The 61,301-nt window shown below is 40.5% G+C and overlaps 1 protein-coding gene, 1 long non-coding RNA gene, 1 other non-coding gene and 1 pseudogene across 4 annotated transcripts; 2 read left to right on the top strand and 2 right to left on the bottom strand.

Annotated features, from left to right (window-relative positions):
- Positions 1-10,113: 10,113 nt before the first annotated feature.
- LOC129024514 (uncharacterized) lies at positions 10,114-38,542 on the bottom strand. The gene is made up of 3 exons (XR_008497096.1): positions 38,466-38,542; positions 34,621-34,812; positions 10,114-10,437 (listed from the first exon to the last, which is right to left on the bottom strand). It is a non-coding gene; the product is annotated as an uncharacterized LOC129024514 (long non-coding RNA).
- LOC129024512 (double-strand-break repair protein rad21 homolog) lies at positions 19,766-21,654 on the top strand (annotated as a pseudogene).
- Positions 38,543-38,911: 369 nt separating the features above from the next.
- On the top strand, positions 38,912-59,504 carry CSTF2 (cleavage stimulation factor subunit 2). 2 transcript variants are annotated; one of them, XM_054471619.2, is made up of 15 exons: positions 38,912-39,046; positions 40,080-40,158; positions 40,811-40,980; positions 41,852-41,988; positions 42,437-42,556; positions 42,671-42,808; positions 45,199-45,322; positions 46,605-46,667; positions 49,383-49,442; positions 50,090-50,231; positions 51,315-51,490; positions 51,761-52,053; positions 55,914-56,024; positions 56,812-56,937; positions 59,283-59,504. In XM_054471619.2, the coding sequence occupies exons 1-14, from the start codon at positions 38,989-38,991 to the stop codon at positions 56,932-56,934; spliced, it is 1,794 nt and encodes a 597-aa protein (XP_054327594.1). In that variant the 5' UTR covers positions 38,912-38,988; the 3' UTR covers positions 56,935-56,937; positions 59,283-59,504. The 2 variants fall into 2 exon arrangements, with proteins under 2 accessions (XP_054327594.1, XP_054327595.1); XM_054471620.2 differs by lacking the exon at positions 49,383-49,442.
- Positions 41,180-41,312, bottom strand: LOC129025553 (small nucleolar RNA SNORA9). Its single transcript, XR_008497301.1, has one exon. It is a non-coding gene; the product is annotated as a small nucleolar RNA SNORA9 (small nucleolar RNA).
- Positions 59,505-61,301: the final 1,797 nt, after the last annotated feature.

The raw sequence follows: 61,301 nt of genomic DNA on the forward strand, positions 1-61,301 counted from the left end.
AATTCTTGGCTGATAATTGTTTTGTTTCAGGAGGCTGAAGATAGGGCCCCAACCCCTTCTAGCTTGTAGGGTCTCTGCTGAGAAATCTGCTGTTAATCAGATAGGTTTTCCTTATAGGTTACCTGGTGCTTCTGTCTCACAGCTCTTAAGATTCTTTCCTTGGTCTTAACTTTGTATAACCTGATAACAATGTGCCTAGGCGAATATCTTTTTGTATCCATCGCCCAGGCTGGAGTGCAGTGTCTCGATCTCGGCTCACTGCAACCTCTGCCTCCCGGGTTTAAGCAATTCTCCTGCCTCAGCCTCCCAAGGAGCTGGGATTACAGGCTCCCGCCACCACACCCAGCTAATTTTTTTTTTTTTTTTTTGTATTTTTAGTAGAGACAGGGTTTTGCCATGTTGGCCAGCCTGGTCTCAAACTCCTGACCTCAGGTGATCCACCTGCCTCGGCCTCCAAAAGTGCTAGGATTACAGGCATGAGCCACCACACCCGAGCCCTGATATTAATTTTTAAATTAAAAGACTTTATTTTTAAAAGCAGTTTGAGGTTTACAGAAAAACTGAGCAGAAAGTACAGTCTCTATATATCCCCTACTCCCTGCCCCCAGTTTTCCCTGTTATTAACATTTGTGTTAATGTGGCATATTTGTTACAATCAGTGAATCAATATTGAGAAATTAAAGTCCATATGTTAGTGTTCACTCTGTGTGTTATACATTTCTATGGGTTTTGCCAAATGTATTAATATGTCATGTATCCATCATTACAGTATCATCCAGCATAATTTCACTGTCCTGAAAATGCCCTGTGCTCCACTTATTCATCTTTTCCCCACTTGCCATGACCACACCAAAGCCCTCACAACCACTTATCTTTTTAATATATCTATAGTTTTGCCTTTTGCAGAACATCATATCATTAGAATCACAATAATATGTGGCTTTTCAGACTGGTTTCTTTCACTCAGCAACATGCATTTAAGGGTCCTCCGGGTCTTTTGTGGCTTGACAGCTCATTTCTTTTTATCACTGAATAACATTGCATTGTATAGATATACCACAGTTTTTTTAAAATTTACTCATCATTAAAGGACATCTTGATTACTTCTAATTTCTGGCAATAATGAATAATGTTGATATAAAAATTTTTGTGTAGGATTTTGTGTGGACATATGTTTTCAACTCGTTGAGGTAAATGCCTAGGTATATTTAGTTTTGTAAGAAACTGCTAAACTATCTTCCAAAGTATCTGTACCATTTTGCATTCCCACCAGCTATGAAAGAGTTTCTGTTCTACATCTTCACAAACATTGGTGTTATCAGTGTTTTGGATTTTAGCCATTCTAATTGGTGTGGAGTGGTATCTCATTGTTGTTTTAATTTTGCAATTCCCTAATGACATATATGTTGAGCATCTTTTCATATACATATTTACCATCTGTATATCTTCTTTGGGCAGATGTCCATTCAGGTCTTTTGCACATCTTTTCATTGGGTTGCTCATTTTCTTATTGAGTTTTAAGAGTTCTTCATATATTTTTGATAACGTGCTTTATCAGATATGTCTTCTGCAAATATTTTCTCCCAGTCTTTGTCATGTCTTTTCATTTACTTAACAGTGTCTTTCATAAAACAGAAGGTTTTAACTTTGATGAAGTCTAACTTACCAATTTTTTCTTTTATGGATTGTGCTTTGTGTGTTGTATCTAAAAACTCATTGCCAAACACAAGGTCACCTCTATGTTCTCCTATGTTATCTTCTAGAAGCTTTGTAGTTTTCTGTTTTACATTTATAGGGGCTGTGAGAAGGTGACAGAGGTTAAATGAGGTAATAAGGATAGGGCCCTAGTTGAATAAGGCTAGTGCCCTTATAAGAGGAAGAGACGCCAGTTTTCTCTCTCTCTACCATATGAGGACACAGCAAGAAAGTGGCCATCTACAAGTCAAGAAGTGGGCCGTCACTAGAAACCAAATTACTGGCACCTTGATCTTGAACTTCCCAGCTTCCAAAACTGTGAGAAATAAATTTCTGCTGTTTAAGCCACGCAGCCTACAGTATAAGTTATAGCAGCCCAAGCAGACTAAGACAGAACCCTTAGCATATTAATCATAGTTACTTTAAATCTCTGGTCCCATAATTCCAAAATATCTGCCACATCTGAGTCTGGTTCTAGTGCTTGCTTTGTTTCTTCAAGACTGTGGTTTTTTTTTTCTTTTTAGCATATCTTATAATTTTTCTGTTCAAAGCAAGGCATGATGTACTGAGTAAAAGGAACTGAACTGAGGTAGATAGGTGTTTAGAATGAAATTTAGAGGCAACTTAAGAAAGTACACAAAAAACAAAATTATGGGAGCATGCCAAATGGACACAGGAACCAGCTTGAAAGAGCTTGCAATGGACAAAGTTGGAACAATTTGAGCAACAAAATAAGTTATTCTTCCTTATAAAGGAATTCTAAATAATTTATATAGATACTTGCCTTCCAGGAAGTGGCACTTAATCCCCCTCAAACCCTTGTAAGTGTGGGCTGGACTTGGTAACTTCCTTCCAAAAAATAGAGTATGGAAAAGGGGTGAAGTAACTTTATAGTGGAAAAACCTGGCAAACACTACCTTGGTTAGCTGAGTAAAGCCTTGATATGGTGTGATGGCAATGGAATATTACCTTTGTGATCTTTCTCTCAAACACTTATAATCCCATTCTAATCATGAGGAAAGCATAAGACAAATCCCAATTGAGGGACATTCTACAAAATACCCGAGCAGTACTCCTCAATAGGTCATCAAAACAAGTCTGAGAAACTGTCACAGTCAAGAAAAGACTAAGGAAAAATGACAACTAAATGTAATGTGGTATCATGGACTGGCTCCTAGAACAGAAAAAGTCAGTAGATAAAAACTAAGAAAATCTGAATAAAGTATGGACTTTAGTGATAATAATGTATCAATATTGGTTTATTACTTGTAGCAAATGTACCACACTAATCTAAGATGATAATAAAAACAATAACTCTGTGTAGGGCCAAAGGAAGGGAAGTGGGCTGATACGAGAACTCTCTGCACTATCTTAGCAACTTTACGGCAAATCTAAAATTATTCCAAGATACTAAGTTTCTTTTTTTTAAAAAATCACAAAACCTGAAGAATTTTAAAGAAATACAAATTTAAAAATTAAAAAAAGAGTCAAATCGCAGCTGTATTTTTATTAATTATGTAATCTTGTACAAGTCACTCTCTGAGCTTTGATGTCCCTGTTTATAAAAGTGATAGAATACATTTTTGAGTGACATCTGAAAGACAGCAGAGTAGGAAGTTCCAGGCCCTCCTTTCCCCATGTAATCTTTGAAAGGAAATTCAATTCTGGGACGCCAAACTCATTTAGCGAAAGGGAAAAGTCAAACTGGGAACTGGGTCATGCAAACCTGCCTCCCCCTTTTGGGTCCTCAATAAGATGGCTACAAGATGAAAAGCTACATGCCTCCGCCATATTTTGCCCACAAGGAAATTCCTAGTGAGTTGTTAAAATTTCACCGTGGCAATGCAAATTGATAGCTTATCTTTACAGGTGCAGTCGCCCCCGGCGCACCAGACATAAATGCACATCTGAGTGTTCCCCTGCCCCATTTTGTCTATGTTATCTTACGTAAAACGCATACTCCCCACATTTTTCCTCTGCTTCTTTTATGTCATCTTATTAATGCAGATTCCCTGAGCCAGACAAAGGCATGAATGACTATTTTTCCCTACCCTCCTCTTACATGAAAATTATGTACTTCTCAGTATCGCACCCTTTCCTCTTTAAATTTTGAGCCCTCAAAATCATCTTCGCAGACAGGCATAGGCCTGTCTCCTGAGTGCATCCTTAACTTTGGCAAATAAATCCCCTAAAATGATTGAGACTTGTCATTTTTCTCAATTGACATCTGGTAACCATGAAGGGATCCTGAGTGAAAGTGACCCAGCCTGCAGTAGCTCACCTCTCAGTGCTTGTCACCGGCTTGGTCACCTTATAGCCCAAACTGAGAGGACAATTTGCCAAAGTCCAGGAACTCTTTCCAGGGATCTCTGATCTTCCAACATTCCAGTTGGGGGTCTGAGGTTTATTTGCTGTTAAAAACAAAACAAAACAACAACAACAAAAAAAATTCCTTTTTTTGTAGGCGTTTCCACTCACTTCCATCAAGGAAGGCGAGCCTGTCTGCTTCTGCATATGCAGAGAGCAATCTTCAGCTTGTGCCCCCATCACTAGGTAAGAAACTGGTTTGGGATTCTGTCTTGCAAATTCTTTTAAATGACTAGAATTAGCACTAACAACCAGCTGGTGTTAATTTCCTGCTTACACTTAGAGCGCTCAGAAATCATATAATTTGCGTGATCATTGTTAGTTTTGTTTAATTGTTTTGTTTGTTTCTGGGTTTGTGTGTGTGTGTGTGTGTATGTGTGTGTGTGTGTGTGTGTGTGTGTTTTGGTCCTTTCCCCTATCGGATTTGACCAATTCTGAACCCTCAAGGTCATGAGTGTGAAATTTTCCACTCTGAAGAAACAGAACACATTGCTCCCCTCAGCCCTTTGGGGCATTCTCAGGCGACTGAGAATCACGTGAGGGTGTCTGGGAGAAATGCTCCCTAAGACATGCAGCAGCTCTAAATAGGTTTCCCCTCAAAAGAACATACTTAGGGTCTAATCTCAGCCAGCAGGTGCATATAAGGAACTGACCCCTCCCAAACTTTGAGCCCCTGACACATTGTGCCAGGTGGGCACAACACTGGTGGACCAAACTGGTTCAGGGTGTAATGGCCCTGTGAAAAGCTAGGTCTGCAAGCAGCACATTTTGGGTTCGACACACATCCCAACTTGGTCAAATCCAAAGGGGAACTCTAAATCATAGAGAACAAGGCCTCTAAGACCCCAGCAGCAGCAGAATATAAAGTTCCCCCTTTAGAAACTCCAGCAGGGTATATGCAAAATACTTATGGTGAATCATCATGCAAATATTTAACCAAGCGGACCACTATAACTAGAGCAGATTCTACGTTACAACGGCCTAAATGGGGATCTTTTGAAATGCCCAAATTAGTGTACCCGTGAACCAGGATGGAAAACGCAGACACAAAAACTAAACAACCAGAATGGGAGAGCTATTTTCAGTGGTAGCTGGAAACTAGCAAAAGTGGGGAAGACCACTGTCATGCGTGTCTGTGTGAAGAGACCACCAAACAGGCTTTGTGTGAGTAACAAGGCTGTTTATTTCACCTGGGTGCAGGTGGGCTGAGTCCGAAAAAGAAGTCAGCAAAGGGAGTTAGGGGTGGGGCAGTTTTACAGGATTTGAGTAGGTAGTATCAGGAGGCCTGACACTCCTGTCTTCTTATATTAATAAGAAAAACAAAACAAGATAGTGGCGAAGTGTTGGGGTGGCGAAAATTTTGGGGGGTGGTATAGAGAGATAATGGGCAATGTTTCTCAGGGCTGCTTCGAGCAGGATTAGGGGCAGCGTGGGAACCTAGAGTGGGAGAGGTTAAGCTGAAGGAAGATTTTGTGGTAAGGGGTGATATTGTGGGGCTGTTAGAAGCAACATTTGTTGTATAGAATGATTGGTGATGGTCTGGATACAGTTTTGTATGAATTGAGAAACTAAACAGAAGACACAAAGTCCGAATAAGAGAAGGAGAAAAACAGGTATTAAAGGACTAAGAATTGGGAGGACCCAGGACATCTAATTAGAGTGTCTAAGGGGGTTCAGTGTGATTATTTGCTTGGTTGGTCAGTTTTGGGGCTCTATCCTTGAGTTTTTTTTTGTTGTCACATACCAGGCCAGATTGATTTAGGTGAAAACAACACTCTTCATTTAAAAATATACAGAGTCCCCTTTTTCTAAGCAGTGAGTAAGCTGAAGTCTTGGTGATTTTGGAGGAAATAGAAATGCAAAGCCAGCAATTGTTTGTTAAAGAAGAATTAGAAATGGCTAGGAGAGAGTGAGATTGATAGTGTGGTGGAGATAGCTGGGGAGAGGTAGAGGGTGGCATAAGAATGGGAACGAGAATAAGACTGAGTATAAAAGTAAAGAATAGGACTTCATCAGGGTGAAAGTACTGGAGTGTGCCTTGCCACTGAAGATCTTTTATCCACTTCAAGAGAGACTTAAGGGTGGTGGTTTGAGGTAAAACCAGGAGATACCAGTTATGATGGTTTGGAGGAAAAGCGTAAACTGGCAGTGTAAACAAGGGCAGGGCATTTATGAGTAGTTGAGAATGGTGAATAGGAGTATGACTTGACAGAAGATAGTAGGGATGACAAGTTTTTGGGGTGCAGTCCAAGTTGGGCTGGTGTCTAATAAAAAGGAGTGTCCATACAGGAGCTCAAATGGGCTGTACCCTGTAGCATCCCGAGGACAGGCCCGAATTCTGGGAAGGGCAAGTGGTAAAAGTATTGTCCAGTCCTTTTTAAGTTGGAGGCTGAGCTTGGTGAGGTGTGTTTTTAAAAGACCATTAGTCCATTTTACCTTTCCTGAAGATTGAGGACGGTAAGGGGTATTGAAGGTTCCACTGAATACCAGGAGCCTGAGAAACTGCTTGGGTGATTTGACTAATAAAGGCTGGTCTGTTATCGGACTGTATAGAGGTGGGAAGGCCAAACCAAGGAATTATGTCTGACAGAAGGGAAGAAATGACCGCAGTGGACTTCTCAGACCCTGTGGGAAAGGTCTCTACCCATCCAGTGAAAGTGTCTACCCAGACCAACAGGTATTTTAGTTTCCTGACTCAGGGCATGTGAGTAAAGTCAATTTGCCAGTCCTGGGCAGGGACTAATCCCTAAGCTTGATGTGTAGGGAAGGCAGGGGGCCTGAACAATCCCTGAGGAGTAGTAGAATAGCAGATGGAACACTGAGAAATGATTTCCTTGAGGATAGATTTCCACGATAGAAAGGAAATGAGAGGTTCTAAGAGGCGGGCTAGCGGCTTGTAACCTACATGGAAGAGGCTATGAAATGATGACAGAATAGAATGGGCCTGTAAGGCTGGAAGGAGATATTTTCCTTGGTCCAAGAACCATTTGCCTTGTGTGGGAAGAGATTGATAGGTGGAAGTTTCAGCGGGGAAGTAGGTGGGAGTGACCGATGAAAAGGAGAAAAACTGGCAGTGAGGGACAGAAGTTGGAATGCTAGCTGCTTTTTTAGTTATCTTATTAGCGTAAGTGTTGCCTTGAGCGATGGGATCTGATGCCTTTTGATGGCCCTTGCAGTGAATGACCCTAGCTTTTTTGGAAGTAGAGCAGCTTTAAGAAGAGTTTTTATTAAGGAGGCATTAATTATGGAGGACCTTTGTGTAGTGGGGAAATTTTTTTCTGCTCATATAACAGCATGGTGATGCAGGATATGGAAGGCATATTTAAAGTCAGTATAAATATTGACACATAGTCCCTTTGCAAGATTGAGGGCCTGAGTTAAGGCAATGAGTTTGGCTTGCTGAGAGGTAGTGGAGGGGGGCAGAGCAGTAGCCTCAAGGATAGATGTGGAAGACACTATAGCTTAGCCTGCCTTTGCCAGTGATTGGCGATTAGGCCTGGTGGAACTGCCATCAAGTGTGATCAGGGTGAAGAACAGGAAAGAAGGAAATATGGGGAAATGGAGTGAATGCCAGGTGGATCAGAGAGATACAGTCATGGGGGTCAGATGTGGTATAAGGAATAATGTGGGAGGCCGGATTGAAGTCCAGGCCAGGAACAATGGTAACTGTGGGAGACTCAACAAAGAGTAAGTACAGCTGAAGGAGCCAGGGGGCAGGAAGTGTGAGGAGGAAAATAGATTTTGAAAGTTATGGGAACTGTAGAGAGTAAGTGGAGCATAGCTTGTGATTTTGAGGGCCTCTAAAAGTATTAAAGCGGCAGCAATGAGGTGTGGCTGTAGCCTAGGAATAGTCAGGGAAGTGGATAATTTAGTTAAAATGTCTCAATCTAATAAGGGAGCTGGGTAGGTGGGGATAACTGAAAAAGAGTGCATAAAAGAATGTTGTCCAAGTTGGCACCAGAGTTGGGGAGTTTTAAGGGGTTTAGAAGCCTTGCTGTCAATACCCACAACAGTTATGGAGGAAAGGGAAACAGGCCCTTAAAAAGAAGGTAATGTGGAGTGGGTAGCCTCCATACTAATTAAGAAGGGGACGGACTTATCCTCCACTGTAAGAGTTACCCAAAGTGTCTGTGATGGTCCAGGAGGTTTCCGAGGCGATTAGGCAGCATCAGTCTTCAACTGCTAAGCCGAGAAGATCTGGGAAGGAGTCAGTCAGAGAGCCTTGGGCCAGAGTTCAGGGGATCTGGGAGTGGCTGCCCGGCGAGTTGGACAGTCCAATTTCCAGTGGGGTCCCGCACAGATGGGACATGGCTTAGGAGGAATCCCAGGCTGCGGGCATTCCTTGGCCCAGTGGCCAGATTTCCGGCACTTGAAGCAAGATCCTGGGGGAGGCAGTCCTGGAGGAACACCTGGCTGCTGCAGTTCAGGTGTTTTGAAGTTCTTGTGTGCTGGAGATGTGGCTGGGGTTTCTCTCACAGTGGAGGCAAGTAATTGCAACTCAGAAATACGTTGCTACTTGGCTGCCTCCACTCCATTATTGTACACATTGAAGGAGAGGTTAATTAAGTCCTGTTGTGGGGTTTGAGGGCCAGAATCTAATTTTTGGAGCTTTTTCTAATGTCAGGAGCAGGTTGGGTAATAAAATGCATATTGAGAATAAGACGGCCTTCTGGCCCTTCTGGGTCTAGGGCGGTAAAGCGTCTAAGGGTTGTTGCCAAACGGGCCATGAACTAGGCTGGATTTTTATATTTGATGAAAAAGAGCCTAACCACTAACTGATCTGGGAGAGGTCAGATAAAGAAAAAGGAGAATTAACCTTGGCTATGCCTTCAGCTCCAGCCACCTCTTTAAGAGGAAATTGTTGGGCAGGTGGGGGAGGGCTAGTCGCAGAACAAAACTATAAGCTGGACCAGGTGTGAGGAGGGGAGGTGATAAAAGGATTATAGAGTCGGGGAGCAGAGGCTGAGGAAGAATTGGGACCTGGCTCGGTGTGCGAGGAGCAGCCTGGGGAGGAGGGGAGAGGTCAGATAGGTCCATAGAAAAGGAGGATTCAAAGGACTCAGAGCTTGGGATGGAGACTGAAGGAACCGGAGAGAAAGAAGAAAGATTTGGGACAAGTCGCACTGGGTGCAGAGACTAAGGAGGGATCAACGTGTAAAAGAATGCCTGGACGTCAGGCACCTCAGACCCATTTGCCCATTTTTTGACCAAAATCATCCAGGTCTTGTAAAATGAAGAAATCAAAAGTGCCGTTTTCTGGCTATTTAGAACCATTATAGAGTTTGTATTGGGGCCAAGCGGTGTTGCAGAAGAAAATAAGACGCTTATGTTTTAGGTCAGGCGAGAGTTGAAGAGGTTTTAAGTTTTTGAGAACACAGGCTAAGGGATAAGAAGAGGGAATGGAGGGTGGAAGGTTGCCCATAGTGAAGAAGGCAAGCCCAGAGAAAATAGAGGGTAGAGACATGGAGAAGGGGGGTGGTGAGCAGCCCCGGGCTGCAATGTGGGCGAGCAGCCACAGCCAAAGCAGGCGTCCCTGCAATTGACTTGCCACCAAGGGAATGTGGGTGAATGACCAAGGTAGGCATCCCCACGGTGATCAGACACCAATGGAGTGTGGGTGAATAATCAGGCAGGTGTCCCCGCAGTGATTAAACACCAAGGGAAGACTGTCTTCCCGAGTTCATGACTGGCGCCGGAGTTTTGGGTCCATGGATAAAATGTGTCTCCTTTGTCTCTACTAGAGAGGAAAAAGAACTGGAATTGGAAGGACAGGGAGATTGAAGGGTAGCGAGACAGGGAGACTGAAGGGTGGCAAGAGAGGCTGGAGAAGAGAGTGAAAAGGCCACTTACCCAATTTGAAATTGGTGAGATGTTCCTTGGGCTGGTTGGTCTGAGGACCCGAGGTCATAGGTGGATCTCCTCATGGAGTGAGGGTGAGGACAGGGGACTGGTCTCCCAAAGGAGTCCTCCTGTCCCGGGTCTTTGGCACCAAATGTCACGTGCGTCCGTGTGAAGAGACCACCAAACAGGCTTTGTGTGAGCAACAAGGCTGTTTATTTCACCTGGACGCAGGCGGGCTGAGTCCAAAAAAGGAGTCAGCAAAGGGAGTTAGGGGTGGGGCAGTTTTATAGGATTTGGGTAGGTAGTGGAAAATTACAGTCAAAGGGGGTTGTTCTCTTGCGGGCAGGGGCTGGGGTCACAAGGTGCTCAGTGGGGGAGCTTCTGAGCCAGGAGAAGGAATTTCACAAGGTAATGTCATCAGTTAAGGCAGGAACAGGCCATTTTCACTTCTTTTGTGATTCTTCAGTTGCTTCAGGCCATCTGGATGTATACGTGCAGGCTTGGGGTCAGAGGCCTGACAACCACCTCATCTCCCTACAGGAGGCCAACAAACAACTTAGAAATGCTAATCAAGAACTCTCTAATCTTGTATCTCTCTTAAAGAAATCCTCAGAATTCCTTACTTCCCCCTTGGCACCTCCCCCTACACCCCTACTCTACCCTGACCAATCTGAACTTCCTGGACCAGATCTGTCCCCCGCCTCTACTGCATGTCTAACACTTGCTCAACAGAAGGCAGTTCAGAGTCTGACTGCAAAGACCCCACCCCCTCATGATTCCCTGACAGCTCCAATGGCAACATCTCATCTGGAAGATGTGGAAAAGGGGGACTGTGCAGGGACATCTCTCATGATCACCCTATTTTGGGAACAATTGCTAACAGGTAGGGGACCCCTGGTAATTGTCTACCAACACCCTGGTCAAAGGCTGAATTCTGAGGCATAAAGAATTTCCTGACCCCCATAAAGATCCAGTTGGGTTTGAGTATTTGAGCTCATTGTCAGAACCTATGACCCAGGTCATTCAGACTTTTATCAGCTAGTCCACATGTTAGTCTTAGAAGCTAAAGCTAAGGAATGGCTGGAAAAAGCATAATGGTCAGACTCTATAGCAGATTTGACCCCTGAAGGCCCAATGGAGCCACAACAACCAGCCCCCACAAATCCAGAAGACAGGCACAAAGATGTGCAGGAATGAGCAACCACTCTATTAAATATCATTCCTTCAGTGTTCCAAAGGGTTATGGATTGGAATAAAATCCAACAATGTCACCAGAACCCAAATAAATTAGTTTTAGGTTATTTAACACATTTTGATAAAACTTTAAAACAACATTGTGGGATGTCAGCTGATTGCTTTGAAAACAATAAAAATGATACATTATTAAATGCAAATTTCTTAAACGGACTAGATGATGATTTAGCCACCCTTGTAAAACACAAATTGGACCACAGCTAGAACTAATGAACTAGTTAACTTAGCTGACCAATTATCCCACACTATGATAAAACAAGGAAAAACAGAAGATTGCCGAAGTTATGCATTTACAGCTAAAGCAATTAACTTCTCAAGCCTCTTAGCCCCAGAAAGATTTTAAGCTCCCTCGGTCTGAGGACTCTTCCCTCCCAGTCTGTTACAACTGTAAATGACCGAGACACCTTATGATGGATTGCCTTAGGCTGAAACAAAAGAAAAGGAAGAATGCAACTCAGGAAGACAAGGGATGCTCCAAGGAAATACAGGGGTTTCACCTCTCCAAATATTCTACCCTGACAAACCAATTGGGGGAGATTAATATAATAATAAACCATGAGTTTTCAACTGCCTTAACTGACATAGGTGTGACTATCTCTGATAAATCCCACCTTATTTAGAAACCCCATTCCTCAGAGTAATGAAAGAATTAACATGGTGGGTGTGTCTAATAAAATGATCTCATGTTTTAAGTCCAAACCTGTACCTTAGGGTTCATCAGGTTCCACTACCCTGTTGCAGGCTCTAAGTGTGACTCACTCAGTAGGTCCCATATGTTTCTAATATGCACTGGGGCCCCTGTCAATCTTTTGGGCTGTGATCTCAACATCCATAATGCCCATATCTCTTTTTCATCAAAAGGTGAAACTTTTTTAGAATTGGAACCAGGAGACCAAAAATACCATATTTAAAAATGTCCTAACAATGTACAATTTAGTATTAGTAATGTTAAAACGTCATCTTGTGACCAGGAAAATAAAATGGAGACAGAGAAGGAAATATTAGGGAAGAAGAGAGAACATTGGAATACAGAGCAGGAAACAGTAAAACTCCTTCTAGTTTCCCCAATCTTCCTGTTAACACCAGAAGCAGAGCACTTGCTTCTGGTGTTCAAGAAGCAGAAGCTTCTTGCTTCTTGTGTTCAAGGATGTGTCCTCCCACTTATAGTCTCAGTCAAATACAGATACAGAGAAAGTATTCTCAGCCATTCCAATAAAGGTAGAGATAAATCCAAAGAAACCCCTATCCAACCTTAAACACTATCCTCTGCAAAAGGAAGCCATAGATGGAATTGCTCCTATCATACAAGATTATCTGAGAAACAGGCTCATTATTCCCTGCACAATCCCCTGAAACAGCCCTATATTCCCTGTAAAGAAACTAAGCGGGAGAGGATGGAAATTTGTGCAGGAATTGAGGGCAATAAACAATATCATAATTCTCAGGCACACAGTAGCCCCCAACCCACAAACCTTTCTATCACCTATATCCACTACCAGCCAGTATTTCTCAGTTGTGGATCTCTGCAGTGCCTTCTTTAGTATTCCTGTAGAACCAGCCAGCCAGTATTTGTTTGCCTTTATTTGGAAAGAATGGCAATATACGTGGACTGTAATGCCCCAAAGGTATACAGAAAGTCCCACTTAGTGTTCCCAAATATTAGAAGCTGATTTAGAGGATTAAATATTTTCCCAGGGCTCAACATTCATCTACTCTCCTTTGTTCAGACACACTCTCTTCCTCTCAGGAAGATAGTCTATATTTACTCAAACAGCCACCAAGGGACACAAATGTCTAAAGACAAACTTCAGCTATGCTTACCTGAAGTTAAGTATTTGGGACATATTATCTCGGCCAAAGGACTGAGTATTAACCCTGATAGAGTGAGGAATTTTAGCTTTCCCAATGCCCGTCACTAAGAAACAACTTAGAGTATTTTGGGGCCTGGCAGGCTATTGTAGAAACTGGACACCAAATTTCTCCCCTATGGCTCAACTTCAGTGTCCATACCTAAAAAATGAACAACCTGATCCCATCATGTGGACTCCAGAGGGACAATCAGCTGTACAACAAATAAAGGAAATTCTGACTAATGCCCCAGCCTTAGGGCACCCAAACTACAAATTGCCTTTCTCCCTTTTCATACACGAAGTTGGAGGTACTGCATCCGGAGTACTGACCCAGAAACATGGTGATCATCAGAGACCTATAGGCTGTTATAGCCAACAGCTGGACCCTGTGGCTCGAAGGCTGCCTCCCTGTGTGAGAGCAATAGCAGCCACGGCCCTTCTGTATAAGTCTGTTGAAGAAATAATTATAGGTTCCCCCCTTATCATTTTTGTGCCACATTCTCTTGAGATCCTTCTAAACTCTCATCATACACAACATCTGTCTGTCAACCGGTTAGCCTCTTATGAAATTTTGCTTTTATCATCTCCCAGTATTACTAGTTCCTGCTGTAATAATCTTAATCTGGCCACTCTCTTGCCAGGCCCTTCTGACAAAACCCCCTCATGACTGTGTTCTGATGACTGACTGACTTCTCACCCCCAGGACAGACCTACAAGAGATGCCACTGGATAATGCTGAGATAGAATGGTATACAGATGGGTCTTATTTAAGAGGAGAGGATGCAAATTTTATAGCAGGATATGCTGTGGTTTCCTTACTAGAGGTAATTGAAGCCAATCCTCTCCCCCAAGCCAGATCAGTTCAAGTGACCAAATTGGTTGCCTGACTGAAGCTTGTCAATTGGCAAAAGACAAGGCTGCAAACATTTACACTGACAGCCACTATGCTTTTGGGGTTGCTTATGACTGGGATGTTATGGAAAGAGAGAGGATATTTAACCCCTCAGGGCAACCAATAAAAATGGACAAGTATCAGAGTTGTTAGAAGCTGTTCTAACACCAAAACGCTTGGCAATTATAAAAATCCCAGGTTGGCCGGGCGCAGTGGCTCACACCTGTAATCCCAGCACTTTAGGAGGCCGAGGCAGGAGGATCATGAGGTCCGGAGATCGAGACCATCCTGGCTAACATGGTGAAACCCCATCTCTATTAAAAATACAAAAAGTTAGCCGGGCGTGGTGGCGGGCGCCTGTAGTCCCAGCTACTCGGGGGGCTGAGGCAGGAGAATGGCATGAACCCGGGAGGCAGAGCTTGCAGTGAGCCGAGATGGCGCCACTGCACTCCAGCCTGGGTGACACAGAGAGACTCCATCTCAAAAATAAATAAATAAAATTTTAAAAAAATCCCAGGTCACTCAAAATTAGACACCACAGTCAGTCAGGGTAACCAATTTGCTGAAGCCACAGCTAAAAGAGCAGCATTCAAGCCATCAGCCCCAAGTTGGAAAATGGCCATAAAACCCAAAACACTTAAATACATGTTGAAAGAAACCCAGAGCATAGCTCCTACAAAAGAGAAATCTACTTGGAAACAGGCTGGGGGATACTTGTCTCCCAAAACTGAAATATGGTGTGGACCTAATTATTCCATTCCAAGAAACCCATTATTCCAATGGAATGTCAGGTGTCCCTTATGAAATATGTTCATAATCTAACCCATTGGAATCCAGATAAAATAATATCCTGGTGTAAACAATATTACTGGAAACCATCCTTCACAGTGGCACAAAAAGTTTACTCTCAGCTGGGCACCATGGCTCACACCTGTAATCCCAGCACTTTGGGAGGCCCAGGCAGGTGGATCCCCTGAGGTCAGGAGTTTAAGACCAGCCTGGCTAACGTGGCAAAACCCTGTATCTACTAAAAATACAAAAATTAGCCAGGTGTGGTGGCACGTGCCTGTAATCCTGCTTCTTGGGAGGCTGAGGCAGAAGAATCGCCTGAACCCAGGAGGCAGAGGTTGCAGTGAGCTGAGATCATGCCATTGCACTCTAGCCCAGGCGACAAGAGCGAAACTCCATCTCAAAAAACCAAACAAAAAAGTTTACTCTCAATGTGTTATTTGTCCCAAACATAACCCAGGAAAACCCCTCCATGGGGCCCAAGGTCATTTTCCCCTTCTGGCTGACCTTTTGAGGTATGACAGCTTGACTTTATCCAGCTGCCATCATCTCAATGTGACAAGTATGTTTTAGTAATGGTCTGCATGTTTTACCATTGGGTTGAAGCTTTTCCCTGCAGGCAAGCAACAGCCACGACAGTTGGAAAAATCCTACTAGAAAAAATTGTCCCACTGTGGGGAGTCCCCTGTGAACTTCACAGTGACAGGGGAACACACTTTACTGGCCAGGTTACTCAAAATATTTGTAAAATTTGGCCCATATTTCAACATTTCCATTGTGCCAACCATCCCCAGTCTTCAGGCCTGCTGGAGAGGACCAATGGAATAATTAAAACACAATTGGCTAAGTTCACAGAGGCATTTCACCTCCCCTGGCCCAAAGCACTACCCCTAGTGCTGCTTATACTCCGATCCACTCCTTTTGGAAAACATCAACTGTCTCCTTATGAAATTATAACAGGAAGGCCCATGTGTATGGGAACGAACATAACCAATACAACTTTTCTCAAGGGAGATATATTGCAATATTGTGAGGGACTCATTTATCATCTTAGAAAAAAACAAGATTTGTTAAAGAATTCCTTTCACAGTGCGCTCCCTGAAGATAAGGTGCCTGGTCACGATCTGCAACCTGGAGATTTCATCTATTGGAAAAGACATCCAATGAAGGATTCCCTTCAACCCTGATGGAAGGGCCCATACCAGGCACTACTGACTAATCCACGTACCGCAAAATTAAAGAGTATAGATTCATGGATTCACATCTCTCATCTTAAAAACGCATAACCTCCTGAGTGGACTGTAACTCCCACCAAAGACCTTCACCTCCGGTTCACTAAACATCAACCTGCAACCCAGGATTAGAAGCAGACAACAGCTGTTGTGGACTGCTTAAACCCAAGACACAGGACCAGGCCTGTATACAAAGGGAATGCCTCTGTTTATTGTACAGTAACCATTAAAATTATTGTCCTAGATATACTGGTAACTGCTGTCTTATAAATGACAGGGCACTTGCCTTGTCTGATTTAACAACATTTAGTAACTAAAATGAATTTCGCAACCTTGCTATTATTAATCCTATATCCCTACACCTTCTTGCCACTGCCACCCACTGATGCCCATGAAACAAACCTGTTTCTACAATGGGCTCAGCATTATGCAGACAGATTACAAAGAACACCTGCTGGATATGCAGACTCATGCCTCTTTCCAGTGGCTCCAGCCTGCCATGGTGGATATCCCCCTTCCAAGGTCAGGACTGGATAGAATACCAAAAATTTATCACATCACAGAAATGGTCTGGTATTCTTAGTGCTGGGATAACAAAAGACAATACATATAATTGGCCCATTAAAAACACTCTTAAGAACAAGGGACATGGGAAAAGATTTTGAATGGAAAGGACCAGGTCATTAGCTCTCACTTTAGCATCCCCAGCTAAAACAGAAGGTGGTAACCACACCCCAAACAACAGCCCATTTTCAAAATGGAATAATGCAAATTTGGGCTGGATTTATCTGGCTCACCCCTTTGTCTGGCCAACTCAGCCAAAATGCTGGGAGCAAAGAAACCATACCAAGGACCTACAGCCAAACAGTACGAGAGATACGGGGTGGACACCTGGAGAATGCTGTGACCACATTATCATATTACAAGACGCTGACTGTAATGCCACCGATTGGGTGCAGCAATCAGGTATTCATTGGATAGCTCCAAATGGGACATATTGGCTATGTGGCACTAACTTATGGCCGTGGTTACCTCTAGGGTAGTTAGGATGATGTTCCCTAGGTTATGCTTGGGCACAAGGACACGTAATCCAGACCCTGCCAAAACCAGCAAACCTTTTTCATTTACAATTTCATTGGACATGTTAGGTATTCCAATGGTATGATCACTTAGCTTTAATCTTTGTACCACAGACAGGTATTGAAGATGTTATATGGCATATAGAGGCCTTACCCAATTACACCCAAAAGGCCCTGAATGATAGCCGCATGAGTATTGCCTTGCTAAGCAATGAGGTCATGCTTATGAGGAAAGTTGTGCTATACAACCATATGGCTTTAGATACACTCATCGCAGCACAAGGGGGCACCTGTGCCGTCATAAAAACTGAATGTTGTGTGTATATTCCAGATGAACCAAAGAACATAACTCGATTTATGACTGATATGAAAACCCAGATAACCAACCTGTCAGATCCAAAACCCTCATTAATCAATTGGTTGAGTAGTTGGTTTGAACCCTGGGGAACTTGGTGGCAGAAGCTACTGCTTATGATAGGAATAATAATAATTTGTGTTCTGTCCTGTTTCTGCTTACAATGTTGTTACGGTATGTGCTTGCAAATAAGTTAATGCACAACTGAAAGGGCTGGGGTAATAATTGCCCAGAGAATTGCTTTAATTGAGGAAGCAGTAATATAGCCTGACCCAGCTTCCAGGTTTGCTTTCCTTTTGTTGCTATAAACCTGACCTAGGTCCCTATATATATATTTTTTTTTCTCTTTCTTTTTTCCTTTCCTTTTTCCTTTTTTCCTCTCCCTTTTTTTTTAAAAAAAATCTTCGTGGGACACAATTTCCTACGAATGAGCCTTCTTAGCGACAATGGACGTGACTTCCTAGGAATGAGCCTTCCTGGCGATGTGGGACCTAAACTTCTAGAAATAAACTATCCCAGCAACAGGAAACCAGCTCAAAAAAGGGAGGAAAAAGCAACCTGTAGCCAAGAACCCATATTCCTTTTAAAATGCTTCCTCCAAAAGATTTTAAATAAAAAAGAGGGGAAACCTGAAAGGAAATTAAATTTTGGGACCCCCCCCCAAACTCATTTAGCAAAAGGCAAGAGTCAAAATGGGAACTGGGTCATGCAAACCTGCCTCCCCCTTTTGGTTCCTCAATAAAATGGTTACAAGATGAAAAGCTACATGTCTACTCCATATTTTGCCCACAAGGAAATTCCTAGTGAGTTGTTAAAATTTCACCATGGCAATGCAAGTTGATAGCTTATCTTTACAGGTGCAGTCGCCCCCGGCCCACCAGACATAAATGCATATCTGAGTGTTCCCCTGCCTCATTTTGTCTATGTTATCTTATGTAAAATGCAGATTCCCCAGATTCTTCCTCTGCCCCTTTTGCTTATATCATCTTTTTTTATTGTTATTTATTTATTTATTTATTTATTTTTTTTATTTTGAGATGGAGTTTCGCTCTTGTTGCCCAGGCTGGAGTGCAATGGCGCGATCTCGGCTCACAGCAATCTCCGCCTCCTGGGTTCAAGCAATTCTCCTGCCTCAGCCTCCAGAGTAGCTGGGATTACAGGCATGCGCCACCACGCCCGGCTAATTTTGTATTTTTAGTAGAGATGGAGTTTCTCCATGTTGGTCAGGCTGGTCTCGAACTCCAGACCTCAGGTGATCTGCCCGCTTAGGCCTCCCAAAGTGCTGGGATTACAGGCGTGAGCCACCACGCCTGGCCTTTTTGTTGTTATTTAGTTTTATTTCATATCATAAACTTAACTCTGCAATCCAGCTAGACATGGAAAGGAACAAGGAAAACATGGAACCCAAAGGGAACTGCAATGAGAGCACAAAGATTATAGGCTATTGCCAGCAAATGGGGTGGAGGGGTGCTCTCCTGAGCTACAGAAGGAGTGGTCTGGTGGTTAAGATAAAACACAAGTCAAACTTTAATAAGTTGTCCACAATCAGCAATGGTGATCTTCTTGCTGGTCTTGCCATTCCTGGACCCAAAGCATTCCATGGCCCCCACAATACTCATGCCTTCTTTTACCTTGCCAAAGACCATATGTTTGTCATCCAACCACTCAGTCTTGGCAGTGCAGATGAAAAACTGGGAACTGTTTGTGTCCACCATTTGCATGGACAAGATGCCAGGACCTGTATGCTTTAGGATGAAGTTCTTGTCATTAAATTTCTCCCTGTAGATGGGCTTGCCACCAGTGCCATTATGGCAATGTGAAGTCACCACCCTGACACATAAACCCTGGAATAATTCTGTGAACGCAGGAACCCTTATAACCAAATCCTTTCTCTCCAGTGTGCACAGCATGAAATTTTTCTGGTGTCTTTGGAAACTTGTCTGCAAACAGCTTGAAGGAGATGTGGCCCAAGAGCTCACCATCTATGGTGATGTTGAAGAACAAGGTGGGGTTGACCATGGCTGATAGTACGGGGCTCCTGGCAGCAGCAGCATCTGCGAAGCGGCCATTCTATGTTATCTTATATTTAAAAAATGCAGATTCACTGAACCAGACAAAGGCATGAATGACTATTTTTCCCTACCCCCTCTTACATGAAAATTGTTTACTTCTCAATATCCTACCCTTTCCCCTTTAAATTTGGAGCCCTCAAAATCACCTTCGGAGAAAGGCATAGACCTGTCTCCCGGGCATGTCCTTAACTTTGGCAAATAAATCTAAAATGATTGGGACTTATTTCATCATTTTTCTCAATTGACAAAACATTTAAAAAATAATACAGACTGGACCCAGCCCACCCAACTGCCAGTGGAGAGCAAGGTTTCCTTCTATTTTCATAGCCAACCAGAACAATGTTCTATGCACATTTTGTCCTCAGTAAGAGGGCCTCGGGCCAAAATTTGGCTAGCGGCCCATTGGGATAAGAAGCTAACCAAAGCCCCTGTGTTACAGTGTAATTTAGAGAGCAGCATGGAGAGTATCATCTCACCAAAGGTGAAGATAGCATTACAGACATCAGGACATCTCTTACTGGGAGTAATTTGAATCTATCACAGGAAAGCCAAATATCTTCTTGCAGACTGTAATGAAGCATTCATTAAGATAAAGATGGCTTTTTGACCAGGTGTTGACCTGCCTGAGGAAAATCAGGAAGCAGCTTATAACACCATTACTTTACTTGAATAATTTCATGACTTTTATCAGCCACTGCCTGAGTTAGATGACATCGATGTGGCCCAGAAGTTCAGCCTGGGTCAGAGTAGAGTGGAAGAAATAACCGTGAGAGAAGAAGTTGGGAATATCAGTATTTTACAAGAAAATGGTTTTGGCGATTTTGGAATGGATGATCGTGAGATAATGAGAGAAGGCAGTGCTTTTGAGGATGATGACATGTTAGTAGGCACTACTGCTTCTAATCTCCTATTAGAGTCTGAACAGAGCACCAGCAATCTGAATGAGAAAATTAACCATTTAGAATATGAAGACCAATATAAAGATAAGAATTTTGGAGAAGGAAATGATGGTGGAATATTAGATGACAAACTTATTAGTAATAATGATGGTAGTATCTTTGATGATCCCCCTGCCCTCTCTGAGGCAGAGGTGATGTTGCCAGAGCAGCCTGCACATGATGATATATGGGTAAGGATGATAATACATCAATGGGTGGGCCTGATAGTCCTGCTTCAGTGAATCCTGTTGAACCAGCCAACTATGACTGATCAAACAACACTTGTTCCAAATGAGGAAGAAGCATTTGTATTTGGAACCTATTGATATAACTGTTAAAGAAACAAACGCCAAGAGGAAGAGGAAGCTAATTGTTGACAGTGTCAAAAACTTGGATAGCAAGACAATTAGAGCCCATCTTAATGATTATTCTGATATTGTTACTACTTTCGACCTGGCACCACCCACCAAGAAATAGGTGATGTGGAAAGAGACAGGAGGAGTAGAAAAACTGTTTTCTTTACCTGCTCAGCCTTTGTGGAATAACAGACTACTGAAGCTCTTTACATGCTGTCTTACATCACTTGTACCAGAAGACCTTAGAAAAAGGGGGAAAGGAGGGGCAGATAATTTGGATGAGTTCCTCAAAGAACTTGAAAATCCAGAGGTTCCTAGAGAGGACCAGCAACAGCTACACCAGTAGCATGATGTTATTGATAAGCCCATTTTGGAAGAGCCAAGCCATCTCCAGAAGTCAGTGATGAGGCCAGCAGAACAAACCTGGATGAGTCAGCTATGCCTCCACCACCACCTCAGGGAGTTAAGTGAAAAGCTGGACAAATTAACCCAGAGCCTGTGATGCCTCCTCAGCAGGTTGAGCAGATGGAAATACTGCCTGTAGAGCTTCCCCAAGAACCACCTCCAAATATCTGTCAGCTAATACCAGAGTTAGAACTTCTGCCAGAAAAAGAGAATGAGAAAGAAAAGGGGAAAAAAAGATGATGAAGGGGAAAAGGATGAAGATGTTTCAGGGGGTGATCAAGATCAGGAAGAAAGAAGATGGAAGAAAAGGACTCAGCAGATGCTTCATGGTCTTCAGTGAGCTCTTGCTAAAACTGGAGCTGAATCTATCAGTTTGCTTGAGTTATATCAAAACACAAACAGAAAACAAGCTGCTGCAAAGTTCTACAGCTTCTTGGTTCTTAAAAAGCAGCAAGCTATTGAGCTGACACAGGAAGAACTGTACAGTAACATCATCGCAACACCCGGGCCAAAGTTCCATATTTTATGAGGAGCTAGAAGCATTATAGCTAGTGTTCAGTTCACTAGTGCTTACAAATTGCCCCCATGTGTAGGAGACACAGAACCCTTTGAGAAAACTTAGATTTTTGTCTGTACAAAGTCTTTGCCTTTTTCTTTCTCATTTTTTCCCAGTATATTAAATTTGTCAGTTTCATCTTTGAGGGAAACTGATTAGATGGATGTGTTTGTGTTCTGATGGAGAAAACAGCACCCTAAGGACTCAGAAGATTAACAGTTCAGAACAGATGTGTGCAATATTGGTGCATGCAATGATGTTGAGTGGCAGCTGAAAGTCATGATTTTTATCTTAGTTCTTCATTACTGCATTGAAAAGGAAAACCTGTCTGGGAAAATGCCTGACAGTTTAATTTAAAACTATGGTATGAGTCTTTCACAAGAAAAAAAAAAAAGCCTTTCCATCAGTAGTAACACTGGTAATATTCTTGTTAACCACTCTCCTTAGGGATGGTACCTGAAATAACAAAGGTTACCCTTTTGAGATTCGTTTTAAGTGTAATTCCCTAATGAGCAAAGGTGTACGTGAAATTGTGTTGTGACTGATACCCTTCAGCTACAAACAGATAGGACTGACTTGGTTTAAAGTGTTCTATTTTGTAAATCATTCCATTTGAGTCTTTCTGATGAACTTGGCTATCTTGAAATCTGTCATTTTAGTGAGGCTCCAAAATGAGCAGAAATAGGCCTGATTAGAATAGAGTGACTATCAAAAAGCATAACTTTCTAGGAGCTATAAATCGAAGTTTTAAAAAGATGTTTGGATATATTTGAGTATTCAGATCATGAAAACAGAAATTGACCTGCCTACTACAAGGACAGACTGATGGGAAATTATACACCAGGTCAACTTAACCTTTAAGCAGACAATGCTGTAAAAACTAATGGCTTCTCTGATATTTATTGTAAGTTTTAGTACTGATCTCCTTTTCCAGTGCTGCACACTCCTGTGTTTGGAACTTTAATAGCTTTGCAACGAAATCCTATATCCAGTTTCCTATAATTTAACTGAAGAAAAACACATCCAAATAAAGGTCTATATTAACAGACCAGATAGCATCAGAAATCATGTGACTATTATGATTATCAGAATATGTCTTAACTTTTTAGGGCAAAATTAACACTGAAAGTTCTAGCTTAAGTGTTGACACTTTCGTGGGAAAAAAATCACTTTTGAAACTCAGACTTCAGTGTATACCCAATAATTTAAAATTACGTGAAATGTTTTAAATTTGTGAACTCATTACTGTTTTAATGATTCTGTTTCTTGAGAGTTTAACTGTAAAAAATTGCTATTGCAGATTTATTTTCAGTATGCTGTGCCTGTAAACCATGGAGTTTTCCCTGTTTGTAAAAAGACATTGTAGATAATTGAATGTTTGATTTTAGAAAGGTCATTGGTTTCTTGTTACACATTTTGTTAGTCTGTTTTTTCTGCTTATTGGGTTTAATATTGTTCTTGAAAATAGCTGATGCTATGTTATGTATAACTTTTCTAATAAAAGTTGTGTTATAAGTTGAAACAAATTACAGTATTACAGACTGGCTACAATAACTTTATAGGAAGGCTGAAAAATACTCAGAGTTCTATAGCAACCAAGCAAACACGTAGTCAAGAAAAAGATACAGTCAAAATGGTTAGAAATTTTGTGACATTTTTACTTGCCTGTACCCCATCCTTCCCTCCTGGCACACCTGGGGAAGCAGCAGCCCTGCTGCCAATTCCCTCCCTGGAACCCCAGAGAGAGGAGAGTGGACTTTATTTGCTACATTCTAACCTGTCAAGGGGCTGCCTGAGGTATTGGTCTCTGTTTCACCTAATTCGGAGGTCAGACAGGGAAAAGCAACATGGCTGGATACTTAGGCTCAGGAAAAGCCACAGGAAATGGTGGGCACTACTCATGAACACTGCAGGGGGCCTACAAACTCACAGATACCTGGAGCAAGAGATCAGAAGTAGAGGAATACAATAGAACATCTAAGCCCACCCTCCGAGAAGCAGGGGTGAGACTCTTTAGGAAATTGAGACATTTGTAAGCAGTCATGCATTCACGGGAACTGGAAAACAACAACAACAACAGATACCCAGGCCAAGGCAAAATGCATAGCCAGAAGAGGTCTAAGAAGACCTTAAGACCTCACATGGGGCTGATCCCAAAGCTGACAGCATGCCCTGCTAATTAGTGAAGGTCTTCCCTGGCACAGAACCTACTTGTAATGACTAGCAGAGGTGGCTGTTTTTTTGAATGATCAATTTTAAAAATGAACAAAAAAATAACAAACCATGCAAAGAAACAGGAAAATATGGCCCGTTCAAAGGAAGAAAATAAACTGTCAGAAACTGTCCCTGAAGAAACACAAGCATCAGAAGTACTAGACAAAGACAAAATGTCTTAAATATGCTCAAAGAGCTAAATGAAAACTCAAAGAACTAAAGGAAATCAGAAAAACAATACATAAACAAAAGAGACTATTAACAAAGAGAAACTATAAAAAGGAACCAAACAGAAATTCTGGAGCTGAAAATACAGTATCTGAATTGAAAAACGCCTAGAGAGATTCAACAGTAGATTCAAACAGGAAGAAAAAAGAATCAGTGAACTTGAAGATAAGTCCTTTGAAATTATTGAATCTGAAGACCAAATAATAGTAATAATAATTAAGAAAAGTGGACAGAGACTAAGAGACCTATGGGATACCATCAAGCTGACCAATATATGCATTACAGAAATCTCAGATGGTGAAGGGATAAAGAAAGGAGCAGAGGAACTATTTGAAAAAATAATGGCTGAAAACTTCCCAAATTTGAGGAAAGGCATTGATTCACAAATCCAAAAATCTTGATGATCTGCAGGTAGGATAAACCCAAAGCAGTACATACCAAGACACGTTATATTCTAACAAAAGCCAAAGACATGGAACACTGCAGGGTTACTACAGACTCACAGAAACCGGGGGCAAGAGATCAGAGGTAAAGGAATACAATACAAAGTCTAAGGCCCCCTCAAGAATCTTGAAGGAAGCAAGAGAAAAGTAACTCATCATGCACAATGAATCTTCAATAAGATTATCAGTGGATTTCTCAGTAAAAACCTTGAAGGCCACAAGGAATTGAATACCATATTTAAAGGAAATTTTTTAATTGTTATTTTATTTTTCCATAAGTTATTGGAGTTCAGGTGGTATTTGGTTACATCAGTAAGTTATTTAATGGTGATTTGTGAGATTTTGGTGACCTGTCACCGAAGCAGTATACACTGCACTATATTTGTAGTCTTTCATCCCTCACCCACTTCCCACTCTTCCCCTCAAGTCCCCAAAGTCCATTGTATCATTTTTATGCTTTTGTGTCCTCATAGCTTAGCTCCCGCATATCAGTGAGAACACATGATGTTTGGTTTTCCATTCCTGAGTTACTTCACTTAGAATAATAGTCTCCAATCTCATCCAGGTCACTGCAAATGCTGCTAATTCATTCCTTTTTATGGCTGCATAGTATTCCATCATATATATATATACCACAGTTTATTTATCCACTTGTTGATTGCTGGGCATTTGGGTTGGTTCCATGATTTTGCAGTTGTGAATTGTGCTGCTATAAACATACATATGCAAGTTCTCTTTTTTGAATAATGACTTCTTTTCCTCTGGGTAGGTACCCAGTAGTGGGATTGCTGGATCAAATGGTAGTTCTACTTTTAGTTCTTTAAGGAATCTCCATGCTATTTTCCATAGTTGCTGTAGCAGTTTACTTTCCACCAGCAGTGTGGAAGTGTTCCCTGTTTACCACATCCACACCAACGTCTACTGTTTTTTTTTTATTATGGCCATTCTTGCAGGAGTAAGGAGGTATTGCATTGTGGTTTTGATTTGCATTTCCCTGATCATTAGTGATGTTGAGCATTTTTTCGCCATTTGTGTACCTTTTGAGAATTGTACATTCATCTCCTTAGTCCACTTTTTGATGGGATTGTGGGTTTTTCTTTCTTATTGATTTGTTTGAGTTCGTTGTAGATTCTGGATATTAGTCCCTTGTCAGATGTATAGATTCTGAAGCTTTTCTCCCACTCTGTGGGTTGTCTGTTTACTCTGCTGATTGTTCCTTTTCTGTGCAAAAGCTCTTTAGTTTAATTAGGTCCCAGCTATTTATCTTTTTATTGCATTTGCTTTTGGGTTCTTGGTCATGAAATCCTTGCTGAAGCCAATGTCTAGAAGGGTTTTTCCAATGTTATCTTCTAGAATTTTTATAGTTTCAGGTCTTAGGTTTAAGTCCTTAATCCATCTTGAGTTGATTCTTGTATAAGGTGAGAGATGAGGATCCAGTGTCATTCTCCTACATGTGGCTAGCCAATTACCCCAGCACCATTTGTTGAAAAAAGTGTCCTTTTCCCACTTTATGTTTTTGTTTGCTTTGTTGAAGATCAGTTGGCTCTAAGTATTTGGGTTTATTTCTGGGTTCTGTATTCTGTTCCATTGGTCTACGTGCCTATTTTTATACCAGTACCATGTTGTTTTGGTGAATATGGCCTTATAGTATAGTTTGAAATCAGCTAGTGTGATGCCTCCAGATTTGTCTTTTTTGCTTAGTCTTGCTTTGGCTATGCGGGCTCTTTTTTGGTTCCATATGATTTTGGGAATTGTTTTTTCTAATTCTGTGAAGAATGATGGTGGTATTCTGATAGAGATTGCAATAAATTTGTAGATGGCTTTTGGCAGTATGGTCATTTTCACAATATTAATTCTACCCATCCATGAGCATGGGAGATGTTTCCATTTGTTTGTGTCATATATGATTTCTTACAGCAGTGTTTGTAGTTTTCCTTGTAAAGGTCTTTTAACTCATTGGTTAGGTATATTCCTAAGTGTTTTTTTTTTTTTTTTTTTGCAACTATTGCAAAAGGGTTGAGTTCTTGATTTGATTCTCTGCTTGGTCACTTTTGGTGTACAGAAGAGCTACTTATTTGTGTACATTAATCTTGTATGCAGAAATTTTGCTGAATTATTTTATCAGTTCTAGGAGCTTTCTGGAGGAGTCTTTAGGGGTTTCAAGGTAAATGACTGCTATATATAAAGTTTCAGTGGCACAAAAGAAATAGCACTCAAATATAAAATTTTCTTTTAAATTCTCAGCAAGGCTAGTTACTTCTCTATAGAAGGGTGTGCCCTTACAGATGGAACAATGGTGAGCGCACACTTGGACGAGGGGAAGGGGTTCTTATCCCTGACGCACATGGCCCCTGCTGCTGTGTTGTTCCCCTATTGGCTAGGGTTAGACCGAACAGACTAAACTAATTCCGACTGGCTAATTTAAAGAGAATGACGGGGTGAGTGCTTTGGAGGGAGTCAGGGCAGAGCACATAGCAGGTAATTGGAATGAGTTAGGGTGGAGCAGGTGATTGGAATGTAGGGTGGAGCAGGTGATCAGAATGAGTCAGGGTGGAGTAGGTAACCGAAAAAGGTTGCTTTATGAGGAAGTTAAGTTTAAAAGTAGAAGGCAAAGAATTGAACATACTGACATATTAATTCTTTGAAAAGAAATTTAGAACTCATATCTAACATGATCATATCATCAGCAAACAGTGACAGTTTGACTTCCTCTTTACCAATTGGATGACCTTTATTTCTTTCTCTTGTCTGATTGCTTTGGCTAGGACTTCCAGTACTATATTGAAGAGGAGTGGTGAGAGTGGGCATGCTTGTCTTGTTCCAGTTCTCAGAGGGAATGGTTTCAACTTTTCCTCATTCAGTATTATGCTGGCTGTGGGTTTGTCATAGATGGATTTTATTACATTAAGGTATGTCCCTTGTATGCCGATTTTACTGAGAGTTTTACTCATATAGGAATGCTGGGTTTTGTCAAATGCTTTTTCTGCATGTATTGTGATGATCACATGATTTTTGTTTTTAATTCTGTTTATGTGGTGTATAACATTTATTGACTTGTGTATGTAAAACCATCCCTGCATCCCTGGTACAAAATTTACTTGATCATGGTGGATTATCTTTTTGATACGTTGTTAGAACTGGTTAGCTAGTATTTTGTTGAGGATTTTAGCATCTGTGTTCATCAAAAATATTGGTCTGTAATTGTCTTTTTTGGTTATGTTCTTTGCTGGTTTTGGTGTTAGGATGATGCTGGTTTCATAGAACGAATTAGGGAGGGTTCCTTCTTTCTCTGTCTTGTAAAATAGTGTCAAAAGGATTGATACCAATTATTTGAATGTCTGCTAGAAGTCTGCTGTGAATCCGTCTGGTCCTGGACTTTTTTTGTTGGTAATTTTCTTAATTACCATTTCAATCTCACTGCTTGTTGTTGTTCTGTTCAGGGTATCTAATCCTTCCTGATTTAAACTAGGAGGGTTGTATTTTTCCAGGAATTTATCCATCTCTTCTAGGTTTTCTAGTTTATGTGCATAAAGGTATTCATAGCAGCCTTGAATGATCTTCTGTATTTCTGTGGTGTCAGTTGTAATATCTCCCATTTCATTTCTTTCTTTTTTTTTTTTTGAGATGGAGTCTCGCTCTGTCCCCCAGGCTGGAGTGCAGTGGCGCCATCTCGGCTCACTGCAACCTCCACTCCTGGGTTCATGCCATTCTCCTGCCTCAGCCTCCTGAGTAGCTGGGACTACGGGCACCTGCCACCACGCCCAGCTAATTTTTTTTCTATTTTTAGTAGAGACGGGGTTTCACTGTGTTAGCCAGGATGGTCTCGATCTCCTGACCTCATGATCTGCCCACCTTGGCCTCCCAAAGTGCTGGGATTACAGGCGTGAGCCACCGCACCCGGCCCTCTCCCATCTCATTTCTTACTGAGCTTATTTGGATTTTCTCTCTTCTTTACTTGGTTAATCTTGCTAATGGTCTATCAATTTTATTTGGCTTTCAAAGAACCAGCTTTTCATTTCATTTACCTTCTGTATTTTTGTTTGTTTCAATTTCACTTAGTTCTGCTCTGATCTTGGTGATTTCCTTTCTTCTGCTGGGTTTGGGTTTGATTTGTTCTTGTTTCTCTAGTTCCTTGAGGTATGACCTTAGATTGTCTGTTTGTGCTCTTTCAGACTTTGATGTAGGCGTTTAGGGCTATGAACTTTCCTCTTAGCACTGCCTTTGCTGAATCCCAGAGGTTTTGATAGTTGTGGCATTACTGTCATTCAGTTTGAAGAGTTTTTTAATTTCCATCTTGATTTCATTTTTGACCCAATGCTCATTCAGTACCAGGTTATTTACTTTTCATGTATTTGCATGGTTTTGAAGGTTCCCTTTGAAGTTGATTTCCAGTTTTATTCCACTGTGGTCTGAGAGAGTGTTTGATATAATTTCAATTTTCTTAAATTTATTGAAGCTCATTTTATGGCCTATCATATAGTCTATCTTGGAGAAAGTTCCATGTATTGTTGAATAGAATGTTTTATTCTGCAGTTGTTGGATGAAATGTTCTATATATATCTGTTAAGTCCAATTGTTCCAACGTATAGTTTAAATCCATTGTTTCTTTGTTGACTTTCTGCCTTAATGAACTGTCCATGGCTGTCAGTGGAGTAATGAAGTCACCCATGATTATTGTGTTGCTATCTATCTCATTTCTTAGGTGTATTAATAACTGTTTTATTAATTTGGGAGTTCCAGTGTTAGGTGCCTATATGTTTAGGATTGTGATATTTTCCTGTTGGAAAGGGCTTTTACCATTATATACTGTCCCTCTTTGTCTTTTTTAACTGCTGTTGCTTTGCTCGTTTTTGGTGTCCATTTGCATGAAATGCCTTTTTCCACCCCTTTACTTTAAGTTTATGTGAGTCCTTATGTGTTAGGTGAGTCTCCTGAAGGCAGCAGATGGTTGGTTGGTGAGTTCTTATTCACTCTGCAGTTCTGTATCTTTTAAGCGGAGCATTTAGACCATTTATATTCAATGTTAGTATTGAAATGTGAGGTACTGTTGCTTTCATCATGCTCTTTGTTGCTTGTGTACTTTGGTTTTTGTTGTTTTTGCTTTTTAACTTATATTTTTGTTTTATAGGTCCTCTACGATTTATGCTTTAAAGAAGTTCTGTTTTTATGTGTTTTCAGGATTTGTTTCAAGATTTCGAGATCCTTTTAGCAGTTCTTGTAATGGTGGTTTCGTAATGGCGAATTCTCTCAGCATTTGTTTGTCTGAAAATGACTGTATCTTTCCTTCATATATGATACTTAGTTTCTCTGGATACAAAATTCTTGGCTGATAATTATTTTGTTTGAGGAGGCTGAAGATAGGTCCCCAATCCCTTCTTGCTTGTAGGGTTTCTGCTGATAAATCTGCTGCTAATCTGATAGGCTTTCCTTTATAGGTAACCTGGTGCTTCTGTCTCACAGCTCTTAAGATTCTTTCCTTGGTCTTAAGTTTGGATAACCTGATGACGAAGTGCCTAGGTGAATATCTTTTTGCGATGAATTTCCCAGGTGTTCTTTGTGCTTCTTGTATTTGGACATCTAGGTCTCTCGCAAGGCCAGGAAAGGTTTCCTCGATTATTCCCCTAAATATGTTTTCCAGGCTTTTAGAATTCTCTTCTTCCTCAGGTACACTGATTATTCTTAAGTTTGGTCATTTAACATAATTCCAGATTTCTTGGAGGCTTTGTTCATATTTCCTTATTCTTTTTTCTTTGTCTTTGCTGGATTGGGTTAATTCATAGACCTTATCTTAAAGCTCTGAATTTCTTTATTCTACTTGTTTAGTTCTATTGCTGAGACTTTCCAGAGAATTTCACATTTCTAAAAGTGTGTCCAAAGTTTCCTGAGTTTTTGACTGTGGTTTCTTTAAGCTCTCTATTTCCATGAATATTTCTCCCTTCACTTCTTGTATCATTTTTTGAACTTCCTTGTATTGGGCTTCGCCTTTCTCTGGTCCCTCCCTGATTAGCTTAATAACTAACCTCCTGAATTCTTTTTCAGGTAAACCAGGTATTTCTTCTTGGTTTGGATCCATTGCTGGTGAAGTAGTGTAATTTTTGGGGGGTGTAGAAGAGCCTTGTATTGTCATATTACTGGGTATCTCAGCCGTGGATACCAGCACCTGTTCCGGTGGAGGTGGCGGAGGGTGCAATGGACTCCATGAGGGTCTTTAGCTTTGGTGATTTAATGCTCTATTTTTGTGCTGGTTGGTCTCCTGCCAGGAAGTGGTGCTTTCCAGAAAGCATCAGCTGTAGTAGCGTGGAGAGGGACTGGTGGTGTGCAGGGCCCTAGAATTCCCAAGATTATATGCCCTTTGTTTTCCACTACGAGGGTGGATAGGGAAGGACCATCAGATGGGGGAAGGGCTAGGCGTGTCTGAACTCAGACTCTCCTTGGGTGGGTCTTGCTGAGGCTGCTGTGGAGGATGTGGGTGAGATTCCCAGGTCACTGGAGTTGTGTACCTAGGAGGATTATGGCTGTTTCTGCTGAGTCATGCAGGTTGTCAGGGAAGTGGGGGAAAGCCGGCAGTCACAGGCCTCACCCAGCTCCCACACAAACTGAAGGGCAGGTCTCATTCCCACCATGCCCTGACCAACAGCCCCAAGTCTGTTTCCAGGCCGAGAGTGAGAAGGGCTTGAAAACTTGCTCAAGGCTATCCGCCTCCCAGCTGTGAGAGAAAAGGGCTTTAATTCTTCTCCCTGCCTGTGAAGTATGCATGCCCAGTTCACGCCCTCCGCTGAGTTCTGGCCAGGAGGCTTCTCGCCACATTCAAATTGTTACAAAGTTCAGCTAGAGAATTCCTTCTCCCTGTGGAGTTTCACCCCCTGCTCCTCTGGCTGCCCTCCAGATGGATCCCTGTGGTGCCAGGCAGGAATGGGCTGCTTGGGTCCCAGCAAGTTCCTGGGTCCTCTACCTCTGTATTTCACTCGGCTCTCTAACTTGACTCAGCTCCAGGTAAAGCTGGAAACTTCACCTGCAAACAGACCTTCAGCCTCTCCAGTGGGGGTGTGTCTTCAGGAGAGGAGGGTCTACCTTTCCCACTTCCGCAGTTGGGAAACTCACAGGAATGTTTTTTTTAATGTCAACAGATAATTCTACATCTTGCAAAACTGCCCTTCAGAAATGAGGGACAAATTAAGACATTCCCAGATAAATAGTCAACATTGCATGGGAATTTTTAGCCAGAACAATTAGGCAAGACAGAAACAAAAGGCATCCAAATTGGAAAGGAAGAAGTAATATTATCTCTGTTTGCAGAGGATATGATCTTACAGGTAGAACACTGTAAATATGTCCCCAAAATAACTGTTAGAACTAGTAAATGAATTCAGCAAAGTTGCAGAATACAAAATCAACACACAAAAATGAGTTATGTATCTATATTGACATTAAACAATCTGAAGAGGAAATTAAGAAAACAATTCCATTTACAGTAGCATCGAAAATATTAATATTCTTAGAAATAAACTTAACCAAAGAAGTGAAAGACTTGTACACAGAAAACTACAAAATGTTGCTGAAAGAAGCTAAAGAAGACACAAATAGATGGAAATACATCCCATATTAATGAGTTGGAAGACTTAAAATTGTTAAGATGTCAATATTACCCAAAGTGATCTACAAATTCAATGCAATCCCTATTATTAAATAAAATCCTAATTATGTTTTTGCAGAAATAGAAAAATCAACCCTAAAATTCATATGGAAATTCAAGGAATCACAAAGAACCAAAACAATTTTGAAAAAAAAAATTTTTTTTTAACTTGGTGGTCTCTCACTTCCTGATTTCAAAACTACAAGCTACAGTAATCAAAACCATGTGGCATAAAGACAGACATACAGACTAATGGAATAATAAAGAGCCTAGAAATAAACCCTCGCATATACGGTCAAATAATTCTCAACAAGGGTGCCAAGACCATCCAATGGGGAAAAGAAAGTCTTTTCAACAAATGGTGCTGGGAAAACTGTAGGTCCACATAGAAAAAAATGAAGTTGGACCCTTACCTTGCACCATGCAAAAATTAATTCAAATTCAAATTAGATTAAAGACCTAAATGTAAGAGCTAAAACTATAAAACTCTTAGAAGAAAACATAGAGGGAAAGTTTCATAACAAGATTTAGCAAAGATTTCTTGTATCTGATATCAAAAGTACAGGCAACAATTTAAAATTATATGAGTTGGACTCCATCAAAATTAAAAACTTTTGTATATCAAAGGACACTATCAGCAGAGTGAAAAGGCAACCCACAGAATAGGAGAAAATATTTGCAAATCATATATGTGATAAGGGACTAATATCCAGAATATATAAAGAACTGCTATGACTCAACAACAACAAAAAAATCTGATTTAAAAATGGGCAAAGAATCTGAACTTTAAAGAAGTTATACAAATGACCAGTAAACATATGAAAAGATGTTCAACATCACTAACCACTAGAGAAATACAAATCAAAACCACAATGAAATACCATTTCACACCCCTTAGGATGGCTATTATAAAAAACAGAAAATAACAAATGTTGGCAAGGATATGGAGAAATTGGAACTCTTGGGCATTGCTGTAGGAATGTAAAATGGTGCAACCACTGTCAAAAAGAGTATGACAGTTTCTCAACAAATCAAACATAGAATTACCATGTATATTAGTCAAGGTTCTCCATAGAGACAAAACCAATAGGCTATATATAGAGAGAAAGATACAAGAGGGGATCTATTAGGGGAATTGGCTCATGTGATTATGGAGGCTAAGTCCCACAACAGGCTTTCTGCAAATTGGAGACCTTAGAATGCCAGTAGCATGACCCCATTCAAGTCTGAAGGCATGAGAACCCAGGGGGCTGCTAGAGTCCAAAGGATAAAGAGCCTGGAGTGCTGATGTCTAAGGGCAGGAGAAGAGTGTATCCTACCTGCAAGAGCAAGAAAAATCTTTCTGCTATTTTTATTCTATCCTGGCTCCAGCTGATTAGATGGTGCCTGCCCACATTGAGGGCAAATCTTCCCCACTTAGTCCACTCACACTCACATGTCAATATCCTCTGTAAACACACTCACAGAAACACCAAAAAATAATGCTTCACCTGTTCTCTAGTTATTCCTTAATCCAGACAAGTTGACACCTAAAACTAATCATCACACCATGGGACCTAGCAATTCCACTTCTGGGCACAAAAGAACTGAAAGCAGGGACTCAAAGAGATACTTGTATACCCACGTTCATAGCAGTATGATTCACAATAGGCAAAAGGTGAAAGCAACCCAAGTCTCCATTAACAGATGACTAAACAAAATGTGTATTTATATATAATATATATACAATAAAATATTCAGTCTTAAAAACTAAAGAAATTCTGACACATGGACAACATAGATGAACCTTAAAGACATTATGCTAAGTGAAATAAGTCAACCACAGAAGGACAAATATTGTATGATTCTACTTACATGATGTACCTAGAGTAGTCAAATTCATAGAGACAGAAAGTAGAACAGTGGTTGTTGGGGGCTACGAGGAGGGGATGGGCAGTTAGCATTTAATGGGTATGGAGTTTCATTTTGGGAAAGTAAAATTCTGGAGATGAATGGTGGAGACTGGCGCACAACAATATGAATGTACTTAATGACCCTGAACTGTACACTTAAAAATGGCTAAAATGGTAAATTTTAAGTTATATATATTTTACTACAAAAAAAAGGTAACATACTAAAATGATCTCATGGGTTTTGTGAGAATCAAATGAGATCCATGTAGAAAAGCCTTGTAATCTATATAGCCCTTCGCAAATGTTAGCTCTTCTTAGTCATTATCACTCCATTTTCCCCAATCTGATACCATTATCCACACACTTTACCCAGCCACACTTACCCAACAGCACACTGTTTGAGTTTGATTGCTATCTGGTGAATACTCACCTTCATTTTGCTAAACCCTGGATGCCATGTGCTAGCCAACAATATCCTATTGTTCTGGTTCTTAAACAAAACAAAATCTCAAAGACTTCTTCCTCTTACCTAGTTTTCGCCAATGATTGGCTTTGAAGCAGTCCTTATTCAGTAATAAGAGGTCACCATGCCATGGCCAAGAATAGGGCAAATCTTCCTCCAATTCAGTTGAACTTCCTGGCCTTCTAGCAAACAACATATCTCATAACACATCCTTTGAGCAGGTGAACAACTCTGAACCTTCTTTGAAGGAACAGGATTCTGGGAAAGGAATAAAAGAAATGCATGCAGTGTGTATTGAGAATAAAATCTATTGGCTAAGAAATAAAAAATGAAAATGCTAAAACATGACCAGTTTTGACGGACTAGACAACTCTCTGTAGAGTAGCCACAGGGCTAAACCCTCAAATATTCCCAGAAAGTATAGACATTGCTGTAGAACCAGCCTGATAATGTAGCAGTGCAGAACTTAAGAATGATATTTCTTTCTAGAAAGCAGGCCAATTGATATCTTCATCCTGATATTGATCAGGATCCACGTCAGCATTCAGGTGCTCTCTGGCTATAAGTTTCCTTAGCTCTTGCAGGCGCTGCTCATTGAAGATTTCTCTTAACACAGGTAATGCTACCAGTCTCATCTGGCACCTTTTTCATGCAATGACAACTATCCAGGAGTTGCTGCCTTTCCAGATATCCCCTGCGAGACCAATGAGGGATTTTATTCCATGACTCTTTGAAGAGGTTCAAACATGGATCAAACACGAAGTAGTAAGTACCCCAGCCTTAGAAATTTAATCTTTTATGACTCGGATAAAGAACCCAAGTCCCTGTGCCTTCACAGTCTTGAATATCTTTGCTTGTTTCACTTACGTTTACCTCACTCAAGATTCTTAGTGTCATCGACATGACTGGTTAAGAACTCAGGACTTTTCAACAAAGTCTTCTGCCAGTGCCCCACAAATCATGACTGTGGTCTCTCAAATTCTTTGATTCTCCACTAGGTTCCCTTTCTCCTCCATTCAAAGCCCCAAATAACATTTACCCTATATATTTAGTCCCGTTTTTTGTAGAAATGCTTCTTTGCTTGTGTTCCCCCTACCTTTTCATACCATACTTATATCGTTAATTGAGGCTCAGTCATAACATCAACAACAGCATGAAACATCCCACCTTCTGTCTTCATTTTGCTATAAACTGGAGGCAAAGGAAATACTGTCACTCAGGGAGTATATCAATGAAGGGGAAGACTCTCACAAGACAGGCACTGAGGCAGGAGTCACTAGCACACAGTGTATAAGTGAAATCTAAATATAAAAAAGCAAGCACTTGGGATACATCGCTTGCACACACCTCCTCTTTTATAACCAGTAGAGTGAAGTTGGTTGCTGAAGTCACAGAACCAATCGTCTATTTTCCGCAGATGGCTGATGATAACAGAACAAGCCCTGGCTAAGTCCCCCACCCTTTTCTTGAGTAGCTCATTGTTATGAGCCACGGACCCACCATCACCAGGTCACATGTTCTGTACTCTTTCCTAAAAACAGTGACAAAATATGCTGAGCCATCCATATTTCCTCAGTTACATTGAGAGGCAGGAGATATAACAATTAAGCAGTCTCTGGAGCCAGAGCAACCTGAGCTCAAACCATACCTTAGCTTGCTTGTTGTGGGACCTAGGCAAAGTTACTGAAACTTCTTTAGACATGTTTATCAATAAAATGGGTATAGTTGACTGGCTCCAAGATTTCTTGACCGCTTGATGTATTTGCCCTGCATAATTCCTAAGACTGTGATTATAATGGATTTTACTCTCATGATTAGGTTTTCACATAGCACAGTTGACTTTAATACAGGGAGATTATCTGGGTAGGCCTTGCCTAAACACAAGAGCCATTTAAAAGCAGAGTTCTCCCCAGCTGGTCAAAAGAGAGAATCTCTGTTCAGAGATTCACAGCATAAGAAGGTTTCAATGTGCCATCACTGGCTCTGAGATGTAGAAACCCACATGTAAGGACCAAAAAGAAGCCCTTAGGAGCTAAGAGCTACAGCCCTCCAGCCAACCGCCAGCAAAGAAACAAGGACCTCGGTCCTACAACCACAGCCAAACAAATTCTGCCAACAAGAAAAATGAGCTTGGAAGCTGATTCTTCTCCCAAAGATTCCAGATAAGAGTACAACACCTTGATTTTAACCTTGTGAGATCCTAAGCAAAGAACCCACTCATGTCCACCCAAACTTCTGACCTACAGAACTGTGAGCTAATAAATGAGTGTTGTAAGCCACTAAGTTTGTGGAAATTTGTTACACAGCAATAGAAAACTAATACAATGAGGACACAGCAAGTGCTTAATAAATGTTAGCTTTTATTATTACTAACTAATTGGGATCAGCTACACAGTTGTAAGAAGGCTAAAGTAAAAATTATTTATGCAAGGCTGGCAGTGCAACATAGCATTCAGATCCAGGGTCCATTTGGTCTAATATGGCTGATATTAAGTGTTTCTCAAGGGGAGAGACATTATTGGCATTCAATGGGGGGAGGGGTTCATCGTGTAGAACTGTCTTGGACATGGCAGTCCATTTATCATCTCTGGCTTCTCTTCCCCTAGCAGTAGTCATTGCAACAACTGAAAATGCCACTGTACATTTCCAAAAATGCTCCTCCACAAGGGTTGAGAACTTTGAGAACTACTTTAAGGGGAATTTCATAAGAAAGCATGCGTGTCTTAAATGCTGCCATAAAGCTACCTCAATAACTACAATGCTACTCAAATTACCTGACCCTAAGAATCGGCAGTGGCACTTGTTTAAATATAACGATTCCCAAGTTCTTTCCCTGGAGTCCCATTCCATGAGGCTGGGGTAGAGCCCCAGGAATCTATACTCTTACTTAAAGACCCCAGGTGAATCTTTTGTTTATGTAAGTTTGCCAAACACTGAGTTAGAAATATACTCAGCCGTACATGCATTTAGCAAAAGTTCACCACAACGGAACAATGACACACACCAAAACTCTTTGAAACTTTGCCTTCTACAGAGCTGTAAATCTCCTTTTGGACCATTCCATTACACAAGGTGTCCTCTTGGTCACACAGTGATTGCAAATGGGACTCGAGTCATGGAAACGGGAATACTCTTCTCAAACTTTCCATCTTTACCAGAATTACTTCTTAAAGTGATATGCTGCACGGCGTAAACTAGCACTTATTAATTTTTTCTAAATATTTATCATATTTCATATACTTTTATTTTGGAGATGGAGTTTCGCTCTTGTTGCCCAGGCTGGAGTGCAATGGCGGATCTCAGATCACCATAACATCCATCTCCCGGGTTCAAGCGATTCTCTGGCCTCAGCCTCCTGAGCGGCTGGGATTACAGGCATGCGCCACCACGTCCGGCTAATTTTGTATTTTTAGTAGAAAAGGGGTTCTCCATGTTGGTCAGGCTGGTCTAGAACTCCCGACCTCAGGTGATCCGCCCGCCTAGGCCTCCCAAAGTGCTGGGATTACAGGTGTGAGCCACCGCGCCCGGCCCATATACTTTTAATACATGTGGAATTAATAAAAACGTCCATGCCTCCAATTCCGTGGCTATTTTACTGTCTTCCTTTTTCGGACAAGTCCCTCAAAGGTAGCGCTCTTGGCTCCTTCCTTTGCTTCTCCCCTAACCCTATCCTCCTGAGGTGCCCCCTGGATTTCCTCCAACCCCGGCAGGGTCTGCCTTTCCAGGCTGATACAACGACCTGCCCTGCATGCCATATCCCAGGCGCGTGGGCACCAAAGCGTGGAAAAACCGATGAATGACGTTTTCTGTTTCCGATACTCTGCCTGCCCGAATCCCCCGCCGCACCGCCCCACCACGAAGCACATGGAACCCACGGACTACACGAGGACAGAGGTCTGTTCTCCCTTTACCGCTCCCATTTCTTCAACTATGCTTCTCTCGGCTGGCATGCCCTTTCCTCATCTCACTCCATAGACGCACAAGTTTAGCAAATAATATGCACGCTCCTGGGACGGGCCCAAGCATTTCTCTCCCTTGATAGGGCGGAACTAAAGTGCAAGCGCCACAGTTGTCAGCTAAGGACTTCCCTGTTACCATGGTAAAGCCGCTGCGCCTTTATTGTGGTTGAGGAGTACTTGCATCAACCTAAGAGAAAATTAATAAGAAGGAAGTCTGCAGGCTGAAACCCTTCAAATTAGCCTGGACTCGCCTGCATCTGGCTCTGAACAGAGTTAATCTCAGGGGTGGGAGTTTAGCCCTCCGGTGGACTCAACTCGCGCCTGCGGCTAACATAATGTCGCCAGGGGAGGGGCTCTGCGTCCGTTCCGCCCAGGCACTTCCGGCTCACGCGCCGTACGGAAGCGTGCTCAGCGCTGGGCTTGTGCTCCGTACGGAAGTGTGCTTTGGCGCACCGGAAGCCGACTCAACAGAGCTATGGCGGGTTTGACTGTGAGAGACCCAGCGGTGGATCGTTCTCTACGTTCTGTGTTCGGTGAGAGGAATTCGTTGTAGTCAAGCTTCGGGGAAGGACTCCCCCCTCTGCACCTCCTATATCATGAATCGCTACCGGAGCCGCTGACGGTTCGGACGTGCAGTTCTCCCTGGCTATCCTATAGGGCGTCCAACCTGGTGGACTCATGAGCAAAGAGATGTTCCCATTCTGCCGAGGTCTCGTAGGCTTTCCGCAATATCAGTGGGGAAGTTAGACTAGCGTTCAGCTTCTGTGCGTTTCTCCTTTCATGAGCTTCAATTATTCTCTAGAGGAGAAGGCGCACGGCAACAGCTCTTCACTGTCCCGTACTACTTCTCATCCTCTGTCCCAGAATACAGACTATATGCTGAGGGTATAGATCCTAGTGTCCACTTCTTGTCCTCTCCTAAGGACTTTCATCCTTTGCTTTTTATCTGTAACATTTTAGTTCATCAATAGTGGTAGCGGCCACCTGGTGTCCTGAGATGGCTTGTAAGTGAATGAATGAATGAACTATTAAGGTGTCCTCAGAGGAATTTTAAAAAGGATGGAAACGATTCTGAATTATCTTTTTGGCTGAAATAAGTTGTTTTTAAAAATACGTATGATTATTTTAGAGTACCATTTGAAAGGGACATGACAAAGTAGAATACTTTTTAAACATCTTTCACTACATTCATCGTCATTCTCCCTTAAATGTTGTATGTGTGGAAATACATAGGAACCTGTTTTAAAAATTATATTAAATAACATTGATATTTTTTGTAGTCACTGATGAGACTTGCAGATCTTTAGGTAAATACCAGTGCCGAAGTATTTATTTGCACCAAAGTTAAGGAAAATCTAACACTTGTCAGATCAGTCTGAGAGTACCTACACATTTTGTATTTAGTTTCAGTGGTATATTTCCTTTATTAAGAGGTCTGAAGAAATACAATGGAATTGGGATTGGAGAACACTATTTTGAGTCTTATATTTGATGATATAAGTTTACTTTCTCACTAAAGATCTATGTTATAAACAGAATTTTAATGTTACCTATTTTCTTCCTTAGTGGGGAACATTCCTTATGAAGCTACTGAAGAGCAGTTGAAGGACATCTTTTCTGAGGTTGGACCTGTTGTTAGTTTCAGGTGAGATCCCCTTTTCCTTCATGGTGGGAGCTTCTTAAAAATCACCACAGATTTGGCTCTTAGTAATAATGGCAGGTTTTCTTTACTGGTGACTTTTCACATACATTTTGTTCTTGTAACAGCTTTATTGAGATATAATTGATATACTATACAATTGACATTTATTCTTACCTAAAGTATGTTTTTTTCATTAAAAATGTTTTTTAGGCAGGGCACAGTGACTCACGCCTGTAATCCCAGCACTTTGGGAGGCCAAGGCAGGCGGATCACCTGGGGTCAGGAGTTCGAGACCATCCTGACCAATATGGTGAAACCTTGTCTCTACTAAAAATACAAAAATTAGCCGCCGTGGTGGCACATGCCTGTAGTCCCAGCTACTCGGGAGGCTGAGACAGGAGAATTGCTTGAACCCGGGAGGCAGAGATAGCAGTGAGCCAAGATCATGCCACTGCACTCCAGCCTGGGCAACAGAGCAAGACTCCATCTCAGGAAAAAAAAAAAAAAAAGAAAAAGTTTTAAAAAATATTTCTGTGAGGCTGTCAGAGATATAAGGTTATTTATGTTACAGTGGGCCCAATTAAAGCATGGCAGTGTTAGCAGGAACCCTGTATGTATGTAACATTTGTTCCTGACACTTGGTTCTGCTCTCCAGATTGGTATACGATAGAGAGACAGGAAAGCCAAAGGGTTATGGCTTCTGTGAATACCAAGACCAAGAGACAGCACTTAGTGCCATGCGGAACCTGAATGGGCGCGAATTCAGTGGGAGAGCACTTCGAGTGGACAATGCTGCCAGTGAAAAGAACAAAGAAGAGCTGAAGAGTGAGTACAAATCCAACTTGGATGCAGTATGGGTTAGTAAAGATGTAACAGTGAAGATTTTCCATTTCTGATATGTTTTAGAATATGCTGAAATGGTTAGCCACACAGCTTGTTTATTACTTGACTGACCTGATGTGCCTGAGTTAGGCAAGTATTATATATATCTTTTTCAAAATTTTTTATAAATTTTTTTTCAAGTAATTGTCTGAAATTTCTATACCCTTGCTCTGGATGGAGCAGGGCAAGGCCTCAAACCGTTTCAAAACTGTTCTGGCAAGCACTGTAGAGATGCATAGGGTCACTGCAGACTTAAGCATGCTGGAGGCTTGCTAGTAAGTGTATATCTTTAAGAAACAGATAAAGTTGACATTAGAAATTCTTCAGTTGCTCCAGCCTGGGCGACAGAGCGAGACTCTGTCTCAAAAAAAAAAAAAAAAAAAAGAATTTCCATTGCTAAGGAGTTATTTCCAGTTAAAGATGAATTCAAATTCATCAAGCCATTAGTAGTACTAACTATGGCATTAGTCATTCCTGTCACTGTTTTCAGGAATTTTTAAAGTTAGCATATTTTTCTCTTTTAACCTTTTGTTTCTGAAATGACTTGGCAAAAGAAGTCAATGTGCCTAGTTCTCTAACTTAGGTTAACATTGTCCTTCCATGTGATCATGATCCCCAGCTTTCCTCTGAGAACAGAAAATACACTCTCACTTTCCTCCACAGAAACAAGAGGCTTTCACATCATTTATTTCCCAGCTCTGGAGAATCTAAAATTATCAGCTGGTTCTTAGAGCAGCCCTGAAAAGTAGATATTTGAAATGATTTAGCTTTTTGTTTTGCCTCCCTAACTTTCTTGTACTTTCTTCTTGATTAGGCCTTGGCACTGGTGCCCCTGTCATTGAGTCACCTTATGGAGAGACCATCAGTCCTGAGGATGCCCCTGAGTCCATTAGCAAAGCAGTTGCCAGCCTTCCACCAGAGCAGATGTTTGAGCTGATGAAACAAATGAAGGTGGGAGGAGGCATTAGGTTATGAATAAAGCAAATCACATCAGGTTTTCAAGGAGTTACTTGAATTAGTTCCCTGAGCTCAAATAGAAATTGTCTGTAGACCACCATTTCTTGCACCTTCAATATTCTGTATGTACACAGTATATTTTACATTTTGTACGAAGAGCTTTCTAACAAACACAGCTATCCAAACAATCCAGCTGGAGTTTTGTGGCCCATAGATGTCAGATGTAGATATTAAAATTTGGCTTTTTTCCTAAATGATAGTATCACAGTACTTGAAATGCCTCTTTCTTCTCTTGCCTGCCATGACCAAGGCTTTTTTGTGCCATGCAAAAACTAATGGTGAAGAGCCTCTTGAATATTACATTTCTCAGAGGGGAATGGCTCTAAATCACTATCAGTTTCTAAGTCATAAGTATTAAACCTGAATCTGCTTATCTTCTCAGCTCTGTGTCCAGAATAGTCCCCAGGAGGCACGGAACATGTTGCTTCAGAACCCTCAGCTGGCTTATGCTTTGCTGCAAGCACAGGTGGTGATGAGAATTGTGGATCCGGAAATTGCCCTGGTGAGTGCTTCTGGTTCTTTTATGGAAATGGTCGGGTAAACCTTGAGTGGGATAGGAACTACCTGACTGCTTTGTTAAACAGACAGCTCATAGGTTTGTCTTTTCACTTTTTAGAAAATTCTGCATCGCCAGACAAATATCCCAACGCTGATTGCAGGCAACCCTCAGCCAGTCCATGGTGCTGGGCCTGGCTCAGGATCCAATGTGTCAATGAACCAGCAGAATCCTCAGGCCCCTCAGGCCCAGTCTTTGGTAGGGCTTTATCCCTTAACATTTTTTTGTATCTGTCTTAGAATGTCATTTTCTTTTTAGGAGAATATATTGAAAGAAGAATGGTCAGGAACCAGAGATGATAATTTCAATTTCCAGGCATAAAAGCAATTTCCAGGTTGCAGAGCACATGACATCTGAATGAATATAGATTCGATTCCAAGTTTGTAAAACAAAGAGATCCTTCCCGTATGCCCTTTTCTTATAAGCTAACTTTGTGTGTATGTGCATGCCTGGCACTGTGGTTGGCACTTCGGTATTCCATATGCATTATCTCATTTAATCCTCAAAGCAATTGTATGAGGTTGGCACTCTTATTATCTCCATTCTTACTGATGAAAAAAGTAAAGCTTGCTTTCAAAGCATGACACAAAACCCTAAAGCCATAAAAAATTGATACATTTGAAAACTAAAAAATTTCTATATAAAGAAAAAAATAAGTATCAAAGACATGACAAATTGAGAAAAAGTATTTACCACACATGTGATGGACAACAGACTAATAAAGAGCCCATAGTCATTCACAAGAATGTTTATTGCCTTAGAGTGAAAAATCGGAAATGTCCTAAATGTACATCAATGGAAGAATGGAGAAAATGTGTGGTACATTCATCCAGTGAAATACTGTACAACAGTTAAACTACATGTATCAACATGAATGACTTTGAAAAACATAATTCCATACAGCAGTTAAGATGAACTAGGATACATAATATCAACACAAATAATTCCAGTAACATACGGACATGAAACTAAGTGAATATGGATGCATTCCCGAAATGTAGGATATATGTTTCTGCATAAATCCCCAAAATATGTGGAGTGAGTTGCAAAATAATATATTGAGTATATAATGATTCATATAAAATTTTAAAACATTAAGAAGATGTCTTAGCGGTCATCTAAGGAGAAGAGAGCACAGGATGCGATTGGGGAAGACCATACAGGCCATTGGTTTATTTTATTTACTTATTTATTTCCTAAGCTGGGTGGCTATTTTATTTTCTATATGATTTGTATATCTGTAATTTTTCATAATAAATTTTAAAAGGCTTCCTATAAATTAGTAAGAAAATTTCCAATAACCCGGTAGAAAAATGGGAAATAGACATAAATATTTCACAAAAGTAGAAATATAAAGTAAATATATAAAAATGTATTCAACCTCAAAATAAGATAACGTAATAAGTTATCATTTATATATGTAATGTTATAAGATAAAGTAAATAGAAACTACAATAAGCTACCATTTTTCATTTCTCAGGTTGGCAGAGGTACAGGGCAGGGGCCAGCAAACATTTTTCTGTAAATGCTCAGACAGTAAATATTTTTGGCTTTGCAAGTCACAGGATCTGCCACAGCTACTCTGCCATGGTAGTATGAAATCAGCCATAGGCAATATGTGAACAAGTGTTTGTGGTTGTGTTCCATTAAAAGTTTGTTTATAAAACCAGGCAGTGAGCCCGATTTGGCCCATGGGTCATAGTTTGCCAACCCCTGCTCTAAATAAATAAATAAATACATTTTCAGAGGTAGAAAAAAAAACTAAGGCCCGGAGAGGTTAGCTGGTCCAAAAATTGACACAATTATAAGTGGCAGATCTAGTTCTGAACCTGGTTTTATCTGACCTCACAGCCAGTTTTCTCTTAACTACTTTCCTATACAGCTCTTCCTTTTCTGTTGTAGAGTTTTGTGTTCCTTAAACGTGTATGTAATTTTTTTTATATAACTTGGCTTTTATTCTTTATTTATTGAGCTGTTTCTAATTCAAGGGACTAAGTTTTTTGGGGAATGCACAGATGAAAAGATGACATTCTCTTTTTCTCAACGAGTTTTAATGTAGCATTAAAAAAAAAAAATTCACATTCCCCCAAAACCAGAATTATATCTAAGGACAGGAGTGAGAAAAAATTGGTTAAATTAAAAAAAAATTAATTTTAAAAATGTGGACTACCAGCAGTTGTTTTTTTTTTTAAAAGAGTCCCAGTCTCCTTTTATGTTTCTTGGGTTTAGGGCTTTTTTTTTCTTTTTTTTTTTTTTTTTTTTTTTTACTCTTATTGGTAGCCCCAATCATGAAGTTAACAATAGGTGCTATGTGCTGCCTTGCCACACAGATAAGACTTGTCAATCTCTACATTGAGAATATGTTCCATCTTAACCATGTTCCATATAACCAGGCTCATGACGTGTATTGCAACTTGCTTCTGTGGAGTTTAAAGTGTGTGACAAATCTAATGCTGCATAAGACATGCCATACAAAAAGGATGTTTAGTAGTATATTTGGGGCTGTTCATTTGAAGAGGACTTTTAAGGTCGTAGTATATTGAGTATCCACAGAGGCATGTACATACTCTGTTTTTTTTCTTGGTCAGGGTGGAATGCATGTCAATGGCGCACCTCCTCTGATGCAAGCTTCTATGCAGGGTGGAGTTCCAGCACCAGGGCAAATACCAGCTGCTGTCACAGGACCTGGCCCTGGTTCCTTAGCTCCTGGAGGTAAGTTTCATTTAGTCTTCACCATTTCAGTACTTGCTAAAGTTTTGTTATAGCCACTGTTGCAGTGCAGCCAAATATGATAATGGGATCCTTAGGTAAAATTAATACACAGCTAGAAAGTATATACCTTAGGTGGAGGAAATAGTAGATTTCTTACATTAAATCCTATATGTCTAATTATAAGAACAGGGAAAGGGACAGTAAAGTGAAAGAGCATAGTAAAACTTCCAAGTTAACAAGGGGGAAAATGGAATGAGTGGAAACGAAATCAAGCCAGCAAAAATAGAGAAAAGGATAAAAGGAAGAGACAGTGTAAAATAAGTAATAATAAATGTAGAGTAAGATGGAAGGAATAAAAACTAATGTAGTTGTTACTCTGCTAAATATGAATGAACTGTTAGATTAGGTTCAAAAGCTCATGAAGAAAACAGACAAAAAAATACAAGGTCACATTTGTTATAGCATATTAAACTGACGTAAAATTGTATTTTAACAAACATAATCAGAACAAACAACAAAAGGGAAAAAGAGAAATTTAAAAGCTATATACATTTATTGAAAGTATATAGATCGGCAATTAATAAGAGTATTGCTCATATACTTGTAACTGTTCCTTGTTCAACAATTGTAACTAAGAAGATTGAGTGAAATAATGATTCCCCATATGAAACATCTGTATGAACACATGATGTATTACCAATATTTAAAGTTTTTTTATGTAACAAACTTGCTTTTTGTTAATTTATCTAATCTAGGGTAGGTTGAGTACAACACTACTCATGGAGAGTGATTTAATTCTAAATTGTTCTGTTCTGTAGGGAATCCAGTCTGCAGAGCTAAGTTGATGAGGAATGGAAGAAGAGATTTTTTAAAGAAATTTCTGCAAACTCGGGAATTTTTTGTATCTACTTTAGGATTGTTATGTATCTACTTTATCCTAATAGAGTTATACTTGTATTTAAATTATCTTTCATGACAGGAGGTCCATGGGTAAGTGACATTGTTTTCCTGTATTATAGAAGAGCTTCCTGCCAAGAGTTTGATAACCAATGAGATGAATTATTCTTATTGAACTCACTATTCTGTCACTGAAACATAAAGTACAAGTTGTAAATATACTAACAAACCCCATCTTCTCTCTCATTGCATTGTTGAATATCTTCCTTTGTAGGTTTCTGCTTGTGGAGCAGAATGAGGAGATTTGTAAACTCAGCCACTGTTCTAATTTTTCTTTTCTGCTGTTCTAATTGGTGTTTTTTCTTGTCTGCCCTTTATCTTCTAGGAGGAATGCAGGCTCAGGTTGGAATGCCAGGAAGTGGACCAGTGTCCATGGAACGAGGGCAAGGTAAATAAATATTAATATCTGACTAATGTTAATTGGTCTTGGAAGTGTTCCACATCCACAGTATCTAATATGGCAGCCACTAACCACCCATGGCTATTTCAATATTAAGTTAATTAAAATTAAGTAAAATTTAAAACTCAGTTCCTCAGTCGCAATAGCCACATTCCAAGTGCTCAGTGGCCACAGGTGACTAGTGGATACCACACAGGACATTGCAGATATAGAACATTTCTATCATCGTAAAAAGATCTATTGGACAGTGCTGGTCTAGACTTTCCACCTGGTGATTCAGAGTCCAGCTCTACAAGAATTGATAATGAAGCAAGTGGATCATTTGTTTCCTGATTTCTATTCTAATAATTCCACTGACATGTTCTCTCTCCCTGTGTGGATATCTGTTGACTGAGTAAGGAATTTTAATAATGAGCATGTAAATATGTGGCTGGGTATGTAGAAGACTAGATTTAAACCCCAGAGAAAACTGGGAGGGGATCATAGTTCTGTAAAGCCTACTTAATGAACATCTGTTGTGCCGTGGCTGTACTGCTATATACAACAGTAGCTGCTGCTCCAAAATCTCCATGTTATTTCTTCATGTTACTGGAGTTTGAAGGACAAGAAAGTGCAGTGGTTCCGTTGGAAACAATGTTAGGAGGAGAGATGGTAAGAAAAGAGAAGGAACTGAGTGCATACTATATGCCAGGCACTTTAATTTTCATAAATAATCTTGTGAGTTAGGTGGCAGCACCTCAGTTTTACAGGCAAAGAGTTGGAAGCTTAGAATAAGTTACTTTCTTAAGGGGACAAGGTAAGTAAATATTAATGTATGAGTAATGTGGACTGGATTTGGTGCTCTTATTCTCTCTTCCAACTAGTAAGTGGCAGAGCTAAGATTCAGAAGTCTTTGACTCCAGAATCTGTCCTCTTTCTGTCACTCCACACTGCCTCTGTTAACTTCCAAGTATATTCTTCAGTGTCTTCTACTCTTATTCCTTGGGAATAAGGTGATGGGAAAGACTGCTTTGGACAAGCATAGAGAAGCTTAAGGTTTTTTCTTTTGTAGCATATGGCTTATAAGTGGAACCCATTTAAAAAGCAAAATATTGGCTGGGCACAGTGGCTCATGCTTGTAATCCCAGCACTTTGAGAGGCTGAGGTGGGTGGATTGCTTGAGCTCAGAGGTTTGAAACTAGCCTAGACAACATGGCAAAACCCCGTCTCTATAAAAAATACAAAAACTAGTTGGGCAATGGTGGTGTGCACTTGTGGTCCCAGCTACTTGGGAGGCCGAAGTGGAAGGATCACTTCAGCCCAACAGGTTGAGGCTGCAGTGAGCCATAATCGGGTACCACTGCACTCCAGCCTGGGCAACAGAGCAAGACCCTGTCTCAAAAAATATATATATATACACACACACACACGTATGTATACACACATACATACATAAACATTAATATACAAGCCTGTGGTTTTTACACTGGGGTTGGTTGCTGAAGTGACAGAATTGACTTTTTCTTGTTAGAAGTCTGACAGCAGGACAAGCTCCCTGGCCAAATATCTCATATTTTCTCTAAGCATCCCATGCTTTTGTGCTATTGTACGACCCCCTATCCCCACCGCACCACTGTCAATAGATCATATATGTTCCCCAGAGTATTTCTGCAGTAATGAGAAGGTATTAGGGTTTCAGTCATACTTCTGCCTGTCATGGGGCCAGCACTCAATCCATCAGGTTTTAGCTGTTTAACGCATACTTGCACAAGACATTTTCCTGTTATAGTTATCTTCACCTTTTTGTCAGAAATTGACAAAGGGAAATGACTCATATTTTGAGGGTATTTCCAGGATGTCTTCATGCAGAGACAAAGTGAAATGAGCTTTCTTTTATAGTTTCCTTCAGTACCCAGCAGAGGAAGCAAGAGTCTTTTCGTGTGTGCCTAGTTTGTCTTACTTTTCCTGAAATCCATGCTGCTTTTGTACATTTGTAATGCTAAAAGGAGATGGAGATGTTTGAGAAGATACTTCTTGCTTCCCTGCCATGTTTGTTTAGTGTTGGTACCCATGTCATCTCATTAGTCTTTGTTTGCTGTTGTCATGATGTTTATTATCAAAGACTTGCTGTGGCAGAGTATTTCTTGTGGAGTGATGTTCTCTTTCGTCATGTAAAGTTCATTCACTGCATTTCCCCATCTGATACATTTTTGACAGCAGAAATTTTTGTGCTTTAAAATGTGACAAAAATAGAATTGCCGTACTTCAGTTATGGCCGCTTCAGAATGAATCTTGCCTTCCAGATTCAGTGCAGTTTCTTTTATGTTTTGCTTCTGAAACTACATTTATGTTCTTTGCATAACTAGAAGATTCAAAACTATCCTTTTTATATATTTTTTTCCTAATGATTTCATAAGGAGACCTAAGGGAAAACTAGTAGCAGAGGTGAAAATCGAAAATGTCAGGTTATTCCCACCTAGATCAAACCAGTGCCCCCATGGGATTCTCTTTCAAAAGCTATCTGGTCAAAATGGAACTGTTTCAGAGACCCAAAGGAGCTAGTGTAGTTTAGAGAGATTTTGTAGCCTGGAGCAAGCCGATGAACTCTTGGCTTTTTAACTTATATATGTAAATCTCAGTCTCCGTGTGTGTATGTTTCTGCGTGTGTATGCAAGCTATTTTAAGTGTCTGCTCTTTCTCCTTTTGAACTTACTGCTTACCTAGGAACCCTACAGCACTCGCCCGTGGGACCCGCCGGGCCTGCATCAATTGAGCGAGTTCAAGGTACCCATTGTATCTGTGGGTTTCCTTTTGCTTGTGGTGTTCAGGGTGGGACGTTGAGAGGAAAAGAGCTGCGTGGCAGTCATCCTTGCGTTCAGAACCCAAAAGGGTAGTGTTTTTGGGTTTTTGTTTTTTTAATTTTTTCCTGTTGAGGCCACAAGCCTAAGATTGACCTCTTCACACAGGGCAGAGAACATGGATGATATGGGCATCTGTCCGAGGCTGTACTCCCTCCCTACTGGTGTCAGGAGGCTTGGATGGAATAGCAGTCTGTAAGGAGACAGCGGGTTCTTGCAGAGCCATGGCAGTGTTCACATATGCCAAGACTCTACCTCTCTTTTGTGACTCTGGTCCTTGAACTAAGATTGATTAGAAGGAAAACCAGGAGCATAAGTTTCTCCAGGTCGCAGTGCTAGTCCTTGGCAGGTTGCTCCCCAGTTTGCTCTTTATATAATTCCATCCATACCTCTGACATGGCACAGATTCTGCCTACACCCTGCTTCTGTTCTTGAGCTGCAAGAGGATTCTGCTGTGGTGAGGTTTCACCCACTCTAAGGTGTCTGAATTATGTTGTCAGTGGTATATAGAGTCATTTCTTGTTTGCTTATGTGTCTTTCACAGCAGTAACTCCCCGTTTGTTTCCCTGTCAGTGCCGATGCAAGACCCCAGAGCAGCTATGCAGCGGGGATCCTTGCCTGCCAACGTCCCAACCCCTCGAGGCTTGTTAGGAGATGCTCCGAATGATCCACGGGGAGGCACTTTACTTTCTGTAACTGGAGAGGTAGAGCCTAGGTAAGCACTAACATAGAAGGAAACAGTTGAAGAAATCAGAATTGTCCCTTCTTCCCTGAGAACAAAATCTTTCTCTACCAGTTGTACCTGTTTGCCTACTTCAAAAGATAGATCAATATTCATGGCCACTGTCCAAGGATAAGCACTTCTCCTAAGGCAGAACTATGTACTTGAGTATGTCATTTTGAGCTACTGTATTTTTAGAAATTGGAAATTTTAGTATACATACTTGAACAGGGAAATTTATAGTAGTGGAAATATTAATCATAGCAATAATAGGCCGGGTGCAATGGCTCACGCCTGTAATCCCAGTACTTTGGGAGGCCAAGGTGGGTGGATCACTTGAGGTCAGGAGTTCGAGACCTGCCTGGCCTACGTGGCGAAATCCCGTCTCTACTAAAAATAGAAAAATTAGCCAGGTGTGGTGGCGGGCACCTATAATTACAGCTACTCGGGAGGCTGAGGCAGGAGAATCACTTGAACCCAGGAGGTGGAGGTTGCAGTGAGCCGAGGTCATGCCACTGCACTCCAGCCTGGGCAACAAGAGTGAAACTCCATTTCAAAAGTAAATAAATAAATAAAATCATAATAGCAGTAATAATAATGGACATTAATGGGGATCATGCCTCTGACTTTGCTCTGAGTACTTTGCTTAGATCATCTTGTTAAATCCACAAGATCCTGTGAGATGGATACCATTATTAGTCCCATTTTACACATGAAACTGATGTGTGGAAAAGTTAAGTAATATGTCCAATATCACACAGCTAATAAGTGATAGAGCCTAGATTTGAACCCATACAGTCTGAATCCAGAGCTCATGTTCTTATGCATTGTTCTGCAAACTCATATGTATAATGAATATTCATTGATTCCTCCCTAATTATGAACCAAATACAAAATTCTAGAATACATGGATTCATATCTCTGTAGCTTTTCTTCCATCTATTTGGTGTTATTTTCTTGTTAGTGTTCATAGACTGTTTACATCAGCTCTTTGTTGGATGTTTACTTACTGATCTGGCTGGTACTTTGTTGTTGTTTTGTTCTATTTTAAAATATAACGTTTTTCTCCATCTCCAGAGGTTACTTGGGACCACCTCATCAGGGTCCACCCATGCACCATGTCCCTGGCCATGAGAGCCGAGGACCACCCCCACATGAACTGAGGGGAGGGCCATTACCCGAGCCCAGACCTCTAATGGCAGAACCAAGAGGACCCATGCTAGATCAGAGGGGTCCACCCTTGGATGGCAGAGGTAAGGGGAGATCACATTGCAAATGCCATAATGAACTCAGCTGTCTTGGGCTCTAATCTGGGATAAAGAATGCTGGAACAGTAGGTTTGCAAGCATCTTTAAGGTTTATCCACAAATCTGAGAAACTGGGGAGGAGAGAATAGTCTCATATGTTAATAGCTGAGGGGGCAAATGTGACTAGAAGAGATTTCTATCTTTCTTGGATTGTTCATCATTCTTGCAGTACATGCAAGTAGCTACATAATGGTTTTCTTACAATTTTCTTTATAGGTGGAAGGGATCCCCGAGGAATAGATGCACGAGGGATGGAGGCCCGAGCCATGGAGGCAAGAGGGTTAGATGCCAGAGGATTGGAGGCCCGTGCAATGGAGGCCCGTGCGATGGAAGCTCGTGCAATGGAGGCCCGAGCGATGGAGGCCCGTGCGATGGAAGTCCGAGGGATGGAGGCCAGAGGCATGGATACCAGAGGCCCAGTGCCTGGCCCCAGAGGACCTATACCTAGTGGAATGCAGGGTCCCAGTCCAATTAACATGGGGGCGGTTGTCCCCCAGGGATCCAGACAGGTATGTGTAGCACTGACTTCTGGCATCCAAGTGAAATCTTGATCTATTCAGGAATTGATTATTGAGCCTAATTATTACTGCCTTCTGACTTGGGCTGTTTCTCAGCTTGTTAGAAAGGGAAGACTCGGATCTCCCTGTAGCTTCTCTATCCCTTAGGGTGGTGATTTTCTGGCTATCAGGATTGTAGTTCCAAAAAAAACAACCTTATCCCACAATAAGTAGCTATTCATTTGGAGCAGAGCCCCTGAAAATTTAGGGGTTAGAAAGTAGTCTTCATTGGGGTACAAACCAACATCATGTACACGGTTTTTTCCAAAATATACTTGCCCGGATCTCATCCCAGGTATAACTCAGAATCTCTTATCAGTAGGATCTGAGCATGGATAGTTTGAAAAACTTCCCCCAAATGATTCTAATGTGAACCCTGACTGGGAACCACGGGGTTAGAGTATATGAAGAGCTGTTAGTGGCCATTTAGATAATCTTAGGTTTACAGAGACCTGTGTTAATTTATTGTCATCACATAGCCTAAGTGAACAGTGGAATGTGAAAGGCAATTTATTAATAATCACCTTAAAAGGTGTGGAACTGAAGTCTTGTCTCCTCTCTTTTGTTTGGGTCTCTGCCTGTGTGTACATGCTCCCTCTTCATCTTCACTTTGTTGTGGAGAGGTGGTATGTGTGTTTCTTCTGTGAGTTTTTATATGCTGGCACCTTCATTTCCCTCTAACTGCTCCACCTTCCTTTTCCCCCCTTCCTCTATGTACTTCTCTCTTCTATTTTTTTATGTGTCTTCCTCCCCATGTCTGTGTGTATGAGAGAGAGAAAGATAATGGCAGAGCTGGAATGGAATACATCAGTCGTCTAATTCCCTCAGTTTATAGGTTTGGAAATTAAGGCCCAAGAACTCAGGTGACTTGACCAAATTCACATGACTAAAAAGTGGCAGAGCAAGGAACAGAAGCCACTACTTTTTCCACTTTACTACTGTGTCCTGTTATCTTCACATTTGTGTGTGTGTATATGTGTGGATATGTGTCTACCCCCTCCTCTGTAATATGAAATACAAATAGAGGGTTTTTTTGCTATGTGTAGAATAAAACTGTTCTCTATTGTGTTTGAAGTGTTTGTGGGCCTTGATTTTTATTGTACTCTCTATGGTCAGTAGCCTAGTAACAGAAATGGTTTTTATGCATTCATTCTGTCACTCAGCAAATATTTATTGAGCACCTACTATGTACCAAACATAGATCTAGATACGGGGGATACTGCAGTGTGAACAGAACAAAGCCCCTTCCCCCATGGGCTTACATTCTAGTTGGGAAGACAGATAACCAACAAATAACTGCATAATGCGCTTATGTAATTTTACTGGTAGTTCTATGGTGCAAGACATTGCAAGTAAGGGTTGGAAGAACATTTCTGGATAATATTTTGCTCCTTTCTCTCTGCTGGTACTTGAACTTATTACCCTAATACTAGGTTTATATCATTTTCATTAGTAGATTCGATAAAGCCAATTAGATCTGAGGCAAGAGAAAATACAAATTTTATCTTCAAACCTTTAAAAAAATTTTAAATATATTAACTTATAAATATATATATTCGTTCATCTATAAAAGATATATATATTAAGAACTTCAAGCCAGGCATGGTGACATGCACCTGTAGTGCCAGCACTCTGGAGGCTGGGGCGGGAAGACCATTTAAGCCTAGGAGCTTGAGGCTGTGGTACATTCTGATCGCACCTGTGACTAGCCACTGCACTCCAGCCTGGGAAGCATATTAGACTCCCATCTTTAAAAAAAAAGAAAGCCAGGGTAGAATCCTGTAGTCCCAGCTACTCTGGAGGCTAAGGCAGGAGGATCAGTAGAGCCAAGGAGTTGGAGGCCAGCCTACACAAGATAGTGAGACCACATCTTAAACTAAAAGGAACCTTGCTTCCTCTCCTCTGCTTGTCTCCCCTGTGGCCCTCTAGGTCCTGTAGATAATCACTGTTATTAGATTTTTCATGTTACTTTCTGGAAAATATGAATATATATTATTTTTCCCCTTTCACTGTTCTGTACCTTTTTTTTTTTTAACTTAACAACATGTCCTTAATTCATACTTTTAAATTAGATTTTAAAATTAACTGTAGTCCACTTAGTTAGAAACTTGTGGGCAAAAGGCTTATTATTACTAGGGTGATTATACAATTTATCATCTAAAGGAGAACATGAAAGAAAGTGCTGTTACTTTACTTGGAGGCAAAAACATAAACTGGGACTATCTTAGGGAAACCAAGATGTATGGTCACTCTTGCTAGTACTTATCTGCCTAGAACAAGCACACCTAGAAACTTAAAATGGCCGTTATCAAGTGGTTAGATCACAGTTACAGTACCTCAGATTCAAGCTTCAAAAAGATTATACTCAATTCCGAATTGTGCTGCTATAAACTCATGTGACCAAACACCACCCGTTCCCCAATAACCTATGGAAATAAAAAATTTAAAAAAAAAGATTGTACTCATAGGTGTCTCAGACCCATAATAGCTCGTTGATGTTCAGATTGGTCTCTGGAAACTTGTCTCTGGTTTCAGTATTGATAATGAACACAACAGTGATAATATTCTAGCAGTCTGTACAAATCTGTACTAATGTTTCATCTATCCATTGTCTTTGGGAAATGAGTTAATGCATGTAAGTGAATGTTCCAGATAATAGAACTATTCTACCAAGTTTTTTAACTTTTTTAATAAAAAAATTATAAGATGTATTTGATATTTCCTTTCTTGAACAGGATACAAAAAAATAGTTTAATCAGTTTTGACTACTCAAGGTCATCATTAAATAGATTCATTATTGTCTATACCGTAATATAAAACATAGTTATCTCCTGTTTGGTTTCTGGTCTCCTTCACTGTCAGGCTGTCGCCTGGCTCTTCATATTGCTAAAGTGGTATCTGCTCCTAACAGTTGTTTATCCATATTTCTTTTATGTTTTGCTGCTTCTAATCTGCTGGGTAAGCAGGTAACAAGTTTGTTAACAATATGTGTTTATTAAGAGAGTACCTAAGCCCTGGGTGAATGCCTGAGTGTGAACATAATGCTTATATAGGGACATTCTAACAGTTACATTTGGTACTCAAGAGATCTTTTCCTTGGGTTCTGGTAGTCTTGCAAAGGGTTGAACTCATTGAAGATCTTAAATACCAGTAAGTATGATATCACTGTACTTGCTTCTTTCACTTGAGTCAGTCATATTTTTTGGTCTACATTTAGCAGAAAGCATCTGCCATATGTTCTCTATGGAAAGCTATAAACAGCAAATGTTGGGCTAATAGCAGTCTTTTTCCTGGAGGCCTTCCCATTGCCTTTCTGCCTCTCTGACATTATGAACATCTCTGCCTCACTTGTGGGATAGGGCCCTTTGGGACAAACTACCTGTATCTGATTGAACTAGGGTAGGGGGTGGCCCTGTGAATGTAACTTCCCCAGTGGACCAGCATACATTTTCTCTAGACTCTGTTGGCTTTCATTTGTATTTCCAGTGAACACTAGTTTCCAGGGTGCTCTCAGTTTTCACTGTGCTTATTTGGCTGAATTTTGATTAATTCAGTGGTATCCAGTTGTGCTGTGTGATATTTGTTGATGATGCTGGAGTGGTTGTAAGCAAGTATGTCGAACTTGCTAGTTGATCTCTGGCTAAACCCTGCCTTCTGCTATTGCTAACAGTAGAAAATGATCTTCAGAGTCATTGATTTGCTTTTTTTACTCATATCTGTATAGAGATCGTAATTTGTCACATTATTACTGAATTCAGGTTACCTATACATTAAAAATGCCAAAAATCTCTCTTTTTTCTTTGTACACATAGGTCCCAGTCATGCAGGGAACAGGAATGCAAGGAGCGAGTATACAGGGTGGAAGCCAGCCTGGCGGCTTTAGTCCTGGGCAGAACCAAGTCACTCCACAGGATCATGAGAAGGTAAGCAACACTGTCTGACTGCCTCCTTATGCACAATTCTAGCCTTTTTGATTCCTCTTTTCACAGTTACCATGTGACGATCCTGGGTCTTCAAAGTCCCTTTGGAGGTGATGTTTATTCTAACTTAGAACTCTTTTATGATCTTGTTACCTGAAAATTTGTGAGTCTGGTCCTGAAGTTCCGAATGGATGTGAAGTTCTTAAATGGATGTAAATGGCAGCTTATTTTATATTTCACACTCATCTGCCAATAGCAGGTTTTTCTTGTTCAGGCCAGATTGACCTGAAAATCCACACCCTTTTTCCTTCCCTTTCTACTTTATCCCTAAAAACAATAGTAGATTCTCCATGATTATATCTTTCTGTTTTTATATTTGACCATTGTGGGGAGCTTATGTCTGATAGAAAGGCTAAAATTTGTGAAAAAGAGAGACTTTCAAAACAGGATTAAAACTTGAAGGATTTCCAGGGCTCACAGATACCATCTTAGTCTCCGGGAACTTTGCGTTCATGAAGTTGTCTGTTTTGAATCGTCTAATCTTAGGTATTTTAATTTATACTTGTTCTTTTCATTGTACCTTTTCTCACCAGTTTTTTTTTATTTTTTATTTTTTTTGGAGGGGGGCTGTTGGTTTTTTTCTGTGTGAAATGTTCTTCCTTTTTCCATTTTGCTTCTTATCCCACTACAGTAGCTTTTTGGACAGAAGCTGGTGGTGGGTTTTTTGTTTTGTTTTGTATTTTTTAGCTGCCATCATTAAAACTCACTACCTTTTTTTTCCTCTGCACAGGCTGCTTTGATTATGCAGGTTCTACAACTGACTGCAGACCAGATTGCCATGTTGCCTCCTGAGCAAAGGCAGAGTATCCTGATTTTAAAGGAACAAATACAGAAATCCACTGGAGCACCTTGATAGGTGAGCAAACTTAATCCCCATCTGAGTAGGACTAGCTCCTTGTCTATTCTGGATATATACTTTTAACCTTAACCAACAAGATTGTTCTCTCAGCGGCCCTCAATCCACTCAGTTAGACTCTCCTTTACCCTTCAGTAGGTCAGCTCCTGTAGGGATAGAGTAAGGCTATACAATATTTGTTCAGTTGTTGAATTGCTTATAATCTTTCCTAATGACAAAGGTAATGTATGATCAGTTTAACAAAAGTAATCATATACAGAAATGTAGAAAGTGAAAGGTAAAAAGCCCTGTTTCCTCAATCTTACTCCCCAGACAAAACCTCTAAATATAGTTTGGTGTGTATCCTTTTACAATCAGTTGTATTATTTTATTCCAAACTGTCCTGTCAAAATGGAAAAAATACAAAGCATTTCAATAAAATGTGTAAATATTTTGTTTCCTGTATTTATTTTATAGTGAATATTTTGATGTTGAACTATAGTAGCACATAATTTAAGGTAGTAAATGTCCGTCATCACCATCAGTTTCTATATATTTTGGAGATCGCTGTACCCTGCTACCCTTATTTTTCTTGCTCATCATTTAGGCAGAAAGAATCCAGGGGCCAAGCACAGTGGCTTAGCCCTGTAATCTCAGCTTTGGCAGGCTGAGGTGGAAGGATTACTTGAGACCAGGAGTTCAAGACCAGCCTAAGCAACATAGTGAGACCCCATCTTTACAAAAATTTTTAAAAAAATTAGCCAGGCATGGTGAGATGCACCTATAGTTCCAGCTACTTGTGAGGCTGAGGTGGGAGGACTGCTTGAGTCCAGGAGGTCAAGGCTGCAGTGAGCCATGATTATGCCACTGCACTCTAGCCTGGGTCACAGAGTGAGGCCCTGTGTCAAAAAAAAAAAAAAAAGGATCCAGGTAACCTGCTTCATAAATAATCATGTGACAGCTTGATTACACATACATGTATCAGTGTTTCTTTTAAAAAAAATTTCCCCAGCATTTTGTATTTTATAAACAATTCTTTTTTCTAAAAACTGTTTAAAATTCACGTTGCCCCACTATCAGGTAGGACAGCACAATTTAAATTTCTACTTTTTACCCCATCCATATTATAATTCCTATTCTTATGTTATATAATAGTGAACTCATTTAACTATTAATAATTACCACTCTTACAAAATATATCGTTTTAATCCATACTTGTGATGTCTTTAAACATTTAAACTGCAACTATGCATCATATATGTATTTAGACTTTAAATGAATTAATGAGAAGCTGTCATAGATAGAAGGCTCAGTAGACTTTTGGTACCTTAACGTTTTATTCCACAAACCCCACATATTCTTTTTTTTTTTTTTAGTAAAAGTATAGACTACCTATTACATTCAGAGGAAAAGATAAAAATTATTTCTTTTACTAATTTACTTAAGCCAGAGAAGGCATTCCCTACAATGTGAGAAAATTACTGCTTACTGTTTCTGGATAGTGGAGGTAGAAATGTTTCTGAAATTTCTTTCATTATATTTTTGCTTATAAGATGTTTAATTTAAGGCCTTGCATATTAACCACAAGGCAAAGTTTTTGTCTATTTTTTTTACCTTTTATTTTTAAATAGTCATAGACTCAAGGAAAGTTGGAAAAATAGTACAAGGAGTCTCATGTACCCTTCACCCAGTGTAGTACAAAACCAAGAAATTGACATTAGCACATTACTGTTAACTTGACTACAAACTCAGTTTTCACCATTTTAAAAAAACTATCATAATTTGTGTATATGTATGTGTGGTTCTATGCAATTTTATGTGGGCAAGATCTTATTGTGTGTCTACTGGTGTTTGTGCATACCATGGCTAAAGTGTTGGCTTTTCCTCCATCCTGTACCTAGCTAGTTGTGATCCATCTCTGCCATCATGGACAGGCTTCTATACTATTGTCATTAGAGATGAATGGTTCTCAAACAAGGGCAGTTTTGCCCCCTAGGGGACATTGTCTTGAGACATTTTTGGTCATCACAACTTTAGGGAGTATGGCATGCTACTGGCATTCAGTGGGTAGAAGCCAGAGATGCTGCTAAACATCCCATAATGCACAGGATGGTCCCCCTCACCCACTTCCCAATAGCAACTAGTACTCCAGCCCAAAATGTCAGTAGTGCTGAGGTTGAGAAACCCTGCTGCAAGGGCTGATTGCTTTGAGGAGGCAGGAGACAGACACCTTGCAGATCTGTCCTGGTGATTTGATTGTATGCCTGTCCTCCCTCCCCTAGCCTTTTTATTTTTTTTCCTGAAGTTTTTCCTGAAGAGAGCTTTGTCTTCACTTCTAATGGCTTTATCCTAACTTCTTCTTACAGGTTTTCAAAAATACCTGGCAAGAAATCTGGAAATTCTATAATTTTGTTGAAATATTGAAAAAAGATGACCTGCATCCTAACCCTTGAATGACTCAAATCAGTGCCAGGTGGAGGACTCCCATCACCTTCTCTCAGAACAAAATCACTTCATTTTATTGTCTTAGTTTGTATATTTTCTGTGACTTTAAATAAACTTTGAACACAATTTTAGTACACTGCAAATTGATACACATGACCTTTTTGCTTTTAAAAAGCTTAACACTAAGGGTGAAACCTTAGATGTGTTTTCTACCCTTACTGCAGTATTGTACTTTAACATATTGCCATAGTTTTGTTTTTATTTTAAGTTAACCATTTATTCTTCTTGATGATATTTGAGAATTTCTCAGAAGCAATGTTTTCTGGAACTAGGTTTTTGTTTAGTTTGCTTCCAGTAAGAATTATTATAAGGCTTTGCCCTCTGAAAATATTCTAGCACTTCTGAGTCTTCTGGGAGAAAATAGCACATGCTTAGAGCTATAAAATGGTCAGAAGGCTAACAGAGCAAAGAGCCTAGCACAGCCGTGTGTTTAGTTTAGAAAAATCCAAATATCAAAATGCATTTGTTTCAATAGCAGGTCTGAACATGTATAATTCAGAGTTAAGACAAAAATTGTTTTAGCACTGGTTTGAGTAGTGTCAGCAACACAAGAGACTGTTGACATTTACTTGTGTGTTCTTAAACTTATCAGTCTAGGCAGTCAACTTTGAAAGTTTAAAAAGCCACTGATTTTTCACATGTTCAAGATGAAATAAAAACAGAAATCAAATGAACAAAATACATTTCATCCTATCTTCCAGGCAGTCCCTAACCTGCAGCCCTACCCTGTAACTATGTTTATTCTGGGAACTTAAAACACAGAAAACCCTAAAACTTGTACATTCTTCTCATTTTAAGTGGACCAAATGTAGAGCACAGTCAGATTGCTCATTAGGTCTGCTCCTGCCTGCTTCCTTGCGGATAGGTTTGAACATAATTAGTGCCATTAGCTCTAATCTATGGGTCTTATTGCCTAGTATTTCTCTCTCTCTCTCGCTGCTGCCTCGTCCTCTCCCCCCACCCCAACCCCGTCTCTCTCGTAGTGGCATTAAGGAGGAACATGGTTTCTCTCCATCAGGCAAACCTCAAGAGGTTAAGAGTTGCCTTAATAATCAGTAAAGTTCTACTGGAACTACTTTTGAGCCAATTTTTCTTGGAATCCTATCCCCTGGGTTAGGATTATGGTCAGGTGAATTAAAAGCCTGGCATAGGCTTAGAGAATGTAATAGCATATTGCTTACATGTCTAGCAAAAGAATGCAAAGATAATCAACTTTTTGAGTGACAATGAAATTGAGGGATTTTCTACTCATATAAACATTTATAAGAAATTTGCTGATTAAGGTATTTCATATTACAACTTTGCAAGAAAAACTTGCTCAAAGCAGGTGAGGAGCTTTCTGTGTATCCTGCTCATCCCCAGTTCAACTTGGATGTTGGCTATGCATAGGATTTATTATATTCATTACCATGAATGTAATAAATCTTGAATTTATGCATACTCCCATAAATATTCAAGCCTTGGGATATTGATTTTGGCAGCCATCATATCTCGAAGTGAGTGTGTCAATATATTTAGACATGGAGACCAAGAGTGATGCCTTTCTCATTAGGAACTCGTTATAAGTTTCAAGATTCCAAATCAAGGTTATTGAAGATGAAGTTGTCATTTGGTCAGTAGTTGTCTAATAAGAATCATGTCTTCAAGGTTTCATTGTGCATTTTCCCAAAGCCTTATTAAACCTGAATTAGCTGAAATCCCGGTGAACAAATTGGCAACAGCAGTGGCATCCCTCCCTATGTAAACAACCATCAGTATTGTTTTACTGTTGTAATAAATGAAACATGATTAGCCACCATGAGTTCATGACCTACCTTTATTGTGCTCAGACTAGTGACAAAAAAAACAAGAAACAAAAACAGTTTTATCCCTCAAGCCAT

This window comes from Pongo pygmaeus, chromosome X, assembly GCF_028885625.2.
Source record: "Pongo pygmaeus isolate AG05252 chromosome X, NHGRI_mPonPyg2-v2.0_pri, whole genome shotgun sequence".
NCBI lineage: Eukaryota > Metazoa > Chordata > Mammalia > Primates > Hominidae > Pongo > Pongo pygmaeus.

Bases quoted from the DNA above. Each gene is read 5' to 3' on its own strand.
- CSTF2 (XM_054471619.2), top strand. From the start codon at position 38,989: ATGGCGGGTTTGACTGTGAGAGACCCAGCGGTGGATCGTTCTCTACGT. The intron at 39,047-40,079 runs GTGAGAGGAATT...TTTCTTCCTTAG, and splicing joins TTCTCTACGTTCTGTGTTCG to TGGGGAACATTCCTTATGAA. The intron at 42,809-45,198 runs GTAGGGCTTTAT...TTTCTTGGTCAG, and splicing joins CCCCTCAGGCCCAGTCTTTG to GGTGGAATGCATGTCAATGG.